This window comes from Anas platyrhynchos, chromosome 3, assembly GCF_047663525.1.
Source record: "Anas platyrhynchos isolate ZD024472 breed Pekin duck chromosome 3, IASCAAS_PekinDuck_T2T, whole genome shotgun sequence".
NCBI classification, from domain to species: domain Eukaryota; kingdom Metazoa; phylum Chordata; class Aves; order Anseriformes; family Anatidae; genus Anas; species Anas platyrhynchos.
In genome coordinates, this window is record NC_092589.1 from 51641156 (window position 1) to 51697428 (window position 56273).

Genomic DNA, 56273 nt, shown 5'->3' on the forward strand with positions numbered 1-56273 from the left:
AGAAAAATAAGTTCCTGAGCCGTCTTAAAAGCATCTGAAAGAAAATGTCTGCTAAAGAAACGAAATGCTGCAAAGAATGGCAAGCAGTGGTAAATTACAGTTCAATTTCTTTTTCAATATTATTCTTTAAATGTAGTCTATCCACTTAATACTATGTGAAATTTGTAGAAACTATTTTATTACTGACTCTGGCTACATACACACCAATGATTCAACCTTACAACTGCAAGAAGTGTATTAATGTTATGCCTCCAGAGCTCTGAGTTCTGGCACGCCAGTCCTCAGTGCTCAGAATCAGGTCTCTGGCATCGCATGCTGTTACGTAAGCATTAAAAAACAGTCAGGACTAAAACATCTCACGTATTGCTTGATGAGAAGCTATGCTTTTGGCTTGGAATCCAAACCCCACATTTTTGTAAATAAACATTTAAACTGACATCTTTATACAAACAAGCCAAGAACTTGCAGAGCTTAGGAAACCTTTTACAGCAGTTATTTTTCAGTTTGCTTCTGACAGTGATTATTCCCACATCGAGTTATTTAAAAGGGGAGCTATGAATGTAAACATTATTTGCTTCCACATTTTTTTAAACAGATATATAATTTCTCGCAGTGAACAGAAGCTCCTTGTTCCACCACATTACATTGTACAGTATTGAAATTCTCTGAGGATGATGAGAAAACTGGAATGTTGCTGCCCACAAAGTTCCTAGAGTGTCTGTATAGCATGATCTCCAGCACACTGTAGAATAATTTAGTCTGGAAGGGATCCATGGAGGTCATCTGGTCCAACACACCACTCAACGTAGGGCCAACTTTGAAGCTAGATCAGGTTGCTCAGTGCCATCTGAGTTCCAAACATGTCCAAGGATGGAGATGTCAGTCTGTGCAAACTGTTTGATCGCTCTCATTGAAAAAAGTCTACTATGTACTCAATTTCTCTTGCTGCAAACTATAATCTTCAAAAGAACAGTAATCTCCAAAACAAAATATATAAATATGACTAGTACATATTACAAATACAGGAAATAAAGAATTATTGTCTGTAAATTTACTCAAATAGTCTTTAGAATAATTTATCTAATTGGCCCAGATGGACAACAGAATGCTGAAGACAGACTTCTTGATGCAATATTAGTCATGTAATTCAATTCATGTTTGGTGTCAGCAAAGGAAAATCTGTTTGCCATGCAGATAGGCTTAATACCCAAAAGGCTACAAGGTGCAACTTAAATATAATGTTCTTGAAAACAAAAAACAAGAATTATATGGCAAGTCTATTTAGCAGACAAGAATAAAAATTCTAACACTGAGAGTTCTTAAAGGACTCAATCTCAAAAGTAAGATTTCTAAAATATACAAAAAACAGTCTGCTAAAACAGTAGATACTGTACTCTGAAGGAAGTAGCCTGTTTATGCATACATTTTCATATTCTCTAAACATAACACTGTGTAACTGACCTTGCTTGATGTTAAGCAAATGTGTGTCCATAACCTATTGCAAAAGGTTTAGAATTTCTTGCCTACCTTCAGCATCTTAAAAGTCAGCTTTTGCTTTCTAAACTCTTTCAATAGTCAACTGAGATGGTGCAGTGTTCTCACATACATGAAGATGGAAAATTCCACAAAAGTTTCATCCCTTCACTGATTATCTAACTTAGACTAGGTACCTACTGTTTAGACTGCCTAGCAATCTCGTATTTTGAATATTTAGACTGATGCATCTTTGAGAGGGAGAAATAGACAAAAAAATCAGGAGGAGAAAATGTACATAAGCACTGAATAATTAAAGTGATCATCAGCTTAACAAATTACTTTAAAAAAAAATCTGTAACAAATGTATTTTCTTGTTTAAACAAAGCACTGAAGTAGTCACGGTTTCAATAGTAAGTGAAAAACATGTACATTATGTTTAAGTGTTTAACGGAGTTCCAGACCAACACGCATACAAAAAGCATAATTTAATTTATCATTCTGTAGTGAGTGAGCATTAACAACAAAATTTAATTGTCACACTAGTCTTTGTGAATATCTAAAAGCCTAATACAAATATCCAAATGATTAATAAAGATTAGTTAAAGTGTTACCAGTAAGACGTTCAGTAACCTGACATTAAATTGTAGCAACCCTAGAAGCCCTTTCTAGAAGAATATTAATTTACAGTCATTCTTCCTACCAATTCTTTGTACAGTAAAAAAAGTAGATCTGTGTTTTTCTGCTTCCCTTTCCCACCCCACCACCCACATAGTTTTACTCTCATACTGAATCACTAACCAATCCAACCTGATGGTAAAAATCCAGCAGTTCAAGATCTCAGTTCCAACATCCAGCTCAAGAGCTCTTTGGGAATAAAATCCAGATTTTTGTTTAATGTGCAAAGTGCAAGTTTTCTCCAGTGCTATCAGAAATGCGTGCTGCTAAGAATGTCACCACAGAATAAAATGTTAATAGAAGACTCTTCTATTTCCAATAGTTCTATTAAGGACAGATTAGATGGTGTTTAAATGAATGACAGATCAAGTAGAGTATATACAAGTGCTTATTAGATCAGGTACTTTCTGATATCATGAGGTCAAATCAATGTTTTTACTCAAGTTCTTCAGTTTCCTCTGTAAAAAGGTCAGCCAAATCTGCCACTGTCAGAACTGAAGCTTCTGACTGTTTCATGGAAGAGCTTGTGTGGCTGTAGGAAAAAATTGCATGCAGACATCAGAGAAGGAATCAATTTAAATAACAACCTGTATCTACTGAAAACAGACCAACAAATGGTTCAGAATGCAATAAATGTTGGGCTATGAGCTCAGTAGAAAAAACACACTTTCTATTAGGAGAAGTGCATACACTGATCAGCTACTCCTGATGCACAATTTCAGTAATATACAAAGTCCACCTACGGTCCTTAACATGATCACCAAACACTTGAGAGGCAGCAGAACATGGGATCACAGAATCATAGAATTGCTTAGGTTGGAAAGAACCTTACAGTTCTCCTAGTTCTAACCTCAGTAATTATGGGGATAACCCACTTTGTCCTGTCAATGTTTAAGGGATTGGCTTTGGATTCCAAGCATAAGGTTTGATGCTACTTTTAAAACATTAGCCCTCATTAGATCACTGTATATTCATTTGAACTTTATAAGCAAAAATAGTGCTACTTAACAGATATGGAAACTGATTAAACTATTCTTTCAAAACTAAAGGTGAAAAACTTACATGCAAGTCTTTGGCTGTAGTTATTTAAGTCTCGTTTTATAACAACCAGAAAAGCTAGAAAAGTCACTCATTTTCCTAAACTAGTGTTGCTTCCTAGATTTGTTATGAGTATACAGTACAGTTAAAGAGGTACAAAACTCTTGTATTTTCTGTACAAAGAATGTGAATACCACTTAAGTTCTAGTCCTAGTCTTTTATTGATTAGAGTTTTTGGAAAAGAAACAGTGAAAATTGATTTCTGCATCTGCACAGCAGACCAACTTACAAGCTGGCATCTGGACAACTCTTGCACTGACTGCAAAACCAACCTGTGTGACAAAGTGTCAAGTCTCAGTTTGTAGAATTTAAAAATGATGAAAGAAAGAACAAGATCGTATCTTAGAGCAAGCTGTCATTTCAGCAGCAAACTTAGTAGTACTCCACTAATATCAATGCTTATAGCAATGGAAATCAGTAAAAGGAAACGGCAAATCATAATACACAGTGCATTAATTGGGCTTTTCTGAAACAAAGTACACAAAATGTAAAAGTATTCTCCAGAGAATTAAAATACCTTAATCTTCCAGTTACTGGAATCAAGATAAAAGATACATTTTTCACATTAAAAAGCTCTTTTTCAACCAAAAGAATTTGAAGGAGAGCAAGAGGGTGTTTTTTTTTGATGTGTACCTAATTGTAAAAGTATGGCTGAGAACCTCCTTTTCAGTTTCATTGCAGTAACAGTGTTTAAAAAATTCAGCACATACCTTCTATCTACAGTTTTCAGCATAGTCTGCATTCTCTCTTCTATTGTTGCTTTTATCAGGAATCTATGAACAATTGTAGATCTGAACATGTTCAAAAAAAAGAAGTGAACAGAAGATATGCTGTTACTCTCAAAAATTCAAGATCATTTGTCTTATGCTAATTATTTTAAGACTGCTGAAAAAACACCCCCTATTTTAAGGCAGGTGATTAGTAACTCTCACTGACATTTAAGGATGCTTAGTGCCTCCAAGATCATGCAATTCCACTTGGCTGGATCACATACTACATTAGCATAAGCTGTATTAACTAAAATCCTAAAGCAGACACTGGGCAAAGTTTTACTTTATATGTCCCTATTACAAACAGTCCTTGAGAGTTTCCCATATGGTTTAAAGTAATAATTTTGGCTCACTCTTTATATATAATGTTTATACTGCATCATCACAAGTCAGTCCAAGAAGCAGAGTTTAGTGCAATGGATAATAAACTCATTCCTAGAGTTTTAATAACATTCTTCTTGAAGATGGCAAAACTGTATAAAAATGTTAAAGTCAGTAAATGCAAAACTTTAAACACCAGTAAAACTTAAAAGTCAGTAAGCACAGAACAAAATGAAGGCCCTATTTGTTAAATTATGTTTCAAAAAAAAAAAAAACACACAAAAAAACAACACAGATAAAAGAAATGTTGAGTATAACAAAGTGAAACAGAAAAAAGTCAGTTTCACAGATAATGTAAAAATCATTCAGAAACTCCTCAATGTAAACATTTTTCAATATATGAACCCTTGAAAGTGATTGGATGTTTTTCAGAATTTAAATTGAAAATTTGTTAGGTAACATCACACAGTGGAATATTTTGGGGAAATACTCTGTGATTCATAGGCAGAGACCTACCTACCGAAAAAGAGAAATAAATAAGAACTCAACTGAGCTATGCTCACTGGACTTGAATACGGCTCTTTTTCAAAAAAAGAGTTTGCTGAAGTCTGGCTTTTATGAAGTATAATACATTCTTGCTGGTTTTTATTGCAAGGTTTTTACCAGACCTCTTAGGCCAACATCAAGTAAAATTATAATGCAGGCTTTTGCAATTGATCTTTCCTACATCCTTACCATTAATTTAAAGTCTTTACTAACACACAAATATCCACCTGTCCATATGCATTATTTCACATATATGCTCATTTCATGCCCTCTCCTTTTGATTCTATTTCCAAAACATAAACCCATTATTACTATTCCAGAATATTACTTCTGGATTGATTCTATCTTTCTAACTTCACATGCAGCGTTCTTTCATTACTATTTTTCAAGTAACATGAAACCTATAATTTGCATATAATTCATTCAGGAAAAACTTTCTAGAAGTTATTTTAAGTGTTCAGTACTACCTATTTAACATCTAAGACACTGAAACAAAAGATATTGAAACTCATTAATCTCTCAAAATGACCTACTCAGAGGTGAAGGAAGAACTGTGAAAAGCTAACCAGCTTTATAGAGTGTGCTGTAACTGGTCTTTTAGATTTTCATAGATTTTCTTCAATACATTTAAGAAAATCTTCCAATGTTATTTTACATTTTTGTAGGTATTTACTTTCTGACCCTTCTAACCATAGAAAATGACAAATACTTGAAAAAAAGTGATCAGCGTAACAGTTAGAACATAGTCCACATAGACTGGTACTGCCTTCAACAGGAGCTAAAGCCTGTTAAACACTCTTTAAAAATACAGACAAGGTGTACAATCTATTTTTCCCTAGTACTCTTCTACACTCTAACCATTTGCAGATTAAGTACTTGAACCAGATGTGGTATTTAGGAATTTTTCTTCTGAATTTACTCAGTTTCTCTGTTAACTATGGGCAGGACCCTAATCTAAGAGAGCGATGAGGGCACTCTCTTAAGCGGTATAATCACTCAAATTCCAAAGCAATAGAAGCAGTCAGAAAGCTGGCCTCAGACATCCTTGTGAAGGCTGCATTTCATCAGGTGAAATGATTCTCACTGTAACAGCTTCCATTTTAAGAGTGAAGAAAAAAACAAAACATGATTTAACACAGATTGTAATCTGGAGCTGGGAATGACCAGACAGAGTAAGTTTCTCAGGGAAACTAGGATGAACTAAATTCAGGCCTGAACTTAGCCACATACGACATAAATGGTGAGTTGCTCAGACCTGCAAAGCTAAGACGTTTCTGGACATGCCTAGAAGCAGAACTTCAAAGTTAAAAACAAAGGAACTTAAGGCAAACAAATTAGTGCAGCAGCTGCACAAGGGTTTTCAGGATTTTGGACTCAAGAACCTACACTCTTGCTAAAATTCTAAATTTGCAGTTTGCCTCTGCATCTTACCCTAATAGAACAAGAGCTCCCAAAACTACATGTTGTGGACTTTCATAAAGCTTTTCGCTACTATTATTGTTTCTGTTCCTCATGTGATCACCTTTAAAAATAGAGTCCCTATGAATAGCCTCATCTCCAAAACTGAGAAGTTCAGTGAACTGGATTTATTCCGATTACAGTATGTAGGTCTACTCCGGACCTCCAGACCACTAAACCTCTTAAAGCAATTTGAACTCTTACTTCGTCTGGCCAATACGATGTACTCTGCCAATGGCCTGAAGCTCATGTGCAGGATTCAGAATGGGTTCCACAAGCAGAACATGAGTCGCTTCGATTATGTTTAGTCCATTGGAACCAGTATGAAGGGGCAGCAGCAAAATATTGATCTTGGGATCATATTTAAATGCAGAGAGATTTTCCTAAAAGGCAAAAATCACAGCAGCATGACAAAAGTTCCTGAATAAAGAGCATGGGGACATCTTTATATTTTCAAGCAATTACAGCAGACACTCCAGACTCCATATTGACAGTCTTGTAGCCTGATACAAGCCCTGTCATCACCAAACAAGTACCAGACAGGTTATCAGGAAGGTGAGGATTTCTTGCAACACTGATCAGTGTCTCTCATTCTTAACATTTCAACATCTACATGAACAAGCCAACGCTGCCCTCTCAAAAGAGAACATACTTTTTTTTTTTTTTTTTAAATCTTCAAAGGCTTTAAATTGTGGCTAGTATTATTTTTAGAATTCAGAGACCAAAGATTCTGCTAAACAAGTTTGCTGCTCTTTTAGTTTCTCAAATGAAGCAATGAAGTAAAAGGATCAAATTAACTTCTAAGAACTATAATATCCAGCTGAAAACAATTTAAAGAAAAATATCATTTATGTACCTGAAACTTACTAATTCCATTGATCTGAGAAAAAGTCATATTGTTGTCATACAAAGCTTTTGAAATTATGTCCAATACATCTTGCCACTGTAAAACAAACAAACAAACAAACAAAAACACAACACAACAGAAGTCAGTATTACAAACAATGACAACTGCAATAAATTAAAGCCTTTAAAATACTAATATTTAAGGTTAAAAAAAAAAAAGATTTGCATGACAGGAACCATATATTTCATAAATCTAAACATAAAAGATAATTAAAAAATCAGCTTGAATAAAAATAACTGGCAGCCACCACAAAGAGCTTTTATAATCTATCAAAAATATATGGGCATTACATTTAAAGATACCTAGAATTTCCAATGCTCCTATATACGCATTTGTCTTTTAACAAAAGAAACTGTTACATCTTGTTGACTAGGATTATTGTATCCCAGGTACATGAACTGCCCTACAAATTCACAGAACAATTTAGTGACTGTACAAAATGACTCAACATTGTGGTAGCTAAACTAAATCCCAGGAAATATTATGACCATTTTAAACTCACAGAAAACACACAATACACAAAGACAAAACAGAAAATGGTGATTAATACCGTTGAAAAAACTAAGGATTTAGCCCCTGGATCTTTAAATTGTATTCTCTTCAGTGTTCGAACCACAGCTTCCACTTTGGTGGAATGACTCCCCTTTGAAAATACAAAAAAAACACCATTAATAGAGTAGGATACTAAACAACAACTTCCAAATTAATTGTTTTATTAAAAAATGCTATATTAGGACTCTTACTTATCTTACACATTTTTGAAAAAGACATCAGCAAATTGTTTCATAAAGCTGCAATACTTTTCAAAAAGAGAACATAGTACTTCAATTTTGAAGACTCTTGACCTATTTAGATGGCAACTTCCCAAGCTGACTTGGGACAGATTCAAATATTACCAACTTGGAGAATGAGCAGGTTAAGTAGCACTGAACTGCTTTGAAATCTCCCATGTAAGGCACTACTATAGATCAATGACGTATTACAGCACGTGCAGTACATGGAAGAATGAAGGACTACAGATATGCTTACCTAGTTCTGGATGAGGCAAACTGCATAACCCAAGAAGTGCAATCACACCCAAGTGTGTCAGTTAGGCCTGCTAAGGTTCAACTTACCCAGAAACACATGCTTTAAAGAATTTTCCCAACGCACATTTAACTTCCCTTCTCTTCACACTTCCTCAAAGGCAATAATGCAAAAAACCTGTATGAACCTTATTTCTGTTGCTTTTGTTTCTCACTCTGGCAACACTAAACTTACACTCATTACTATAAAGCTGGCTAATTACCTTAAAATATTAAGAAGCTACTAAGTATAACAATTAATTCTTGAAGGATTCATCACTGTGATGAAAACATCTTCATATTCTGCATTTGTATTTCAGTGCTTAATGAACTCAATACTACTTCTTGTAGACTTTGGTTTCTATATTCTTAGACTTCTTTCCCCTTTAGTCATGAAGAGGATTCTCAACAAGTTGTGTAGTATCTCCCTCTATCTCCTTCAGTACGCACTTTGTATTACAGTAACTTTACATAATATGCTTTTTTAAGAAGCCATTATTTAATTGCTTACTAGTTCTTACATGTACAGCAATTTCAAGCTGCACTAGATTCAGCTGGACAAATATTGTTTTATTTCTGTCTGCACCTGTCCTCTGAACATTGAATTAACTATGTTGGCTTGCCACAATGAGGGATCAAATTCTCTGAAGTTATGCCGCTTGCAGAATTGGTGGGGAAGGATGACAGCAGTCTAAGCACAAGTTGGAAGCCAACACCAGGCTGCTTGATCATTCACACTATACAGAATCTCTTACTATTTGCAAAGCAATTATTTTTACATACAATACCAAATCTATTGAGAAACAAAAAGCAAACTGACCAAATGTAAACCTCTGCCAATAAGAAAACTTCTTGCAGAAAGCCAATCCATAAATCCAAAATGAAGTACATTAATTGCACTGCCAGTTCAACCTGTGCACCTGTCTAACCTGAGGAAACTTGAGTCTTCTGCTTCAAGCATCATTTGTCCCTGCTACTTTTCTTCATTAGGGTTACTTGTCTCAGCACCTCAAGTTGGAGTCTGCCTTCTGAACACGCATGGCAAAATATTTCACAAGTGTAAAACCCTGGAAACCTGAGGTTTTATACCCTCTTCACAGGCACAGAATAAACTAAATTTTAATTTAACGTTATTTAAAACTGTAAATGACCTTTCCATGTTCTTAATCTTCAGTCATTTCTGCCAAGATGTGTGTTAAGCGTGCCAAGTTCTTCATCCCTCTGCTTGAACTGTATTAGACAAACTATATTTGACTCATCATTGAACTAACAATTGACCAAAGATTTTTTTCACAGCACACAAGAAAATTAAATTTTGTTCTCAGTATTTACAGAGAGCTGAAACTAATAGAAGTACCCTGGCTATTATGAGTTCTTGGTTTCCAGTCTCTTAAAAAAAAGTTACCCCACCATTACCCACACACCTTGAAATTTGTTATTTTCTTGAGTATCAGAAGAGAATATAAAAACAGATCAGGCAGTTCTAAATGATTATGGAACAGCACACAGGAGAATAAAACTACCCTCTAACAAGCAATTTCTCAGATAACAAACTAGCAATGCCCACGATAACACTAACCAGACACTGGAAGCTTTTATAGAAGCAAAACATACAGGGATGCCAGTAAGCTCTCTCTCAGTATAGAATGCTCCCTTTTACAGTAGTCTTTTCACATCTAATGCATTAACTTACTGTGACTAGTGCTGGTACAACAAAATAAGATGTATATGACAAAACAAAGACAAAACCACCAACACAAAACAAAAACACCAACAAAACAAGAGACACTGAATACTGAAAAAGACCAAAGAGAACAGAAGAACTTTCATATGAATATACAAATTCTGAATAAATCACACAATTTTCACATATCGCAGTGCAAGATGTTACAAAAACCATAGCAAGTTAGTTATCTTTCGTTAACAACTGTCCTTAAAGGAATGAGATGAAAAATATTTTTAATATTCCTGCTTGCTTTGATAGCAAAAACACTGAGGCTACAATGTAAACTAAACTTTTTTTTTTTTTTTGAGATAAGAATGGCCCTTGCTGAAAACACCATGAAAATTCACATGAAACTCATATTTTTTGTGTCACCTCAAGTTCTGATGCAGACACTATAGAGTTCTAGGGAACTCTATAGCCCTTTATGCAGGAGAGTAGGTGACCTGTTCCTTCTGTATTTTATTTCAGAAATTTGGTTATTCTACTTATGTAATTTATAAAACATATTTGAAGTATTTCTTGTTAGAAACAGGATTGTATCTCTAAACCCTTAGTAAACTGTCTGCTAAAACTTCTATAATTAGCACTTCAGAAATACAGTCCATTTACTCCCCCTGCTGCCACATGCTTTCAACTACATCAAGTCTTTGATTTAGGAAGCATCTACTCACAAAAAATAATTCCATTGTCCAGGAAGGCTGAGATACATAGCCTGAATATGGTAGCATTGACTTCAGCGAAGGCCAGCAACCCTAGTATATATGCAAGGTTCAAAGGAGACTTGCACAGATAACTTGGAAGTTTCTGTCAGCACATTTTGTTGCTTTCAACTATACTAACCAAATGAAAACTATGATTGCTACATCCAGCTGTACCATAATCACATTCTAGTTAAAGACAGTATCATCATCTAAATCAAAATATTACCAATGAGTCTTTTACTTTTGCATTTTAATCCAGAACCCTTTATTTTTTTCTACAACTTCAATGACCACAGGCTTTTGCTTTAACATTACACCAGATTTGTACAAAGACATACCTTGTACTACACGTCAGTACTGTTAATGAGTCAGAGATATACTATCTCCTCCTCCTCCCCAGATTCTAACCCAACAAATACTCAAAGTTAACAAGAAAGGTAGATAAAACAGTGCAATCATGACTGATCTCCTACATGTTTGCGTCTACAGGTTCATTAACATCATTAGGAATGCACACAAGTTACAAACAGTTTCTCCAATAACCTGAATTTTAAGAAGTCTTTTGTGGAAAAGGGAAATTCATCCATGCTTCAGATGGATGGCTGCTTTTATAAGAATTCTAGAAAATGAATAATCATGGAAACTCAAGAGACTGTCACACTGTTTGAAATTAGCCAATGGGTTGCTAAATTACAGGAGAATTCTAAGACAGCACAGTGAAAAGACCATAACTTCTTAAAAAGTCAGGCTAAAAAGAACAGAGTCACATTGGAAGATGCAACTTCCAGTGATCAGTAGAGCTGTTGCACACTGTCAATGGAAAGTATTGGGAAAGAAATTCCCCAGATATGCAGGCATTTGTTTTAAGACTGAAAGTCAATCTTCATTCAGTAATTACATTTTCTGTAGGTATACGGTATCCAGTCAACGAAGCTTTGACCAAACACTGTCAAGTTTAAAATGCAAACAGGCAAGAGGCACTCAGTTTTTCCGAAATCTACCTTTTGATTTTGCAAACTAAAACAGACAAAACAAACAAACAAACAAAAAAATCAACAAAAAGAAAACAACCAAAAATGACAGTGTTGTTTCAGAGTACCCAACAGTACAGGGTCCAGAAAACTCATCTAAAACATGGAAAAAAAGCTTGCAGCACACAATTAGATCAAAAGAATAGGAAATGAGCTCCAAGAAAGTGGCCTCCCAATTATGTTATTAACTATGTGCATAGGGAAAACAGACAATGTCCCCCCATAATATTGCACCAGAGTACAAGAAACAAAGTTGTGTTTCTGCAGTAGAGAATTACTTTTTTGTATTCCAAGGTAGTTGTGTAGTCATAATAAGGAGAAATGCTAAGTAGATAAGTGGACAGTAGAAGGCCTCACTGTTCCAAAATAAGGTAGCAGCTCGAGAAAACCAGGATGAGCAGTGTGAGAACAGTAAATCAAAGATCACAAGTTCTCAAAACATAGGAAAGGATAAATTAAAGGGTTGAAAGAAAGAAGAAAAATTGTACATATATGGTATAGATGAGCATCGAGTAGATTGTGAACCTGTAGTACTCAGCCAATGAGCAAACAGGGGAGACGATCAAGCATCAGGTAATAGGGAATAAAAGGTTATGATTTGTTTACTAAAATGCACTCCTGATTGACAAGACGCCCACCATTGCAACTGCAAATAAAATAGCTTCACAGAAGATCCTGTCTGAAGAAAATTGTTTGAGACGTTTCTCACAATTTGGGGGCTCGTCTGGAATCTTGTCACCTGCCGAAGATTTCTTGCCACCATAGACTGGAAGGTGCACCCCGCTGATTTCAGCGGTTCCATCAGGGGTGGTGGGCCATCTCGCTATGGCCAGCAAAGGACCGAGTCTGTTTAATTTGAAGACAGGCTCTGCAAAGCTCTGGGGAGAAGGGAGGCAAGCACAAACACACACAGACAGCCCACATTGGGAAGAGGCACGGGGATTACTGCTGATAACCCAGACTGGGAAACAGTGCACGGACCGAGGTAAGGGAAACTTTACTGTATCTTGCCTTGGGTTGGGTTCGGGGAGACTCTGGTGTGAATGAGTGTGAATGAGGCACTTTTAGTGCGAAGCCCCAATTTGCAAGGCTTGGTGGTCCTGCAAGGGGACGAATGAAGTCCCCTTGGTTGGAGAGGGACAAAGCGAAATAGAGAGGAGAGGAGTGAAAGAGAGTATTGGGGTGTTTGGGCCCTTAGGTGTATGGTACCCTGAGCATGGTGCTTGGCAGTACACCCCACCTCTGTCCTAATCCTACGTGAAGGAGTGTGGTACCCTGTGGGTGGTGAAGTCCACAGCAGCACGTCAGGAAGAGCTGGGGATTAAGATGGGGATTAAGGGTTCCAAGAGTCAGCAGGGTGGGATTGGAGACCCCGGGATTGTGCCTAAAGATAGCCCTTTGGAGAGCATGATAAGGATTTGGAAAAACAACCCAAAAACTAGGGAAAAAGATTTTAAAAATATACAATTAAATAAATGATTTGATATTGTGTAATTGCTTGGCCTAAAAAGCTAATAAAAGGAACTTCAGTATTTTGGCCAAAATATGGGTCTGATGAAAATTCAGGTTTGAAATTTATATGTAAACAGTAAGGTTTCGTTTTCAGATGAGGAATCTTGTTCTGCTCCCTATAATCCTAGTACTGCACCAGAGGCAGTGGCAGGTGCTCCAGGAGGGGAGACAGGGACTGCAATTGATGCTGTCCCTGGAGAAGTTATGCCCGGGAGCACAGAGCAGCAGGAGTGGCAGTGGGGGGGGCCAGCGGGGCCTCAGGGCCATGCAGGGCCTGTGCCACTCCCCCATTACCAGCAGAAAGGTTAGGAGTTTTAAGAAGGAAATGAAGACTAATTGAGAGCCTAGCAGAACTGTCAAATCAGTTTCTAAGGCCTAATTTGTATTCCTGGGGGGGAAATGTCAATCTTGAGTATGTTATTCCCTGGAGAAGAATGTTTAGGAGGGGAATGATTTGCCAGGCTATGCAAGAATGGGAAAGAACTAACCCCCCCAAGACCGAGAGTAATTCCAAAAAATCAGAAATATCTGCTTATCTAACTGTGATAATAACAACTCACAACACAGAAATCCTATGAGAGACTCAGGGTCAGAATTAGAATGTACTCAGGGATGATTCCTGTGGACCCAGTAGCCCAAGGGCTCTTTAAAGTTCATTTTGTGATTAAAGCCTGGCCGGATATGCAGAAAAACCTCCAGAAGGTGAGAGGATGGAGCGAACAGTGTAGGTAGTATGAAGGTGTATGCCAGGAGGGGATATGAGAAGGAAAAGTAGAAAGCAACACAAACGGTATTCTCAGTGTACTGAGTAGTGAGGCAGAGGGGGAGATAGAGGGCCCAGGATGGAAAGGAGAGGAAAAGAGACAAAGGAATGGCAGACAAGTGTTTATAGGGCCACAAATTTATTTGGGCAAGTTCTAGAACAAATTTTGGAGCAATTCCAACCTCCAAAGAGGGTGTTACTGTTACAATATGTGGATGATCCTTTACTGTTAGGACAGGAGAAAACAGTTGTGAAGGAAACCACTGAGAAGCTATTTAACTTTCTGGGAGAACAGGACTTGAAAGCATTGGGAAAATAAATTACAATACATAGAATGGGAAGTCAAGTATTTAGGGAATCTGGTGTCTGAGGGGGAACAAAGAATAAGATTCAGACAGGATTCAGGGAATTGTTGAGCTACCCAAAACTAAGACCTTAAAAATTTCAAGAGAAGAGGTTTTTAAGGAGTTAAGAGTCAAAGTGCAAAGGAAAACAGATACTCCCTGATGGGAGAAAAATGCTGAATAAAGTGCTAATGAGGCAAATATTAACTGTTTTATGTCAAGAGGGTCATTGGGGAATTCAAGCAACGTGTGATGCTGTGGTATGGAAATCTGTATGTGCAGGAATATATATACTCTGGCTGAACAAGTCTGCAGGAGTTGTGTGGTATGTCAAAAGGTAAATAGGAAAGTTATCTGTAGTCAGCCCAAAGGAGGGCGAGAACCAGGAATACAATGCTTCCAAAATGTACAGGTAGATTTTACAGAACTCATTTGAGAGTCCTTTCTCCAAAGAGAAACCTTTGGAGATAGAACTGATATAGAACTGATTAATTGTCAATACTTACCAATGAAAAGCATTGCCTTTGAGAAATGATATATTATGGTATAAAAACTTCCAGTTTCTCTAATGTGATTTATTACTAAATTTTTGGTCAAATTACTGAATATGCTTATTAGAACCTGAAGTGAAACCACTAGTTTATTAGTGGGCAAGTTAGAGGAAGGAAGCACAGCCATAGTCTGCAGGCTATAGCTTTTAAAATAGCTTTTTAAATGTAATTTATTTCTTAATATAGCTTTTTTCAGGCTTTTAATTTTCATTAGTCATATTTAGAGTTGCATTTCCCCCCCTAATTATGGTTTGTACACCAGACGTTTCACAGATAAGCCAAGTGAAAAACTACTGTACCCTAATAGCTCAAGAAACATTTCAGATGACTAATCTTAGATTCAGAATTGGGATTTATATTCTCTGGCTAACAGTGAAGATTTAGGATAATATAAATAATTTAAATTCATAACAACCTTATGGTACAGACAGTTTTCTCAAACTTTATACATTTCATTCAAGAACAGGTATCAAAACTATGCCTCCAAAAAGCGTCATATCTCCTTAGATACAAAAAGAAAAATCACCACCTCAACAGCAACAAAAAATCCACCTGCAAAAAAACATTTATTTCTACCCAGTTTTAAACACTTACAAAAAAACACCAAAACTTAGGCTCAGCAGAAGCTCTCACCCCACCCTCTCACCCTAAAATAGTGTTAGTTTTCACAAATGTGTAATTTTTAATCTGTTTACCAGGCCTTCCCCCAGGCACAGCTTACCTTCACAGGAATATCATCCTCCTGATTTGCAGTTTCTGCAGTAAAGACATATGATATTTCTTTATGAGATGTTGTCTGCCTGCAAATGGCGCATTTAATTGAGCTCCGGCGTGTGCCAACACTGTACTGTTCTATGATGATAGCTATACACTCATTACAAAAACAGTGTCCGCATGTCAGCACTGCCCACTATGTAGGGAATTGAAAAAAAAGAAACATTATCAGTTTCACATAAATGCAAAAGAAAACCAGAGCATTAAACACGTTAAATTACATCTTCATAGATGCATTATTTTCATTGAAGTAGTCAGCTTAAAAATAAAGAATATTAGAAATATTTTTACTACTACACCTGCTAAAAAGACTGGATTTCACAGGTTTTCAGCACAGAGTAATTCATAATCCATAGAATTGCACTGCATTTATTTTTATTTTTTTGTATTTTCCCAATTCTAAACTTGAAGACAGACATGACAGTCTCTCATTTCTATGAACACTAATTTGTAATGAATAGGTTAAGTACACGGAATAAGCATTTACAACGTTTTAAAACAAGATTACACAAATGTTTGTATTAGACTTCCGTAAAAGTCAAAGAATCATAGACTAGTTTAGGTTAGAAGAGACCTTTAAAGATCATCTAGTCCAGCCCCTTTTTAATAGATCCATTTGTCCTAAGACCCGCTCAACCTGACCTTAAGCACTTCCAGGAACAGGGTACCCGCAGCCTCTTTACAAGGGGCATGAATTAGAACATTTTATTTCATACCACCAAAGTCCTAGGCAACATGTTTGGGTTTTTAAAAGGAAATATTTTGAACATGGAAGATTGATCTTTTATTGACAGTATGTGTTAGAAACAAAGTTGGTGTTGCAGAAATTGTTTTTCCTTTGAGGGCTTAGAATATCTACATCTCATCTGTGACCTCCCTTCACATAGAAGTAATTTGTAAAACAATCTTTTTGTGTCTATGAAGTCCATCCTGTACTAGTCTGCTCTACAGGCTCTACCAAGATTAAAAAAAATTCACAGGTCTAATTAGCAGAGGGAATTGACTGAATGTCTGGCAACCAAACAAGAGATCTTCCAGTCTTTACAAGGTTCTTCCAATCATACAGAAACAGGACGCAAAGCATTGTAAAACTTCCTTGAAATGTGATGGCTACCATCTTCTCAAGTGACAGTCTTGAACAAAGTTGAAGACAAGACTGCTTTTCCTTTCAGTGAAATCCTCCAAGTCAGAGATAAAACATAACGGCAGTCTTGATATATAACTGACTCAGATCTAGGTAAAGAATTAGTCAGTAGTTTTTGCTTTTGTAAAATATCTTACCTGTTTTCCCAGTTGACGTGCACAGATAGGACATGGTTCCGGATTAACTCCCCCAGTCGTTTTATCCTGAGACTGTAAAGTAGAAGAAAAATGTGTTCTGTGTTATTAATATAGTTTTCATATATACATAAATATATATTTATCAATGTAAAAGTTATTCTATACTTAAACTTCTGGGAAAAATGAATGTTGAGATCCTTAGAAGTTGTGCGCACAAACTAAAACACATTACCCATGAAGAAAAGACTATCTTGAGAAACTTAAAAAAAATAATTTATGTAAGTGCTATTCACGCTGCGGTCCTTCAGATATCATCTGCAGTACAGTTTTGAAAAATCTAAGGAAAATTGAAGCTTCAAATGAGAAGCTAGCTATATTTTCTCTCAGCTTTATATTGTTGTAAAAACACTTAAATATACTTAATTATGCTTACTTGAACACTATGATTAACACTAATATACATGGTGTTTGGTTTGACATTTTTAATATTTAACCTATAAAGCTCTTTGTTCTTCTATTTAAGGAAACAAGGTCTTGGTAGAATAGCAAGAAGTACGTGCAGAGGTACATAGATTTACAAGCCTTCTTCTGAACTTGGCCCAGTTAGTTTACTGAGTATTTTAACCAGCTATAACTACTTCATAGTTTTATGTTTGTGTAATTAATCAGATGGCCAAAATAACACTTTTAATATTATTACACTATTTTATTATTACATTTTTATATTTTACATTACATTTTTACATTTTTATATTTTATTATTACACTTAGTAACACTTAATAAATAACTTTATGAATATGCAGTAACACAGAACACCACACAAATTCAATATGTAGTGTGACTCTTTACAGGAACTGAATTTACTTGAAAATGCAATTTTTAAATGAAATAACGGCAACTTTCTTCAAGTAAGTAGAATATATCACTTTAGTTTGGTAAAGATCAAGGAACCATAAACCTTACCTTCTCCAGATTAGTTAGATACAGAAGTTGTCCTAATTTCTTCTGTAGTTGTGATTTAGCAACTGCCTTGTCATTCAGAAGTTTCACTCGATTTTGCTCTACCTATGGAAACAGTGTTAAACATGTATAAATACAAAAAATACATAGATGAAACGTCTATTTTCCTATAGTAGCACTTATATCTAACACTGAGCCTTCACAGGAAAAAAAGGAAAATATATTTGTATTGAAAACATATTTCTATTTGTGCAAAGAAAATAATTAAGAAGTGAAATCAACCCAGCATTTCCCGTGTTCAAGAACAGAAAATGTCCCAGAGGTGGCTCAGATTCCAAGGCACTGAAATAAGGTGTCTATTTCTTTTCTTTTTTTACTGCTGTTTTTTTTAAAGTCCTTGTGGAAAGTAACAATGCAGGTCAGAAATCAGGTCAACTTCATTTTCCACCAGGTTGCAAAATTGGGCAATACCAGACAGGTCCCTCAGCTATTCACCTGCTGCTGGAAAGACAGTAGTCTTCTGGAAACATGCCACTCATACAGCCAGAAGGCTGACAGAATATATCCATGTAAGAATTATAAACTCAAAAAGGCCCATACAATACATTTAAAAGTGGCATGTTTTTCTGTTTATTCCACCCAAGCATTCTGAAATTGAAACAGAGGTGCATTATAGAACTTATACATAGATCTCTCTCTCTCACTACACACACACACACACTTGAGGTACAGTCTCCAAACTTGATTCTTTCAGAAAAAAAAGATGTCTTTCCTGTCAAGTACTTCACCTCATGTGGCTCTATGATGTGGAGAACTGGTGGATTTGGTTTTGGCTCATCAGGATGACGCACCCTCAGCCGTTCTGTAGCCATTGCTAGCTCATCAATAGCAGACACGTGATCCCTTAGCACCATCCAATATTCATGAAGTAACTATAAGAAAAGCCTAAACAAATTAGTAGCAGAACTGAGTTGAGTTCCCTTTATATGAGTCGACCATACACTGTATAATATGAAAACATTTTTGAATAAGAGATAGTGTTTCTTTACACTAATTCAGACACAACAACAAATTACAAAGGAAGGCAACAAGATTATCCCTATGCCTTTTGCTTATTCTCTTTTCCAGTCTCTTTATGAAAGAGGTCTCTCATTTCTTCTACAGCTATTATTATTACACAACTAAAAAATCAGAAACAAAATTGTTTAATAAGGGAAAATGATTAACCAATTTTTGAGCAGTTAGCTGTTATAGTACAAACATTACTTCTTGAAGGTGAAGTATGTTTTAAATAAATGCTAATGGTCTTGACAAAAGAACAGACAAGCACAGGGTGAAGATTAAATCAGATTCAGATCTCCCAAGTAAAAGGAAATGCTGACTTTCTACAAAAGAAACGTCTTGGACTGGAAGTATACTACGCATACAAATTGATGTTATATTATTTCTAAATTACTGATAATACCATAAAATATGCCTTCCCAAGCTTTCCACAATTTAATTACTATATCAAAAACTTCAGTGATGCAAATGCCAAAAATTATTATTATTTTTTTTAATCAAAAATGAAAAGGATAACTATCTGAAAGAAAACACTTGATTATATCTAGGCTATAAGATAGGATGATACCCTTGTATGCAAAAGTTCTTCCCCTATCTCCAACACTGGTATTTACTGCAAGGACACCGAGACATGCCAGAACGCATGAAGAAAGCCACATTATGCTCCAGCAGTTCCCTCTGATCCAAAGAATGGCAGACTAATATTCTAGGTTACATTGCATGGCAAAAAAGATCCAGGATAAAAAAAAGCGTATGAAGGGACGTCTATAGCTAGCACAAGATTGAAGGTTAACTGAATTACAGAATTGACCAACTGATTTGCTGTCTTGCTACGTTCTGATTTAACTAAGCAGAAAAACACATTTAATTGTATCTAGATACTATCCTAACAGATGCAATTACAGTGCTTACTAAATTGCTTATTTGCCAGTACAGATCTTTTAGATGTCCTTAAACCATATATAAACCATTTTAAATCAAATCATGTAATAATCACCACAAAAATGTTTTGTGTATACAAACTAATTTCAGAAGCGCAATTTAAATATTTGTTCATATGCAGCTTAAATCTGCATGTATTACTTATAATATTTCTTTATTTCTATATTTCTTTATCATCTCATTTGCTGTACCTTATATTCCTTTTTCCATGCTTCAAAGAGTTCCAGAAATATGCTACCTTCTTCAGTTAGCTTAACATCCATCCGGTGAGCTTTAGCAAAGGAGAGAATAGCTTTCAGGGCACGCTCAGTTTCACTGGTTGCCCACAGTCCTCTACTTGTGGTGGGCAAACGGTCATCAACTAGCCCTTCTTCATCTTCTATCATCTCTTCAAATATAGCCATTTGGCCTTTAACACTTAAAAATAAAGCCAACAAGGTATTACTGATTTAGAATTCCACATCAGTTTCTACTATTCATCCTATATTTCAGCCTTCTAATATTTGATTAAAGGAAAAAAAACAAACTAAACAAATACAGACAAATGTTTTGCTACTTGGTTTCAAATTACTGTACAGGCCATTTTGTCAGCTGAAAATCATTAACAGCTTTTTGTAAGATGCTTACACATTTTAATTATCTTTCAGTAGTTAACAATTCTAGAATGTCACATTCAATTAAAAAATGTAACTCTGACTTCTTTAATCAGTAAGAGTTAATCAAATTCTGATGCAAAATATAATGCAATGCATTGCACTGTTTAAGAACAGTGCAGCTTCCCAGATACCTTCTTAATAAACAATGCCAATTCAGAAAACACCCCAATGTTTCCTAGTGATTCCAACGATCCTAACAGAGCTCCCACTAGGGAAGACATTCCAAATGTTTTCTCAAGTGACATTAAGATTTTCAAATCTAGCTTTGATGCTGTAAGGGATATGAGATAAAAGTCAAGAAGGATTCAGAGGACCTATGCCTCACTACTGTTCACTACGTATATTCCTTTCACACCATGGATTGGTGCAACCTTTCCTTCAGATCACAGCTGCATTCAGGTCTGAAGTCTCCTCCCTCATTGTGGCTTAAGTCAAATTGTCTTACTTTGAGTTATACAGAAAAATATCAGTGAAAGGGTATGGCATTACACCACGTATTTACACAAGCTCTTTCTGAACACTTCAACACTTCACACATACTGCCAATTATAGCAGCCTGAGAAAGAGTGGCATGTATTTGTTCTTTGTACACAACTTCTTCAAATGAATTTTACATAGAAAATTTAACCTAATGAAATTGCTATCAAGACCCCAAGCAAGAAGTTTTAATTTGTTCAAAGTATTTCAGAAAACTGTAAGCACAAAATACAAAACAATCCAACTTTTTCTTTTTGAAGTGAAAAAATTATATAGCTATGAACTTACGTCTGAGAAAAGAGTTTCGACTCATATTCTGTGAACAGCTCATCAGCCTTACAGAAGACACAGCTGCAGTATAGGAGATTGAAAACAAAACTACTCAGAATTTGATCAGAAACCACAATAATTCCTGTAATTCTTAATTCTAATACTTTAAAAAACTACACAAAGTCCTTAAAAAGAGCAGTTTAAGTCTTATATGTACATGCAATATAATATCTGACAGCAAAAGGTTTCATAAGCATAAAATAATTTTATCATTCTATAAAGTTCTTCACTGACTGGGTGGTCAGGGTCCACAGGGAAGTGATCACAGCATCACGCCAGTCATTGCTCAAGCAGCATCTGGACAATGCTCTTGGACATACAGTTTAACTCTTAGGTTGTCTTGTGTTTAAGATAGAAGTTGGACTTGATGACCCTTATGGGTCCCTTCCAATTCAGAATATTCTACAGTTCTATAAAAATGAAGGTCATGATTCTAACAACTGAACCTGTATTGTCTGTGTACATAGAACCACAAAATTGAGAACAAAATTAAGACCATAATCTCTTCTCTTATTTTGAATAAAGCAAAAATTGTGTAATACATCTAAAATATATTTTAGATTCTCCAGACATACTTGTTAAGTGGCAGTCTAACAGGTCGCAAATGGCAGATAGTGGCAGCCTCAATAACCTGCTTTGAGGGAGGGCCTTCTAAGTTTTTCACTGCTTCTCTTACAATCTTCTGAAACTTCTTCACTTCATCCAGCTGGGTTGTGAGTAGGTATTGAAGACCTCTGCAGTCACGGAATCTGATTTGAAGAAAAAGGGAAAAAATAGCACACTGAGTCATCAAATTCAAATTTAATTCAGTATTTTTGAGAAATAATAATTTCCTAAAAATGTCCTAAATCTTAGCTGTCATTCTTGATTAGACTGGGGATGTGAGGACTACCAAAGTACTTCCTATATCATGTTTTTCCTGTGGGCAGAGGTCCTTTACTGAGAGCGTGCTGTTCATACAGGGTCTAGTATTCACATGCAAGACGAATGTTTTACAAGACTGTGCTTCTACACCATAAGGGGAGTTTGAGTCAAAACATGCCTTTCCTAAAGTGAGTAGAAAAGAGCACAAGTTTATCAACACTACTGAAGCTTGGTTTTTAAAGTGACCTAGTTAAGCAATAAATATTTTAAACTAAAATAGATGAGTTTGCCTGACCAGGTAGCTTGAAAATACACATGTATTGCAATCACAGGTTTGTAAAACTCCCACATTATCCCCTGGATTAACCATCTCTAATACTCAATGACAGTTTACCATTTGTTGCTTCCACCACTGACTGTTAGGAAATGCTAGACACTATCAATTTTTTATTGCACATGCTAAAATACATTAAATAGGAAATTAAGTTCTTTCTCTCCCTGAGAGCGCAGGCCTTGCTCACCCTTAAAATACAACTGCTCAGAGGAGAACTTACTGTTTTCTACATTTATCTATACCTAACATGAATGGACAGAGAAGACCAAGCCAAACTTTTCTTAAAGGCGCATGGTGGAAGGACAACAGAGAACAGACACAAGATGCAACAGAGGAAACACTAACTGCACAGAAGGATATTTATTTTTCATTGAGTGGGTCAAATACTGGAACAGACTCCACAAAGAGGCTATAGCATCTCCCTCCTTGGAGGTATTCTAAATCTAACAGAACAACTTCCCGGGCAACTTGGTCAATCTAAGTCTCTGAGCATGGGTCTCAATTTGTGAGCAAGAGCTTGTGCTAGGTAACTTCCAGATGTTCCTCCAAATCATTATACTGTAATAGCACACCAAAAAAAACCGGAATTGTTACATCAAAGTATCACACCATTACTAATAACTTCTTGATCTGATTTTCTGTATCAGAAATTCCACTCAAAACAAGCACAGTAAAGAGTAGCTATTATGACAATTTGTTTGCATAATATTAACCCATAAAGCACTTCTTCACACATTTAGAATTCGGAAGTACTGCTGTTTAACATGAAATCAACCCAAAATTCATTCCTCTAAAGACAATGATGCTATTTTATGTTGTTACACAAGGAATTCCTGATATAGTCTGTCCACTTCCCTTTTCTGAGAGTCATTTTCTTTTAGAGGTTACCCAAATTTAATGTAATAAACTTGGGATCTTTCTTAACAAGCAGTTGCTAAAAAACACTAAAACAACCGTATATAATAGAAAGGAAAGTTTTAAAGAATGGAAAGTTTTAAAGAATGCTTGTCTAGGAGAAAACTAATTCTCCTACTTTCCTTTTCAAGTCTTCTATCTAGCTCTGATTTCTTGAACTGTTTTTGAAACTTAATTGCAGTCCAGATGTTCTGAAGCACAAGTGCCTGCTACTAAACTGCAGCTGTTAGCACAAAGTGATCGGAAGACTTGAAAAGACTTAACTGTATTCATTAGCCTACTTTAGCTAGTTCTCTTACTTTTCTGCCATGGAGAGTTTACTTGTCTGCTGTTTGTAGTTGCTGGTTATTTCATTTTGCACACGTTGAACAAGTTCCTCATCAATGGCATACTGTATTGCAGTCTGGATGACATCTAACCACCATGGAGAACCAGAATGTATCTGTATGCAAAAGAACAGGTTATCTATGAACATTCAACAACCAGTAAGTTTACTCTTTGCAGCAGAGGCTTATTCTGCTCTCTAGGCCACGCTTAAACAACACAACCTGGTAAATTCCGTGGAAAGAAAGCAGAAGATGAGCATATGCTTAGAAAATACCCAATGAGTACATGGATTGAGAAATTTTGTAAAACCCCATCTTCTTCCACACCTTGAAATTGCTTCAGTAGAGTCAGATTTTCTTAGGCCATATACACAGAATACCCATGTAAAAGGTATCATAATCAATTCAAAGTGTGCTCTATAAAAGAGGAAAGGAACATTTCAAAGAAAGCAAGTTATCTGTGAAATTAATGAAGAATAACACTGAAGTGAGCTTATGATTTTTAAAGGCGAAAATACTGGAAAGATTACTTCTTTACATGTATGTGCTGTATGACCCCATTTCTGTATTAGTTCTTTACTATTTTAACAAGCAGCATTTCACCTCAGGCGTTCATTAATTTGTTTGGTTTGTACCTTCCCAAGAAACGTGAATAGTCACCTTGAATTTAGCCTTACACCCAATGACTAAATGCATGTCAAAAAAGAACAGTTCCTTCAGAAGTAACAAGTAATCTGATACACTAGAGAAACATTTCAAGCCAAAACCTCTACCTCATTGACTTAAAATCAATGTGAAACTGTTAACGTAAGAATCAAGCACAGTGCTAAACTTTACTAGAACCATTTCACCATTATTATATGCTTCTCTTTTTAGTCATCCATTCATTGAGCACTGTGAACCTCTTTGTGCGGGGATCACAGTATATTTGGGGGCTCCGTTTTTTGTGTGTGTGTGTGTATATGAATATACGCACACTGCTGAAGTTCCATTTGAAACAGGCCTTCAAAGAAGTATTAGAGATAATAGGTAGCTGAAGGTCTGGATAAAAAAGTAAACATAAAATTAAGATAAATTTAAATAAATTAAAAAAAAAGACTAAATATGTAAGAGGTACCTGCCTTTCTCTGGAGCTCCCGAATGGTCTGGAAAACTGGTTGTAAAGCCTGATGGGCTTCTGCAACTTCTGCATTTGATTTACTCATATAATGCTGCCGAAGTTGTTCTGCCTGTATGGAAGTAGGAGTTTATATTATGTACAACTCTTATTTATGAGGTATAAAAATGCAACATCTCCTCAGCTACCATAATGCTTTAGAATGGCTATCTACCTAAATGCTACTCACCTTTGTTCTTGAGCAATATTTAGACTTAATTTTTCCCTCTAGAATTTATTAGTAAGCCCCCCCCAAAACATTCAAAGACAAATTATTACATGATGTTAACCACGCGATTTTGCTTTTGGACAGGCCCAAATAACACACTAGAAATACAACACATTATAAGAGGAGTTGGAATGCCACATACTCCTTAATTCTCTCTACATTGTTTTAGGATCTTTCTATTGTTTAGCTTCAACACAATGTATTTCAATCTGAGAACCACACAATTGACTTTTACTTTACCTACATATAGAATTTATCAATAAAAATACCAAGAAAGGTTTAAATTGTATTATATTTGTGGGCATCACTCTTGTTTTTTTTCCTCCAATAAAAATTATTCCTGAGAGTGAAAACCATTTATGACATGCAGGTGTCTCTGATATAACCTGTACAAGATTATTTGATATTTTAAAAACTGATCAACAGAAATCTTGTTTCTTACTATTAACATGCACACACATCTTTTACCATTACAATCTGATATCACTAGATACCTTTATTTAGTGCATTTTAATGGTGTGTTTAAATTGTTTCTTCTGTTTGCTACTATCAAAACAATTATATTACTGCTACAGGTGGAAGTTAGTTACCAGAAACAGACCAGACTCATAGGGATTTGAATGAGCTGCTGGCAGAAGATTGTTTTTTATAGCAATTTCTGCTTTATATTTGTAAGCAAAAGCCACATTTTCCAATCCTCTTCAGATCAATGTCAGGAAAATGTGATAATTAAATTGCTTGATTTTTAAGGCAATAAAAAAATGAGCACAATTTCTATTAAGTTACTATGAAACTAGAAACATTTCTATTGACTAACCTGAAAGAAAATGCCCACAGTTAACTTGAAAACTGTGGTTAGAGAAAAATATTAAAGGATAAAAAAAATAAAAAGATACTCTTAAAAACGTATTTATATAAAAATGAACAAGATTCACCTCTTCTGCAAGTCGGCTATCACGCAAAGTTGGAGGAATTCCTGTGTGCTTTCCCAACAATTCCATCAAATTGTGTGTAGAATGAAGTCTCTAAACATACCAAAAAAAAAAGTCAGTGGTAGTCACAAAAAAAAAATAGATTGCTGATTAAGCTTTTCCTGTCACAGTTATTGCAATGAAGTCTTATGGCAAGAAATTAGTACTCCATTAAAGCATTAGTGTCTTTTTTTTTTTTTTTAAACCCCTATATTAATCTGGAAGCATATAATGATAAACATTGTTTTCATCATTTTACTGAGGTGGGAAGTGAAACAAGTTAAAAAGACCTTCAACACCTCTTAGCAAGTCTTCAGATTCTGTCCAGCACTCACCCTCATAATTAAAACTGCCCGTAACTATTATGTAAAACAAGTTGCTTTTTTTAATAGTACATTCTTTTGTAAATCTTTCAGAACATCATATGGAGAAGTCATTTAGCATACTAAAACGAAAGAGAATGTAAGGAAAAAAAAAACACCTCTCTCGAACACTTCAACTATTTTACTATTTTCTTTTCTTTTTTTTTTTTTTTTTTAAACTTTTCAGGGGAAAAAACCAACTTCATTACTTCAAAGCAACTCTATTCTTCTTATTCTAGGTTCACCTTATATATCCCAAACCAGTCTACTAATGTTATGTTGCCTGCGTATTCCATTAATGTATTTTTATAACCTCCACGATTATGCATGATCTTATGCCTTCCTCACCTCCTTGACTCACTCCACCATTGCCCTATCAATACATCAGCCAGTAAAGAGCACTAACCTGCAGTGGTTTGCCATTTTCTTAGAGTCAAAGCTACACAACTGGGAAGCACTCAACAGAAGTAGTTTTATTACCTAAAGTCAATATTAGGCGGTGCACATTTTGAGGAAAATATTTACTTTATATATCATTCAGTAAAACAGCTTCATTAACAACGTTGTCACAAGTAGCTTAACAAGTTTATGCTAATATGCTAACTGAAAAATGCCTCAATTTCACAAACAAGGAATATCAAAGCAGCACAATGGAGGCATCAAATGACCACATACAAGATTAGCAATCAAAGAGTAACTTAATGGAAAAAAGTAAAGTAAAGAAATATACAGATCACTTCTTATTTATCTGTCATTAGCATTTTAAATATCTTGTTATGATTAAAAGAATTCTGGTAAATTTAAAACTGATAGTTCTTGAATTAACTGTTACACAGTTTATTTATCAGGAAAATATATTCATACTTTTATATAGTATTCAAAAATATATCCATATTTTTCCTGAAAAAAATAATAGATTTTTTTTTGTGTTTTAATGCTATTTGAGGTCATCTACAGTGCAATGATTTTATTATTCTCTATCACTTGGCACATTAATATCACTCCTATTGCCAACCCAGCATCCTATATTTGCACTAGTCTGCAAAATAATACCATTAATGTGAACAGTCACAGTCACATACACAAGCCTAGAAAGTCAGCTTGTTAAGTTTAGTACAGAACAGCAGGTGGAGATCATACACTGCTTCTGGGATATCGTTATGACTGAGAAGCAAAAGCTTTTTAGAAACATGGTAGGTTTTAGAAAAAGACAAATGAAGGTCACTAGACAGATTCCTATCTAAAGACTGATGCCAGCTGGCTGAAAGAGTCATTCACCACACCACTTGGGAGAAAGAAAAGTTTAACCTGTTAATTTAAATCTAGATTATTCCAATTCTTAGTCATGTCTATTTACGTTTTAATCTTTACTCACTTGCAAGGAATCTGTTTTGAGCTTTTCTTTGTGCTCTTCAGAAGAACGTAACACTTCTCTGTAAAGCTCTGCAGCCAATGCATATTCTTCTGGATTTAAAAAAAGTAAACAAAACAAGAACATTTACATATACAAATTGAGTTGGTCTTCAAATATCCAGACATCACTTGCAATAAACGAAGAGGTTTTCAGACAAGCTGTATATTTGTTCATCTTCAAGCAAATCTTCCCTATTCATTCTCCCTGCTCTAAAATGGGAAAAGATACAGTGTTGAATCTTACAGGCTAAAGCAGTTTCTAAGTTAAGTATATTACATGATCGTCAGATCTATAAACTTCTTGATCTTAAAAATATCCATCCACGGTTGTGTATGTCAAAAAAAACATCTCAAATGTCACACTAAAAACCCACCATCTACAACTCATTGCAAGAATATATTACTAAATTTGCACTGCACATATGTTACTCACTCTTCCAGAGTCCTAACAACACATGCACAGAAAAGTTTCATCATACTTTAGAAATGTAAAAGTAATTACATACACGTAGGGATCATAACCGTAGATGTAAGGTACCAACATAACAATCACTTCTCAGAAAACAGATTACATAAATTGATTTAAGAAGATATGCAAAATTGAAGTTGCACACATGAAAATAGCAGCATTTAAAAAAAATATTTCCTTTTCTCTCACCTGATAAAAAATTACTTAACCAGCAATACAGTCTTAGAAGACTCTTAAAATGGGGAAAGTACAAGGACATGAAATATATAAAAACAAGAAGTAAAAAAAAAAAAAAAATCACTTCCCCACATATATAGAAACGTAACAGGAATAAGATTTGTTCTTTCTTACACTGGAACAGTTGCAAACTGTAAGGGTTGTGCAATATACTATTGTTGTAACAGGACAAAAGTTACGTGCTGAATTTGCAAGGACTCAACAATGAGGCTTGTCAAGCGTTTTTTGGAAGATTTCTTGACTTGCCAGTACTTTTAGTTGGTTTAGCAGTGACAACAATTTCTTTAACTCACCTGGAATTTATGGCAAGTTTTTTAAACAACTTTTGTTTTACAATCAAGGCTTTCTTTCCCCTTTTAATTCAGACAAAAATCAACATTGAAAAATTTGTGATGCCTGCTGTACAGCTCAAACCACTAAACAAAAGCACAGACGCTAAAATGCAGCCAAGTAATTCCACATTCATTGTGGAATTTTATGTGGAAGGGAACACAAAGGCAGGCCTGAAATTATTATTAGTATACTAATAAAATAAGGCAGCAGAATAAGTACAAGTGTGATTTCTTATCCTCCCAGTACAAACAGATGGTATAACTAAGAAAGAACACAAAACAGGAAAGCCAGAAATACCGAGGCACCTCAAAGACACCACACTACATCTATTCTCTCCTCCCTTGACTAGGAGGAGTGCTGGTCTTGTTATAAACACTTTTACAAGCTTATTTTCCCAAGTTTCTTTTCATTAAGTCTTTTCCATAATAAGCCTACTAAAAGGAGTAAATATACTACAGCCACCCAGTCTTACCTTTAATGATATGGATACCAGCTAAGCCATTAAGAGCACACACCAACTGTCGGTGAGCTTCCTCACACTCTGTTCTACATTTCTTCTGCAGGGATGTTAGCAGTTCTTCCATGGTCATGGTGCTGGAATAGAGAGCAAGTGGCTCAAATTTGAAACAAAACCATAATGCTACAGAAGTTAAACTGTCATGCTGTGCAGCATGAAATACTATGTTACATACATGCAACATACTCTGCAAATGTTTACCAGAGATTAAAAAAATAAGAAGCCAACAAAAAAACTTTTTCCAACAGACTTCTTCCAGGCAGAGATTTACTCTAACTTAAGTACATCAAGATACTGACAACTCCTAAAAATAGGGAGAGATAAAACAAGAGGAAAAATAGAACCAGGTAAAGTAATCCTTCACGGGGCAAAATATGTTGCTCCTTCTGTTACAATAGAGAACTGGAAACAACCAAAAATAGACCTCGTGTCACTACAAGCTGAGAGAACAAAATGAGAAATGAAAACAGCCACGAGAGACTACATTTCTCCCCTTCATCACCAACCTAAACATGCAGAATGGATGAAATATTGAGGTAAGTGGAAAATACATGGAATGAAAACAGTAAAGATTAGCAAGCACAACTTCCCTTTCTTTCTAGACTTCCTTTTCTACATTTGTTTGTAATATTTGTAATTATTGTGAGGAATTTAATTAGAAGTGAAATAGCTGAACAGAAAAATAAAGGAAGGAGGAGATGAGAGGGAGAAGCAAAGAAGGAAGCATGAAGGGTAGCTTGGAATAAGGGATAAAGAATCCAGGCAGGAAGAAGACTGATGCAAAGAGATAGGAAAGTAAACTGCAGCAGCAGTCTACATCCAACCTGAGGCTGCTTCTATGACCAGCTGCTGCTGTGAGACCAGATACAACCCTGCTCGCTGGAACTGTGCCAAAATCAATGCAGTACACTAAGCTGTCCCCAGCATGCTCAGCTCAGTTTTACGTTTCATTTGCGCTCTGCTGGCTAATTTCAATGCAAATAATGTAGGGGTTTGTGGGAACATTGCTTTCTCCCATGTTTGACTACTTACTACCACACTGGTAGAATGTGAGATAAAGTGGTATAGCACAGTGCCTACTATTGGTCCCTGCTGAAACAGCTGGAAAGTCATCTACAGCTGCTTAGGCACACTTAAAGTGCCCTGTATGAGAAACAGAAAGGAGTAGGATAAAAAACTTCATAAAAGGATGGAAATAAACGTAATAAAATAGATGAACAAAAGCAAGAAACAACAGAAGCAACACGGCTAGTGCTAAAGTTTATGTTTTTCCCTCTTTTTAACTTATGAATAAAACAACACAAGCAGTGCTCTGATATTCTGGAAGAGAAACACCTTGTTTTCTCAAAGTCCATTTAATTGCACAAAAAAGAAGTAACTATGTTTCACAAAGAGTAGTGGCAACAGGCTTTAGGTCTAACAAAGGCTGGGACCAAACTGGTGTATTTGTAGGGCTTCTGTGCGAAGGGTGATCTTGAAAGCATGCAAGAGGGGGAAAGAAAGATTTGAACAGCTTTCAAGTTTTGATATATATTTACTAGCTGTGCAACCTCACGTTAAAAAAATTTGATTTAAAGAACTATTCCATTAGTTCATTGTTCTCATTTATGAAAGTGAGTTTTGTAAGACATGAAGAAATTTGGTGGGCTTGTCTGAAACTGAAAAAGAGTATATTTTGTTTCACAGTACATTTGTCACCTGCAACACCCTAGCATGCAACAGTGTCAAAGTTAAAGTGTTGCTGCATTATCACTCAGCACTAATGTTTCTTTAGCACAAGAATTACGGGCTCCTCTACTGCATATCATTCAACTTCTGTTGTCAGAGCTTGGTGTGACAAAGTTGCATGGTTAACTTATGAAGTTTAAAAGTGAGGTTTACAGCTGTACAAAATACTGCATCATTAGGCACAACTAAAGGTTTGCTTTGGATAAAGCAAACCATTAAGGAAGTGATAAAAATTCACCTTTTCTGTAATGGCAAGAACTCTCCCCGAACAGCTTGTGGATGACAGCAGGCCTGCCTCAACCGCAGCAAAGGGTACAGAATGGATGTCACAGTCCTTCTATCTAGGCTGCTAAGCTTAAGAGTCCAATCTGAAATCTTCCTGAGTTTTGCCAACGCATCCTGGCAGCACACCTCGTGCTGGCGATGATAGAAGTGTCTCTCCACAGGAGAAAAGTGAAGCCAGTGCACGTTTTCTGTCTGAGGCGGGATTTGAATCTGCAATTAAAAAATAAGTAATTTGCAAATAAAATTATTGATATATCTTCTTCAGAAATTTTAAAACCAAAACCTCTCTCTTACTTGGTCAATCACATCTTTCTTTGCTGATCTCCACATTATCTTGGCAATTAAACTGTAGAGAGGACGGGGATTTTTCCTACAATAAGGTTGATATAAAAGCTGGTCCCACCAATGTTTGACCCAGTAAGGATCAATTCCAAGAAAAAGAACCAATCCATACAGATCTGCCAAGAAAAGAAAATGTTTTAATACTTCAGAATATGCCTCCAAAAAAAAGTTAGCTTCCACAGAAATGTTACCATATATAAAGCAAAGACATTTGAGTGATTATCTTTTCTACTTGATTTCTGGTCATTCCTTCACAAAAACAGTTAACTGGAGGCAGGGGACTGGGTGAGGGGAGGGAAGAGTCTCTCCTTTAGTTACCTGTTGATTTTTATTGAACTTGCTGGAATATCACAAGGTGTCTCTCAACCAGCTAATTTCAAGTTTAGTAGAACAAACTGATGAATTTAAACCTACTCAGAGCAGGGGTGAGAGGCAGAAAGTACATGATTGCATATGGTTAGCTAGGTCTGCCAGTTTTTCCTACAATAATATTGCTCAGTATCATTACTTTACAGCCTGCTGGGCACCTTCTGTTGCCCACTATCCTAAAAGTGGCTGCAATTCAGAAGACTTTCACTTTTCTACTACAGCAGAAGAAATTCACAAAACCCACTATTCTTGTTTTCTTACCTTGAAAGAACATAGCTTGCCAATTCTGATCAATTCAGACGCCCATCATCTTGGGGGACAAAATTTAAGGACACACTAACTTTAAGCTTGTACTCAGAACTTACTGGAGAACTACAGAAGCACATGTTTAAATGCCTGCATTGTCCACATGAGAAACAGAAATATATAATGATATCCTCAAGTTCTTGAAAACCTGGTGGCTACATTCCCTACGCTGTTGGCTTTATGATAATTCAGCTCAGAGCTGTAAGACATTCATCACATACATCACAGACCAGAGGACTTCCAAAGTCAGAATATCTCATGCATATGTCTGAATTCAGAGCAAAATTAGCAGACATTTTAAGTGCTTCAAACCCACCACCTAATTATCAGGACAAGGAAAACCCACAGCTGACACTGCTGCATAAAATCTCACCTTCTAATCCTCGCTGCACAGGAGTGCCACTGACACACCAGCGATTGATTCCACTTAAACGGAGTGCCATTTCAGCAGCCTAGAAAAACAAGATAGAATCAATGCCAGGAAAGGAAAAAACAGAGTGGAACACAGCGTGAAGACATAGGGACTTAAAAAAAAAAAAAAAAAAAAAAAAAAGCCTGCACAACTTTTGGTTTAAAAGTTTAACAAACCTTTAAGCAGCATTGGTACAATGTATTGCAAAAACATGTACAAAGTTACTGTGAGCTATTTTTAAGGTAACCAAAAGCCATATCCACTTGGAAGTAATCAAGTGCAATCAAATGTTCACAAGAGGCACAGAGTTAGCAAAAGAAACATACACAGAATGAATACTAAGGCCTATGAACCATGATGTAAGTAGCATTTTTGTCTTCCTGTCTTGGGCGAAAAGATTGGAAGAACATTAATTTTAATTATCTCCCATTGCACACCTAGAGTTTCCAGAGACACTGCAAATTATTTTAACCTCTGGATCCAGGGGACATATGCCTCTGAACCATGTCACTGAACAGCCTAGTGTCTTGTTTGAAACTATCAGACACTATATACAACATGATGACCTAGTTGTTTAAGCTGTCAGTATAGATTACGTTAAGTATTTTTTGAGCTGAATATATTTCAGTCTGCTAAAATTCCAGCAGGGGAAACAATTAATAATAATATCTCCAACAGAACATTCACTTCTAAAGAGCAAGCTACAAGGACAAATGACCTAAGCTCACCGAATGCTAGGAGCGGGGGGAGTCTTATTTAATTATTTACAATAAGCTTGTCAAAACCTTTTCAAGTTAAATAAATGCATGAGTGGGAATGTTATACCTTTGCAGTAGTACATTCAACCATTTGTGCTTCATCAAGGCAGATCCTCCACCACTCCACTGCTACTAAGGGGCTTGGGATGGCCATGTACCGCTTCTGGTTCCTGAAACGGCGCCCATCTTCACTGTTGCTGTGGGGTATGTCTACGTAGTTCAGTTCAGTGCGGAGGACATCGTATGTGGTGATAACCACCTCCTGCTCCGCCAGCATGTGTGGCTGCAAAAAGCCATGCTTCTTCACACCTTGGTATACCTACATGGATTTGCATTCAGTAGCTCATTAGCGAAGAATTAAGGTAAGAGACCTTAAAAATAAAATATACCATACATATCATGTATGGCTTAATACATGCATACTTTTAGATGTGGCCCTCATAAAATAGAAAATCATTCACAAAACCTGTATCCATGTACTAGTATGGTCAGAAAACATAAGTAATACAAAATAACAAATGAAATACATTGATGCAATTTCATGTATAATTATTTACAGCTGTACAAAACTTCAAGTATTGATTTTGTTTCCCCTTTGAAGAAAAAAGAATTTTAGAACTTGCTACAACAGTTTTGCGTACCAACAGCTATAAAAAAGATTAAATATTCTTTTATGTTGTAAGAAGTAGCATTATCCCAGTGTTATATGCTCTCTCTTCTCTCATTTACTCTAGATGTATATTACCTTTCTCCTCTCAATCCTCTCATCTACCCCCCAAAGAATTTCGTGAAAATTTCATGGAAGATTAGACAAAGACAGTAGCATGCAGTAAGATAAAACAGTTAAAAACAGAAAATAATACTCTGGGTACTGTTTTAGTTACAAAAAGTATCTCCACAGAGACTCATGACATAGAAAGAATACCCTAGTGAGAAACAGTTCTCTGTGCACCAACAGAATATTATTATAAATCTTTCATAGTGACATTTGTTGTAATATCGGAAGTAGTTTATCTCCCTCATTATTTTAAGTACAATCCTTTTGGAAACACGGAGCAGTTTCAATAAAAACTTGACAAACTAAACCAAACATTTTACTACATGCTTCCCTGTGATAGCATTTTATATCTAAAAGGCAGCTAATACGATGAGTCCCAATATACTCAGAATATCAAAGCATGTCAAAATTTCATATAACGAGTGGTATAGCAAACAATCAGTGAAATACATTTACAAAAATAGAGTTTTGTCATCCCCGGGACTTCTAGCTAAAAGTAATCATTACCAGAGCTATATAGCAATCAACTTCCCCCCCCCCCTTTCTCATAAAAAAATGATTTCTCTTGCTCCCCATTTATCTCAGGAACACTCTTTAAAATTACATGCATCCATTGCTTACTACATTTTTATAAAAAGTCATTAGCTACTTCTTACCATTCACCTAGAACTGTATGTAATGCTGAATCCCAGCATTAAATGGTTTGGTTTTCTTCTCACAGATACAGGAATATCCCCATCTTTTTAGAAAACATCTAAATTCTAGTCACATCTTCAATCAGCTAATATCCTTCTATACGTCTCTCAGTCTGTGATTACATAAACATTCTAATCAAGACAGTCTATTCTTATCTGAAGTTGTCTACAAATGCTTGGTTTTAATCACTTAAGATACCCAGTCCCTAAGGGTAACAAACTTTAATGCTCTCTTAATTCAAGCAACAAATGATTAGAAATACCAAAATTGAGGTGATGATATACAACCTCATTTGATTTTCCCCCTACTTAGCCCTTGATCTGTTTAATTTTCACTGTTAAAATTGTTATTTTCACTGTTACTATATTTTTTTTACTCCAATAATCTTGCTCTGCATTTCTGCATATAGCAACAAAGTTTTTGTCAACTGCAAGAAACTCCTGCAGAACATTTCTGTTCAGCCCCAGAACAAGAGAACGGAGCAAGTACAACCTGGCTAATGCACATGAACAAGGGAGAAAGAAAAGGAGACAGAGAAGGAGATTTAAAAAACAAAACACCGCAGCACAGAGCATGCTCACTGAAACAACTGTTAAGGAAAAATAGCTAATGAAGTCTAATGATCTCTTTGAAGCATTTGTGAACAGATTTTCTGGAGGTTTGTAACTTGGCCAAGTTTTGGTTGTTTCCACAGCAGCAGGAAAAGACAACCTGCTACAAAGCAAGACCTACTGATAAATACTAATTCCTTGTTCTTTTACACAAAATCTGTAGAATTTCCCACAGGTTATGACCAGTTGAAAGAATAAAAATCATTCACATGCAATGCAAAATCTGTTAACATGGGAGAGTCGTTCTTCTTAAAATGAAATGAATGCAGACATTTCGTTTACAGAAAAAAAAAACAACAACTTTTCATTTGAAACGGCACTGAAAGCCATTCTGGATGGCTTACAGTTGGCAGTTAAAAGAAAATGTAAACAGTGTCTTAGAATGGAAGGTGTCACAGTTTTAAAGTACTGACATTCAGTATTTAAGCTGTTCTCCTGTTACCATGTAAATCTATTTCTGACAGTTTTCATCAAAGCTGGTATAAAACTTGGACTAGGTCCTATGAAAACTGTGCAAGCTACTCATTTGTTAGCTGCCGCAATAAAGCTAGTTATCTAAGCTAGTTAGACTGCTCACACACACAACTTACTGGAGGCCTGGACAATGTACAAATGGACAATTGAAGGATAACTGAAGATATCAGATACATTCTTGGTTGTGAAGATTTCTTTTTATCAACTTACCCTTTTTCAAAATATAAAGGATCTAAGGATCAAAAAGCACCTTACCATTACAAAGGTTTTTGCTCATTAAAACTACGAAGGACAAGACTTGACTACATCATGAATCATCAAGTGGTCTGGGTTGGAAGGTACCTTAAAGATCATCTAGTTGAGACAAATAATTGAATTGAAATAAATTCAGCTTAATAAAAGACAATGCTTACCCTTGAATACTGTGACAGCTATATTAAAAATACAAAAATCCTGTATAGTCACAACTACTGTATGTGTAATTAAGTTTATTTCAATGAGAAATCAAAAGATAATACAAGGTCTCCAGACAAGCAACATACTATTCCACATCAGCCATTCTAGAGAAATGACCAAGATGTAATGGTGTAATTTTCAGTAAGCTTGAAAGCCCAAGACTGAGAAACAGAATTCCAAAGTATACCCTTTACCTACTAAACCACTTGTTTTTATCTACAAAGAAGTGAGAAACACCTGTCAGGGAGCTGCTAAGTATACAGTGAGAGTCGATACAGCTAAAAACACCTATAGGAAGGCCTTCCTAAGTTCCTCAATAATCTTTTGGAAAAAAAGACATATAGAGCATTCCCTCTTAGAAATCACGTGTTGTTGCTACTACTCAAGATTTGCTTCTGTATGATAAAGATACCTAGTTCACTGTATTGTCTCCCAATGATCAACTAACAATGAAAAAAATGAAGAACTAAACGCAGGCATCTTTCATGGAGAGAAATGTATCACGTATTGCCAAAACAGACATGATGGTCTATCAGCAAGGAATACAGAATTCTGACAAAGAAACCTCTGAACTTTACATGATACAAAGAGTCAGACAGAAAGCCCCAAGCCTTGATAAAATAACTCTCCAGAAGATGAACATATATAATCTTACCAGAACTCGAAGAGATGATGATCTCACATGTCTGTTGATCTCATCCACCCACTGATGACAAATAGAACTTGGAGAAATTATCAGAGTTGCTCCTGTAGAAACTGGTTTCATTGCCACAAGGCAGTGGGGACAGTAAAAGGGCTTGATCTTCAAATTTTCCTCTTTGTAGTTTACACATTCTGCATGCTGCCATAAAGAACATTTCAGGCACTGCACGCGAGCTTTATAGTCAACCAATCCAAGCTCACCACAGATGCATTCAAAACGATATTCAGAGGTATTAAATGGAAACACAGAACTTGCATGCTGCACACTACTGCTGGCACGTTCTTGGGAATGTGAGGATTGGTCCTTTGGGATTTCCTGTTTGATATCAGCTTTACCTTTAGGAACATCAAGATCAGGATGACTGCTAACATCACTGGAAACAAGGAGGCTGCCATGCAAGTCAAGAGACTTTGAGACCACAGCTTCCTGCTGAACATCATTCTCTTCTGCAGAGTTCTTGTGATCTACTTCAGGTGTCTTGCTGTTTTTCCTAGTTGCACAATAATCATGTTCTTCTGTGGCAATACCTACTCGTAAAGGGATTTTAAGGACATTTTCAGAAGTGACATCACTATTTTTTGATTCTTTGGTTTGAGTATTAGTATCAGTCAACTGCTTCTTCTGAGTCCTTTCTGAAGTCCTTGCTATCTACAAAGTAAAATTAAACAAGATTGTCAGACTTTTTCCTCACCTTTTTTTCTTCCTTTGGAAAGAAGACTTTAACATCAAGATATAAACACCCTATATGTTTACCAGTGTTTACCACACAACTGCAAGGTAAGAACAATGTATCTGCCAGCCCCTACAGCAGTATTTTACAAGACTCATGACAAATGTAGTTAATGTTTAGCCCCATATTTAACCTACTTATAATTTCTGCTTCCTTGTCTATGAATTCCAAAGCAAATGGTGCATTTTTTCATTTTTATAAATAAGCCAGTATCACAGAACTAGGTCACAGAGACAACTTGGTTGACTGCAGTATGCAATGGGTAGAAAGATCTGCCTTTGCACCATTCTTTGAAGTAGCTATTGAAGCAAGTTTTACCTGTTCTTTGGTTCTCTCTCGTCTCTTCTGTTCCTTGTAATTCTTTCCCAGCTTGAAAGACCCAGCCAGACCATGTCCTTTGACTTGTTCCACTACTTGTTCTGCAATTAGTTTTTCTAGAGTTCTTTTGAGAAGACGTTTATTTCTCTGTATGTCATACCTATAGACAGCACTGATATACTTAAATATTGCAATAATGGATGCTCCTTTCTTCACATTCATCTCCTTTACAGCTGCTAATACCATCACTCGTAAGCCTGCATGTATAACCAAAGCAGAAAAAAAAATACAGCTCAGACAAAATGACAGTTACCTTGGAGAACACCTATTAAAGGGACTCTGAACACTGTCTGTGATCATCTAAAAAAATCCAAAGTGTGTACAAGCAGCAGTTTTGACAATGTTTTACTTGAGGTAGTTTTATGAATCACTTTTCAGATTAGACATGCATATTTCAATACAGAGTAACCACAAAAATAACTACCTCCTAATTTTTCTTACTGAAGTTTAGAAATAAACTCTATATTTCACTTTGATGAATAAACTCTTACAAAATGACCCCCAGGTACACACAGTTCTATAGCAGACATCTGAGTTGGTAACTTTACTTTTAAACATACACAACCTTTTGTTAGAAAGGAGTATTTTGACAGGATTTCAAAGCAAAGCAATAACTACAGATCACAAATTTAAAATCCAGTGTTCATCACCTAGTCAACTGAGGAATAATATTTTTATTTTTAGATTAATCGCTTGGTTAGATCGGCTTTGCATTCCTGGTGCTAATTGATACAGCAAAAGAACCACTTCATTCTGCAAAATCACAGACTGGCCTTAAACTCACTATCAATGGTCAACACAAGAGTTATGCCAAAAGCAAAATGCATTAAGAAATTCATCAGAAATACTTACTGGGATATTGTATTTTTTCTTTCAATTTCAACTCCATTTCCCTTGTTTTTTTCTTTTTATTTCCTTCTAAAGGTTGAGGTGGAACAAAGAAGTTCACAAGCTTACCCTAAGGCAGACAACATTAAATAGTGTTATCAGCTCACATCTCTTCACAGCAATTCTGAACTTAATTTTTTCACATTTGAAAAAAAGCTTGAACTGTTAATGAAGTGCACACTCTTACGATGCACTGATCCCAGTAATTTCCTTTTTTTTTTTTTAAGTAGGTAGAATGATACCCCATTTGGCTCAGTTTTCTGGAAAATGCTGTTCAACACCCTACACTTAAACAGAAGAGCAGCCCAGCAAGCCCCTTGGGGTCTCTGCAACTTCAGAACTAAGTTGAAGGAATCTATAGCTGTAACTGACATAGATTATGGATGGGGAAAGGCAGAAGGAGAGGAAAATACATATTGTACGTACAGCCAGAAAGACAAAAATAAATAAGCAATACAGCTTGTCTAATAGATGTTTGATACTTATTAACAGAATGAAGTGAAGGGGAGAACAATTTCTGACTTAGCAGACCAAACTATAAATTCATACACTCTTGGAGCGTGTGAAAACTATTAACAGCTTAGTAACAGTGCAGTTGCCTGCTAGTCCCCTTCAACAATGGGGAATGGTATCAAATGCCACTCATGCAATCTACTCCACTATTTATGTCACCAAGTATCACATAGTAAAAAGCTAAAATTTTTACTGTACTTTAATCCAACTTTGATTCTGGATTAATATAAAACAAAGTAATAAACTCAGAGATAAAACACATTTCATTAATCTGAAAAGTAATTTCCTCATATTAAATCTTACCCTAGTTGCCTCACCTCAGGTAATGTCAGATCATCTTGCTTAATGTCTTGTCGGGTGTGAGTCAGAATAAGAGCCAACACTTCTACTGTTTTTCCAAGACCCATCTCATCTGCCAAAATACCTCCAGGCCACTGAGGTCCAGCACATGGATATTCACGGATAATACTAAAAAAAACAAGTACATTCCCAAGTGGAAAATCAGTGATTACAGAACGGTATGACAGAAGCATGTGTTCAGGAATATACACACAGCACAGTGTCAGCAAAGCAAGGGGTAGTATCTACGAATAGGTAATATCTTTTATTAGATAAACTGAGCTTGACAAAAGCTTGCAAGCTTTGAGTGTTCCAACCTGGTCAAAATTAATGTGTATGGCAGAAGGTTACCCCCACACCTCCACCCTGATAGATTTTGCTTTGCTAATCTTAGCATATTGCAACATTAGTCTACAAAAATAAAAATATATTCATATTCTGAAAATTACATACACGCAACAGGAAGAAAGCATACTAGCAAAAGATTCTGTTCTAAACAAATTTATGAGAAAAATGAAACGGAGATAATAAATGCATTAATAAAAAGCCTTATGCTGCCTCCTTCCAATGCTTTTAAAAGCTAAAGGAAGAACAGGTTGAAGCCTCCAGCGTTCTAATTTTAAAAGAACATTAATCTTATAACCAAAAACTTCCATCAAATACAAGCAGCTTTAAGAACTGTCTTCAACTTCATATTTACTTATTTTTCCATGTATTATATACTCCAATTTGCCCTTTCTTTAAAAATCAAATATATCATTGTTCTAATTCTTTAGTTGTTAACTGAAAAGCTATAATTATGGATTATCTTGTATTCTCCAGGTAAAAGCTGCCAATAAGGTTTTTCACAAAGTACAGCTTTAAGGTGTTCTCTAAAGAGGTGACCATAGAAACGTACCAGCCTGTAAATGGATTATAGTAGATTTTCACTCCATCCAGAGTGATGACCTCTCGCCATAAGAAGTGCAGTGCATTTTCTAGGGAGAAAGAGGTCATGATAGTATTACAAGGTTTCTCTATAAACAGTACTTAGAACAGTACTTAGAATTGCTTAGCCTTATTGTGACACTTAAATAAAAGAAGCAGACATTTACGTCCACCACGCTTCATGACCAACAAGCTGTATCATCTGCTGATCAGCAAAGCATATTTATCTTCTCATTTAGTGCACTACCCAAGCAACCCACTTGGGTTGCTTTTATAAGCCACACCTCTTATAAAAATAGTAATGAAATAATTAACAAAGCTTCAAATCAAACAGTAAGAAAACATTATGCTCACAATACAACACCACTTTCCTCAGTTATACAAGTTTTCCAGGCCCATATACTTGCCATTGCTTGGAGTGCCTGTGAAGTTCTCTCTGTGAAGCATCCAATTCACAGCCTCACTTTGGTACGGCCTCAGAATAGGAATTAAGGCAGGATGCTGCACATCCTCTCTCAGCAATTGGATATCCTGCTGATGGGTATGCCTTACAAAGTCGTAAAGCTCTTCGATATTTTGGCGCTCTAGTTCCATGTCTGATTCTTCTTCATCTTCCTCCAGCACATCTGTATACACCCAATCATTCAAGAGATGCATTATCAATTAACTCTTGCCAATATTTCAGTAAGTTCTGCTGCAACATACTTAGTTAAGCCATGAAAGCAAGCAAAGCAAAACATCATTTAAACATGTCACAACTGCACCTGACTCAGCTACCAGCAGTAGGAAACAAAGAACACTTTCCTAGATGCTAACATTAACACTCTACTGCCATCATGGAAATGGATATAACTGGAAAAGCTCTTCCTTCAGCATTTAGGCACAGAATGACCAGATCTTATTTATTCGATAAATACCTTCCGTTAAGTATTTCCAGCGGATAAAGAATCACAAATAACTCACATTTCAGTTTAAAATGTTCACATGGGTTGATCGACTTAGAAAAAGGGGAAAATCACAGTGGGTTGTAAAGGATTTGTTCATTTTTCATTAAATAAAGTCCTTCTTGATATGAAAACATACTGAAGAGATTTTCTGATTGTTTTTAATAAGTTTTCATGTTTCTTTTAAATTATTCATCTGTTTATAAAAATCGTAGAAGTCTAACAACATGGAATTCCCATCATATCACTGCAAGAGGTCAGACAACTCATACTTCAGAAATCATAATCCTACCTCAAGAGAAGTATGTACCCTCTAGGAGACTTAGGAAAGAAGACCTTGTACATACATATTTTCCATGAAATTTGGATATATGGGCATGCACAGAACTTATGCACTGCAGAACAAATATTTATGAAAAATGTAAGGGTCAGTATTTTAGGAAGCTGAAGTAAGATGAGGCAACAAAAGACTTACACAAGTTTTGACAGCATTTTAGGTCCCAAATAAAATCAGTACTAATAAAACCTGGGAAGAGCTGTACAACCCTACAGTTCAAATAAAGACACTAACCCTAGTTAGTATTGGAGAGAAAGCCACCTTGCAGCATTTTTCTCAGAAGACCAAAATTAAGAAGCAACTCAAGCCCAGCATAATCAGCACAAAGTGACCTTTAAGGTACATTTAAAATTATAACATCATACTGAAAAAAAAAAGAGAAAAATGATACTGGGAGGCACAACAATTAAATCAGAGTACCACTGTGACACCTCTCAAAAAAAAAAAAAAAAAGTAAATATACCTGGCACAAACACCAGCGAGCTACAGAAACTACTCCAAGGAATCCTCTCACAGAGATTCCTAACTTCATGGAAATTACAATGAAATTACCACATTTGTGAAGTGTATCTTTGATCTTTTGCACATTCATTAATGCATCTACCTATGCTTGCTTTAACTTGATATGGAATCCATGACTCCAAGTCTCAAAACCCTCTACAGGTATATTATCAGGATGAGTACACTGAGGAAAAAAAATATAAAAGCAATAGGATGGAGAGAACATCTACCTCATTTCTACATAACTTCATCAATGCAATTTTCTTTACCATTGTTTACAGTGTAAACCAAACAAAAAATCTGTTGCCATGGTTGTATTAGGCACCAAACTAGGAATAAAACTTCTGAGTTTTTTTTTTTTTTAATAAATATTTCTTAGGTAACTTTGGCCATTTACTGTAAATCTGTTCAAATAATTCACATGCATTAAAGAAATCTGCATTTACTCCCCAGATGGTAAGGTCTCAAGCTTTTATGTGCCTCAGAGCCTTATCTGTAGAGAAGGAAGATTACCATCTGTAATTTGTCCACAAGTTAATTAGCATATGATTAGTGGTCGGATACTAATACGGAAAGTTTATTACCTAATAATATTACTTAAGAAGAGAGCTGCTCTATATGGCAGGAATAACTTGCTATTTTCCTTTATATTTGAAACTACTGAAAAGAGACAATAACAAAAATAACAAGAAGTATTCATCAACATTCAACTGAATCAGATTACCTGGAATTATAAAACTATAGAACTTTTCCATGAGTTTTTGAATCAGCTGATTAGATTTTTTGGGTCTTCCACCTCCATCACTGAGAAAATCTGGTTTACTAAGCCCAGCTTCCAGAAGGTAAATTCCAACCTATGAAATGTTTAATCATTTAATTATCAGAATGCTAAGGACATTATAAATAAAAACACTGAAATTTTCATAGCCTTCTACATGAAAAACCTTAGCTACCAAGCTTTCAAAATAAACAGATGCAGACAGATTTGATAAACTTTGCCAAGGTAACAGTAAGGAAGATACAGTATGTCACAGATAAAAGCTACCTTAATTCATTTGATTAAAATGTTAGTAATGGTGCAACAGTAAAGACAGTCTTAAGAAGAAAACACACCAAAAACACTTGCAAAAGAATGCAGAAACTATGTATTTCATCACATTATAAAACTGTAAGACAGACTTCGTTGTTCAGCAGTGTTTAATCTTCCAATTCCAACAAAAAAGAAATTTTAAAACATAAACCAACAAAAATAGATATACGAATCAATACCTTTAAAGCTTGAGCCTCTGCAGGTCTTTGATAAAGGCCAATTATCTTTTTCTTTTGCAACCATCTCAAGCCTTCCAATATTTCACCACCTAAAGTTGGTTCCACCATAATAATTTGTTCATAAGCACCCAAGTATTCCTTTGTTTCGTTACTGTACTCTTCTTCGCTTTTTTTATGGACACAGACCTGCAGGTGATCATCAGAGTCTCCTCTCATTAAAGTAAAGCCCCTTTCATGGAATTCCTCAGCTAGAATCTGCTCGGAAGGATGACAAAGAGCAAATTCTCCCAACAAAGCTTTCCAGGACCCATCTGCACGGTATGGCAGGACGGTAATATTTAGCTGTACTGACACAGAAGTCAAGGTGGAATAAGAGTCTTCTTCGTCGTTAACTGTAAAAAATTTAACAGACTTTGAACCGGTGTCTTCTTTTTGACTGAGATCCTCATCAGTGCTATCATCATTTATAACAATGAAGGACGAAGAAGAAGTGCTTGGGCCTGGAACATCATCCTCATTGGTCATTTCATCATCTAATGTTATCACCTCATTTCTCCGGTCTTCATGCATATTCCAGCAGAGCTGTTTCTTCTTCACATCATCTATTTTTGATGGAGGTGCACGCTTTCGACGACTACTCATTTTGTCGTTTTTCTCGATGCTATTTTCAGACTCTGTGAGATGAATTTATATTAGTCAGTGATAAGTATTGCAAAATTAAATGTTCACACTGAAATTTGACGGTGCGGTTACTGCTAAACTTGCAAAGTTTTGGACACAGGCATATGCATTAAGAAATCTAACTGTTCAGTAGGCAGTTGTACAGACTATCTCCCGTCCCTACGCAAAAAGCTTACACAAAGCAGGATGTGAAGAATTTGTCTTGTACTACGGCTCATTCTGCCAGACAGTTACAAAGGGAGATCAACAGGAATGCTATATTTCACTACTGCTCAGAATCTTGTGGGACAGATATAGATGTAGAAGCACTGGAATCCCTCAAAGCTGGGGGTGGAGGGAGACAGCAAAAGAAACACCATAAACAAAAGTGCAGGATGTACCAGAGATTTGGAGGCGGGCGTGGGGAAGTGACAAGCAGAGTGCCCCTCCTTTTCTTCCAAAGCCTACATAGGAATGAAACTTTAAGCAAACTTAGCAGAGGACTGTCTGAAACTGCTATTACATAAAACATAGTTTAGATACTAAGGTATCAAATTTTGCCTTTAGAAGTCTCCAGTGACCGAACACTTTATTTTCCCAGGAAGTTGTGCATCCTGAGAGCTGGATATACAAACTACTTGCAGAGGAGCCCTTACTTCTGCCACCATGCATTTCAGTGAGACCAATCAGCAAACTAAATGTTTAGGCTTACTGAGTTCGACTAACTGCTAAGGTAAATCAAGATACAACTCCAGCTCCTTGCCACAACCTGGGCAAGGAACAGATTTTATAGATAAAATACTAGAAAATAAAGTCCACATGCTAAACAACATACATGAAGAACAAAATCACAGAACATTAGACTTATCCGGGAAACTAATGACTACACACTCAGGACTACATGCTCATGCTTAAGTACTCAAATAAGCACTCATCGTTTTTAAGGAAAACTATCTTTGACAGTTATAAAGATCCTCATAAGGAGCTTAAACACGGCGGCAGATTTCTTACCTCATATTACAGCGCCTTCTTTGTCACCACAACAGGAAAATATTTACACATCCACGCCGATTCAGCCTCCGCACGCAACTGTTAAGGAAACACAGACACAACCGCTACCAAAGCGCCGGGAGCCGCGAGGCAAACACCCCAAGCTCCTAATCCCAACATCCTGACGTTAACGGGCTCCTGCGGCAAGAGGGCAAGATCCCCAGAACCGCGGCTTGTTTTCAAAGTCCCGCAGGACACCGCAGCCGGCCGGCCCCGCGTTCGCTCCCCCCTCCTGAGGCCCGCGCCCCGCCGCCCCCCAGCCGGGGTCGGACCCGTGCAGGGGGCGCCCCCCGGGACGGGGCTGCCCGAGCCGAGCCCCGCCGGGACGAGGCGCTCCCCGCGGGGCCCACGGCTGGGAGGGGGCGGCCGGGCTCCCCCCGCGGCGGCGGCCAACGGCTGCCAACTGCCGCCAACGGTCGCTAACGGCCACTAACGTACCGCAGGGGCTCGCGCCCCGCCGACGTCCGGTGTGTGAGGGGGAGGGGGGGAGGCAGCCCCCGGCCCGCAGCGCAGCGGCAGCGACCTCCCGGGCACGGCGATGCGCGCGCACCCGCCCCGGCCCGGCCGGTGACCAATGGGAGGCGAGGAAGGCAGCGTTGTTCCCGCCCCCGTCCCCGCGAGCGTAACAAGGAGCGGGAGGGGGGAATGCGCGGCGCATGCGCGGTGACTCCCCGCGGCGTGAGGGGGCGGGGAAAGAGGGGTTGCCCGCAGTGGGGCGGGGCTGGGGGCGGGGCAGGAGGGAGGGCGCGGCGTCGTTGGCGGTGTGCGCAGGCGCGGGGGCAGGGTGCCAGAAAGTGCTCCAAGAGCAGGGGTGCAGGGAGGGGTTTCATCGGCAGCTGTCACCGCGTAGGGGCAGGATCAGCCCCGTGGCTGCACACAGCCCTTCAGCACATAATGTGGAAGCACTTGTCTTCCTGTGAAAGACACAGATCCACGCCTGGGGACTTGTGTTATAACAGCTCTAAATAAACAAATCAGAAAGCCATTAAAAAAAAAAAAGTTTTTTTCTTTCTTAGTCTTTACAGATCAAATCCTTAGCAAATTTCGTGGCTGATTCTCCCCCATTCTCAGCCACTCTGGAAAGGTGAGGCTCCTGTGGCCCCAGAGGAGCTGCCCAGGGCTGTGGTGTATGCTGCATGGAAGGAAGCCCTCAGAGCGCTGGCACTCTTTTTTGTTTCAATTCCCAGTGGATGTCTTCCTGCGTGACCATTCCTGCATGAAAATTCACTTAAAAATCACCACCCAGTCCTACAACTGTAAATTACTGTAGAACACAGATAAAATAACAACTCCATACTGCCTGATGTGCATTGATGTAGTGGGTTTATGCGGCAAGGTAACAGCAGCAGAGGGGATGAATCAGAGGGAACATACCTGTTTGCTGGGCAGGTTCCTTGCAACAACTGAAAATGTGTCTGTGCACCCTGTGGGTGTCAGGGCAGCCTGTGGGTACATCAGGGCAGGGCCCGGCAGCCCAGCCCATCCCCCTGCCCCACCAGGAGCAGGGCACTGAGGACACTGGGGAAGCCCCAGCCCTGACACCAGGCACCTCCCTTTTGGATGGAGACAGGACAAGGCCTGGCCAGGACATGGGCCTACAGCAGGGCAGGGCTGTGGGGAGCTGTAGCCTGGCCCTGCTGCAGCCTTGCTGGAGCTGGGGCTGGTGGCCCTGGGCTAATGTTGGGTCCTGGGTCTGGGAGTGGGCAGGGAGAGGCAGGGCTGGTGGTGCCCTCAGGGTGCTCTGTAGCTCTGTGCACAGCTTTACTGCTGAGAAGTTCTCCAGCATCTGTGTGAAAACATTGTGGAGGTGGCAGAAGAGCTTGTCTAGCTCCCTGCGTGAAGAAGGTCCTGCTAGTCCAAAAAGCCTAAGGCCAGGCTCAGATCACTGTGGGGGCAGCTCACCGTGTTACCCATACTGTGACCTCTGGCTGCAACAACAGTGTCCAACCCCATGAGCAGTGTGTCCAAGCCTGCTCTTGCACAAGGCCTGTGCACTACGGCAAGTGCTGCTGAGCTGGTGGCTCGAGAACCACTTCTTTTTCTGTTTGTTTTTTTTTTTTTTACTAAATGCCTTTTGTTTCTGGATGTGCCTTTTGGGAGTTAGCTGTTGACTCAATGAGTAAGAGAGTGGGCAGTTCAAGTTTTCTGCTTCCCTAGGAATTTCTGCCACGTTTCACTCCCACATCCTGGCTTGCAGCCATATGCCTGGGTAGACAGCTCCCAGCAAGGGTTGATACCCAGGTTCATGTTGCAAGACGTGAGCATCAGATTTTCCCAGCCTGAAGAGGCTCTCTCCAATGATATGTTCCAGAGCAGTCAGAGGACAACTCCCTTGATGGTTAGTGAGGCGTGAGGGGTCCTAAAAGTGATATGCAGTAAGCCTGGGGCAGGGGAGACTCTCCTGTGCAGGACCTCAGACGTGGGACTCCTCACACAAGGGTTCTGCACCTGCTCTTGACAGGAAAGACAGAGATCCACCAGTGGCTGCTCTTCCTCCTCTGCTTGATGAGTCTGGGTTACACCAGTAGTGGGAAACAGGAAAGAAAAGGGAAGCCTGTTAACTGGAAAAAAACAAACAAACAAACAAAAAAAAAAACAAAAAAAAACCCTTTGACTTCAGTCTGTAACCAGAGCTACCTGGGAATACAGGGAAACCAGGCTGCTGTGGATGATTTGCCTTTTTATTTTGGGTTTGGATGACTCCAAAGACAGGTCTGTGGTGTTAAGCTTCCCCAGGAAGAGTAGCACCAGTAGCAACTGTGCTGTTAGCATGACTGTCCGACTGTTATGATGAGGGAATGAAGAGGTATATGAGGCCAGTGCCCTTATGAAGACCATGCAGGGACATTTGCAGCAAAAAGGGGCACAAAAGGTTTCAGGATACTTCTCATGCTGAGGGTCAGTCCTGCTTAAATGCAGACTGGGCGCAGCTTCTTCCAAAAGGCCAGAAGATAGGATACAGGCTGTGCTGCTTGGCCAGAAACTAAACTGTATCCACAGGATTGCCTGGTAGAGGCTATGTGTGTGTAGCCTGTGGGGGCTACCTGTAAAGATCCATAACTGCTGTCAAATCTAATTCTAAGGTTAGCAATAAGAAACTGTGTTATTAATGTCCTGGGATCTACAAGTAGCCATGAAGTTAACAATGAATATTGTGATGTCCTACTCCATTATAAATCTATAATGCCTGCTTGGACATGATGGATCTACCCTGACAGCTTGTATTTTTACAGTTCAGGATTTTCACCAGCCCCTCCTCCCAAAGCTCTTTATTAAGTGAAGATTCTGATTTTCTGAAGGAGCTCTAAACTTTTGGCACAGGCTCTTCTTGGGAATCCAGTAGGTGATGAATCATCCTGAGAAATTTTCCCAGTCTCCTTCAAACAGAAACAAACATTGACATAATGTTCGAGCAGTATCCACCTTACCTAGCCCTTACCCTATCTTCCCGAGGAAGTGATGATCACAAAATTTAAACTCTCTTCCCACTAAAAGCACAAAGAACACTTCTTCCACTTGGAGCTCTCCGATACAAATATATGGCATCACAAACAAGAGCAGACAAAAATGTCTAAACTAAAACATCACAGCAGATTCTCCTGCAGGAAAAGAATGGAAATAAAACCCAATCAAACAAACAAGCAAACAACAACAACAAAACACAAAACCACCACATCACAGATGGTAGTCAAATCAGTCACCCATTATTAGAAACTGTTCAAGCAGCATACACTTTAAGAATCTTTATAGAAATAGTAGACAACAATCCATGCATTTGCAAGCTTTTTCACATGCTAATGTCTGTAAAACTCCTAGTTCTCATCTTTTAATTGACTGTTTTATTTATATATTATGCATGTCCTCTGTTTACTGATTTCCTCTCCAAGGTTTGGATTTGTGCTTTGTTTTTGTAGTGATTGTGTTTTTAAAGACTTAAAATAAAAAGCACTCATGAAATAGAACTTTATTTATCACCTCATCTGGATGTCACCAGAAAATTAGTAAGCAAGAAAGAAACCTTTTCTGCTTTCAGAAGAGAAAAAAATACAATGGCACCAAGAGGGTGCCTATTCTGCATAATGATTTCTGCCTGAGACTCTCTTTTTCTTGCATTCCCATTCTGCAGGAAATATCTTCCATAGTTCTCAGGATAAACAAGCTCTATTTTGAAATAAGGGTCAAGAGCGGGTGGAAGAATGCCCATTTCTGTTCAGCAGCTAATAACTAAGGATCCTAGTGATTAGTACCTAGTAATTTCCCTCCTGTTCTAAAGAACTTGCATGCATGAAAGAAGATAATTGCCATTTAATTTAAGGAAATAGAAGGGAACCGTATAAAGAAAAGCAAATGTGACATAAAAGGAGACTGTGTTTTTGTTTTGTGTTGGTTTGGTTTTTTTTTGATCACACTTAAGAACATAGCCTCTCTTGCTTATGGATATGAATTCCTCTTTGATTTCAATAACAGCTCTTAAATCCCAGATAGAATAAGCAAATAAAAGCGAGAGACATGCAACTTTGTGGAGGGCTTATTTTTGAGGGAGGATGAAGAAGAGAGAACAGCACAGTAGTCAACATACAATACTTTAGGGTCTTTTCAGCAATATTTTAATTGCAAAAACAACCAGGAGCTTTCTAAAATAAAGTTGTGTTTTTCTCCAGGTTGGTTTTGTCAACAGGAAATGTGAATGGCTGGAGCAAAAAAATAAAACTGAGGGCAGGTGTACTGTATTCCCTGCACTACAATGACTGTACATTATGCCGAAGACCTAACTGAGCATCTGTGTGCCTCAGCAAATTAGGTAGAAAACCACTCACTGTGTTAATCAGTTAGTTAACTAATAGGAAATTTGCGTTCTATAGATAAAATCACCATATGATGGAAATGAAAAAATGGACCCCAGCAGAGGTATGATATGGCTCCAATCTATTCCAGATCAGTAAATCTGCAGTCAGAATTCTGTGCATTTGTAGAAAATTATGTTCATAGGTTCAACTCTACGCAACTTCCTTGGTGTTTGGTGTTTTAAAGTAATTTAGCTATCATAGTGGGATTTTTAAAGCTTTCATCATAAAATTCCTGCTATACATGTCTATACTGCTGCTTCAGGCAAGAGTGGAATATTTACATATTTTTCAGAGAGCTACAAAGAACAAAATATTTTTGTGTGCCAAAAGCAATCATGTAAGCCAGTAGGCTAACTCCCCAGCATGCATAAAACAATACCACGTAGCCACGGGATTACAAACCTCTCTTTTTTTTTGACTTTGTATTCAGGGTTTCGGTTCTGTTTCTTCAAAATAAGAGAGTTCAATATATCTCTCATGCCCTTCTATCTCTCTATGCAGCTTCTCCTGGAGGAGTCCATCCACACCCCACAGGATAGCACTCCTTCGGCCATCTGTCTGCTCACGTGTGTACGCAGCTCTTACGCATCCTGGTCCATCTGCCACTCAGCTGAGCTGCGTGCTGGTTTTGTGGAAACCAGGTGATAACTGACCTCAGGACTGGTGGTAGTGGCTGATCAGTCACTGGTGGGAGTGAAGCCCATCTCCCTTTTTCCAACACAAGAAGACAGTTAAAAAGATGATCTAAGATGATCTTAAAAAGATGATTTAAGAGAGCAGGAAAAGAAAATAACCATGTTGCATCTAGGATATCATCTGGAGTTACTATCCAGGATTTGCAATGCAGCTCTTGAAGTTATTTAAATGTATACATAATAAGGTGCTTTCATTGCTTTAATATTACTTTTATGAGCCTTTGTTTTTTTTTTTTGTTTTTTTTTTTTTTTTTTAACATAACGAAAATGCATTAAAAAAAAGTTTGCAGTTCCTGGGATAAAGCAACTCCTCTAATATGACTGAAAATAAATAAATAAAGTATGCATTATGAAATCATTGAAGGCATTTGGAAATCTAGGCTCAAAATACAGATATTTATAGCATCATACAAGGCACTAGTTTAGAGAAGAGTTGAAGGACACTCATGACAGATATTTCTGACATTATCTGTGTTTTCTTCGGAGATATTTTCTTGGCTGCGAAAAATCTTCATTTTCACACTCTAGCAAGAGAAGATTTGAATTCATAGCTGACTCTCTGATATAAAGATCAAACCAATCAAAAGTCTCTTTTACGCAAAATTCTTCTCTGTGGTCTGCACCGTGGATAAAAAGGCAATTCAAAGTGACATTGAAACAAAAATGTGCAGTCTTCTGGGACATTTTTCTTTTGGCCTTTTCCCTTACAAAGAAGTGAGAAGCAGTCTTTGTATCTTTTGTCAGAGAAAATATGAAGTTCAGCAGTGATCAGGATATTATTTCCTTGATTTATAAAATGAGAAGCACACAAAGATCTGCAGTACTCATACCACAAACTAATGCATTTAATTAACACAGATGAAAATCTGCCTCCACATATGTTTTCTTTAAGTTTAACAAGATTTGATCTTAAAATTAATTCATTATTTTTGACGTCACTTCATGAAGGAAGATTAATAACCATCATCTTTAGAGTAGCATTATATTCAGTTGTCTGCCTAAAATTCATATTTGAGCCCACCTTGATTGTTACACTGACTCAGAAAAAGCCCCTAGTTTTACATGGTGGTAAGAGGTGTGTTCCACACCACCCAGCATTTGTTCTCATTCTGAGCTTAGGAAACAGCCAAGGAGACATCACAAAGCTGTCAGCAAACTGTCCCATGCATCAGGGTAGTTACCCACTATCTCGATATTGTTACTGCCAACCAGTACGGGATCTGGTCCCTTACAGTTATTATATACATTAAGAGCCCTGAAGCCTCAAGCCCCCTGTCCCCTGGTGCAGTGTGGACCTCTGGAGCAAGTCTTTCATATTTGGTCTAGTGGAGAGGAGCCTGAAGCATCTCTGACATGACCTATTTTGGCCTGAGCATTAACTTGCTAAGGCAGCGACCTTAACTGATAAGAAAGAACATTATTTCTAGATATAAACGTGCTTCCAATAATATATACACATACACTTTTTTTTTTAATCAAACCATGTTTATGTGTGTCTTAGGCCTAAAAATTAGAAATACAGTGAGAAGTGAGCAACAAAATGTTGTCGTGGGGCTTCAAATTTGTGTTTGTTGCTCCTCTACATGATAATGCAGGTACCAAAGGACAGAAACCCAGCCTGGTGTGATCTGGTGACCCAAGCAAATTCACAGCTCTGCTTTGTGGTTTATAACCACTACAAGTGATGTAAACAAGTTAAGTACTCTATTTTGATACTTCTTTAGATAGTCAATGTTTCCAATTATAGAAACTTGATGTTTTTGTTTTTTTTTTTTAATTCCCAGTATCTGTAGATATTTTATTTTCATTACTCTTTCCTTTGCCTTTTCCCATCAAACTAAACCCAGCTGCATGTGTTCTGTTTTGTCTATGAAACAATGACAACAGCAACAAAAAATCCATTTCTGTACTCTCACCAGGATGAGTGCATCATCTGTTGTGTAGCATTACAACTACAAACTTCATACACAAGTCATGATAATAAACTGTGCTTCGACCTACTCTCCTTCCTGCTTTCTGTGCTTTGAGGGTTTTCAGCTTTGACTTGCTTTGTTCTAAAGTGCTTTCTTTCATGGTGTCCCACAAGACTGTTCATTAGTTGGAATTGGTGGCATCCACCTTGTCTGACCGGGGAAGTGAGCCACCAGAAATGACAATGCATCACTGAACAAAGTCTCAGGGTAAAAAAGCACCACAAAAACAACACCTTGTCACACAATAAAACAATGAAAAAATTAACAGCCCTGCATGGACAAAAATGAGCCCTTGTAATTGAGGAGGTAATTGGTGCAGAGAGATGGGAGAACAGGCTTGTCTTTGAAAAATGATTGTGAGAGAAAGCAACAGGACCAGAGCAAAATATATATATATATTATTTTCCCAGTGAAGTATTGCTTATTCACTGCAGTTTGTTTCTCTAGGCAATAGAAAGAGAATGTAAAAAGGTTGCAGAAATACTCTGCAGAAATACTGGTAGGATGTTTATGGACCTGTAGATGTTTCTAATAGATGAAGTCCTGAGTGTGCAGCACAGATGGAAAGTGATAAATGATTAAGATGTTATAGGATATAAATAATACTATGATGTTGTGTGTAGAGATATCAGCAAAAGCAGGAATGTTTATCTTCCAGCTTGATAAGCATCTTGTTTATGGATTGTCACAAATTGCACCAGTGCTGGTCCCTGCCCAAAGCATAAGTAGGTACATTTACCTTAGCGCACTGAGGGCTCCACCCGCCCTGACTGCCCAGCCTCCGAGGGCAGATCCAGCCCCACACAGAGCTAAATGCATTAGTGAGCATGGTGTCAGGAGGCTTGAGCACGAGCACACAGATATTGCTGGTAACACTGTCCCAGCCACTTACAGTAACTTATAAGTTATCCACCAAAAGTGATTTAACCCCAGAATTTTGTTTTGCTCTGGTACCCTGGTAACTCCAGAAGAGTTATCTGCTGTTGCGGGTGTTACTTCAAAATTTTGTTCCTTGTTCTTAAGTCTAACAAACACAATAGTTTGAGATGAGAGATGGGGAAAAATAGAGGGCAGCATCCACACCATGCAAAACTTCACAGTCTAGCAAGATTTTTTATTTTTTTTTTGTCCCAGCTTCTTGCAAGCAGAGAGCTTTGCTAGGAGGGTCCTACCCAGGCAGTCACATTTTCCAGTTCTGCCTGGCTGGGCCCAACTGTGGTCAAAATCGTTCAGGTGTGGGTTAGGTTTGCCTGGTGAAAGCTTAGTTGGGTTTGGTTTTTGTCTCCATCTTTCCAAGTTAATGCCTGCCTTCTGCATCATTTTCTGCACAAGCAACGCAGCTCCCTCAGGAGCTATGCTGATGCTTCCCTATCTATGCTTTATATTTCTGAGAGATTCTGGTGAAGTTAATGCTGTCTCAAGCAAGAGAACATCAATTTGAATGATCACTAAGATATCTGTAATGTAAGGTAACATAAGGGACAATCTGCTCCAAAGTAGGCTTTATTGCTTATTCTTCAAATCCAGACACTTCCCTGTCTCATAGTCCCAAAGTGTTATATGCTAAGCAAATAGCTTTCTTCTGAAAAACCAACTTCCAGTATACAATTACCATAATTAGTATAGGTATTATACACTTCTATGGAGTAAGAACTTCATCTAATCAAAATTATCCCATAAACTGTATAAAGATAAACTCTTTAACAGCATTAAATGCAGACTGCATTCAAGAAAAGGTTTCTGAATGCATTATCTACACTATAAAATTACAAATAGCACCAGTCTGAATAACAGTCTCCTTTCACCCACATTTCATATCCACAACCAAGGCAGTTAAAATGGGCAAAGAGAAAAGAAAGTTTAAACTTAGCATCCTAAAATGTCCAATTTACAGCTGGGAGATATTAAGAGACTCTTCTCTAACACCCCCCAGCAATCTTCCACGCTCTCAAAAGTACCCTGTCACCTCAAGGAAGCAGCCTGAGCAGCATCAGGTCTTCCTTGCAGCAACAAATAGACCAGAATGTCTCTCTCTTCACCTTTGGAGTTCTTTAACTAGAAAGTGTGTACAGTAGTGGAAAGCATAGTTGTGATGCATGGAAAACATATGTGGTGTTCCTTTAATAGAGTAGTAGTCCGTCTGAGTATTTACTGTGCAGATCTTTTTTTTAGGGGTTATTTATTCATGAGGCTTTTACTGCATTAGAAATGAATAAACAAAATTAAAAATGAACTAGACAACTGAAGCTGAAGGCTGTCTTCTGAGCTCATATCCCTGAATACCTCCCCTTACCCTCCTCCTCAGTTTCTAAAAAGAAAACTGTGAGGGCACGAACTTAAAAGCTCTGTAAAATGAGAGTAGAGTTAAGCACATGACCTTTGGGATTAGGTTCTATAGGTTGTGCCATTAGTCTATTTACATGAAGCCACAAAATGGAAGCAAACAGGGAAGATTTTTCATCCAAATTCAGGCTCATATAGAAAACAGGCTGAAAATGTTATATAAATTATTTGAGTGGCACATGCTAAATTGGCTGGTAGAGGAGAGTAATATGAAAGAATGGTGTGCAAATTTGCTTCCTCTTGACAGTGGCTGGAATTTAGAGAAAAAAAAAAGCCAGCGAGGAAATAAGATGTTCAGTTAGTCCAGGAGATCTAATAATAGATTTGAAAAAGCCATTTTCCTGTGATTTGAACACAATGCAAGGAAGACTAAGTGCAGGTACCATTTAGAAATCAGAAACACAATAGA

General features: G+C 37.3%; 1 protein-coding gene across 4 annotated transcripts; it reads right to left on the reverse strand.

Annotated features, from left to right (window-relative positions):
- Positions 1-1948: 1948 nt before the first annotated feature.
- Positions 1949-46584, reverse strand: SHPRH (SNF2 histone linker PHD RING helicase). Of its 4 annotated transcripts, XM_038176791.2 has the most exons (33): positions 46445-46584; positions 45968-46045; positions 45669-45725; positions 44297-44970; positions 43752-43881; positions 41653-41871; positions 41217-41295; positions 40297-40447; positions 39431-39536; positions 38519-38775; positions 37423-38118; positions 33820-34071; positions 32956-33034; positions 31860-32023; positions 31519-31775; positions 29508-29629; positions 27959-28047; positions 26186-26275; positions 24987-25094; positions 23839-23981; positions 22002-22175; positions 21385-21447; positions 20155-20380; positions 18748-18891; positions 17963-18064; positions 16999-17070; positions 15665-15853; positions 7802-7894; positions 7201-7287; positions 6549-6727; positions 3960-4040; positions 3479-3521; positions 2527-2683 (listed from the first exon to the last, which is right to left on the reverse strand). In XM_038176791.2, the coding sequence occupies exons 4-33, from the start codon at positions 44936-44938 to the stop codon at positions 2621-2623; spliced, it is 5100 nt and encodes a 1699-aa protein (XP_038032719.1). In that variant the 5' UTR covers positions 44939-44970; positions 45669-45725; positions 45968-46045; positions 46445-46584; the 3' UTR covers positions 2527-2620. The 4 variants fall into 4 exon arrangements, with proteins under 4 accessions (XP_027310111.2, XP_038032719.1, XP_027310110.2 ...); XM_027454309.3 differs by lacking the exon at positions 45669-45725 and having other exon boundaries at positions 27959-28044; XM_027454308.3 differs by lacking the exon at positions 45669-45725.
- Between the last annotated feature and the right edge of the window lie 9689 nt (positions 46585-56273).

Coding starts and splice junctions, on each gene's coding strand:
- SHPRH (XM_027454308.3), bottom strand. CDS start 44,938: ATGAGTAGTCGTCGAAAGCGTGCACCTCCATCAAAAATAGATGATGTG. Junction 41,296..41,652: donor CACAGGCACTCCAAGCAATG/GCAAGTATATGG, acceptor CTTTCTCCCTAG/AAAATGCACTGCACTTCTTA. Junction 26,276..27,958: donor TCAAAACAGATTCCTTGCAA/GTGAGTAAAGAT, acceptor TGGTATGTTTAG/AGACTTCATTCTACACACAA.